Consider the following 66003-nt stretch of genomic DNA (forward strand, 5'->3'; position numbering starts at 1 on the left):
ATAGGCCCGAAATCAACAATGTAGACGCCGACACCCTATCACGTGGGCGCCAATGTAACAGAGCGCATGATTATTAAATATAAATCACTACCTCCGCATGGGATCGAACCCGGGACCTCTGGCTTACTAGTCTTACGCTCAACCGATCGAGCTAAAGAGAAGTTCTCTATAGCCGAGCGATATATTGCGGCTAGTATTTACCACGGTTACATATGTCCCATCGGCAACAGCAATAGCGACATCGACCTGGTTTGAAACGAAGAGGTGTTTTTTTAAAGACAGTGGTATGGCTTTGGATGACATAGCTTCTACTTATGTGCTTAAGACCTGGAAAGAGTGGAACAATCGTATATATCATTTTTTTGTCGCTCAGTGCTCTTTTTCATATAGTTTTTATTTCTACCAAAAAGGAAGACAGAACAGATAAAGGCATCCTGTCCTGAGTTTGACCAAAAGCAGGGCTATCGCAGTTCGATAGATTAGAAGAGGGGTTAAATGGCTGGTTTCACAGCTGTAAAAAGATCGGAGAACTGGTTTGTTACACAAGTCAGATCCCAGTAACCATCATCACTCAGACAGTTTGAATATTCAATCACCAAATCCGTCTTGGATGCAACCTTGCATTACATTAGCATACCCTATACGCCACGATCGAGATAAAATGAAATTATTTTGAGATGACCCCTGCTTTTGCTTTTCTAGGTCTCGGTTTCCGCGCTCATTTTTAAGTTTACCTCAACATGAGAAATATGTATAACTTGGAGTAAATACCTGACCTGATAATTATATATGTTGTTTCTGTGGTACGGCATTCCTTTTTTGTTTTTTTTACATATTTGCTTTACAGATTTAGCAATTCGGCACCGAAAATTATAACCCAGGTGTTTCAAGTTTAAACGTTTTATGCTTAGACTGTGGTGTTATAGATTTCAATGTAAATAAAGTTTTTCTCTGCATTATTTGCAAACCATATCACCGTTTTTCAAATTCTTTTGTATCTTTGTTTGAGGATATGAAAGGATATTCCTATTAATAGAACTTTATAACAAGCACAACTACTGTGTCTATCACACGCTTGTTTAAGAGTCATTATCTCCTCTTTATTCGGGTTTTTCACACACTTGGTTAAGTGTCATTAACTCTTCTTTATACAGGTCTTCACAAGCTTGTTTAAGTATCATTATCTCCTCTTTATACATGTCTATCACACGCTTGTTTTAGTGTCATTATCTCCTTTAAATATATTGTCATCACACACTTCTTATCGGTGTCATTATCTGCTCTATATACAGCGCAAGCACACGCTTGTTTTAGTCTCATTATCTCCTTTATATATATATTTATCACACACTTATTCTCGGTGTCATTATCGGCTCTATATACAGGGCTATCACACGCTTGTTTAAGAGTCATTATCTGCTCTATATACGGGTCTATCACACGCTTGTTTAGTGTCATTATCTGCTCTATATACGGGTCTACCACACGCTTGTTTAGTGTCATTATCTGCTCTATATACGGGTCTATCACACGCTTGTTTAGTGTCATTATCATTGCTATCAAACACTTATTATTTACTCTTTTTACAGGGAAATCATGCGCTTTTTTAAGCGTCAATATATCCTTTATATACAGGATGTTCGTGCGGTTATTTTCAGTGCCTTTTTCTACTTTATTTACAAGGTCACCTGGCGCTTATTTTCAATGTCATCACGTGTGTATTTTCAGTCTCAGTGTCTCCTTTATATACGGGTGATCACGTGCTTACTTTCAATGTCATTATCTCATTATAAAAGGTTATCACATGCTTATTCAGGATCATCACGTGCTTCTTTTCAGTGTCATTATAGCCTTTATGTACATGGTCATCATGTTCATCAGGCGTATTTCCCATTGTTACGGTAAGCTCCGTGTTAAGACCTTCTTGTTTCTGGCTCTATTTTTTGTCTCGCAGCCACGAAGCGGCAGTCAACATTAAGTTATTTTGTGTTGAAGTTAGTTTCACTGAAAGTATAAGTGCTAGACCAACAAACTTGGACCATAGATGCATCTAAGGTTTTACACCTCAACCAATGCATCAATGGATGCGGCCTACTTTTCATGGTCCATTGACTTTGTCAGCATCTCCATCAACATTAAATTTTTGCGTTTAAGTTAGTTTCTCTGAAACTATTAGTGCTAGACCAACCAAACTTGACAAGTGCATTGATGGTCAAAGCGGGGCACAGGCGAGACATATTAATCCGAATGGCTTTTTTTCTCTATTTGTATGTCGACATTGTTCTGAGTGCTGGCGGTGTATTCTTGGCGCGCCGAAATAAGTGACGGTTGAAGAACACAGTGGTGGCGTCGAAAAAATTAAAGATACATATTCAGTCAGCTTTGTCGCTTAAGTGATAGCGATATAATTGGCATGCTTTTTATTTCACTATCATGATAATTTTCACGATACATTTACTTGATTATCACAATAATTATTTCGTCGTTCATTAACAGGTTGCTGGAATGTACCCCGTGAACCATGGCCACCTGACACGCGCTAGTACATCTACATGTATATCTGACATATAGTGTCTTTCTGGTTTGGCTTTCTTAATATTTTCACCTACGATGATATATAAGCCATATGCTTTAATTACTGGTAACAACACTATCACAGAACTCGAAACACTAGAATGTTTCACAAAACAGGCAATATTTAAATACTAGTTTACTTGCTTCAGAATGACAAATTGCATACATTTGTATATGATCAGTAGACAAAAGTCTCCATCGTTCGTGGGTTATAGTAGCAAGATGCACATTTTTGGATCTGATCGCGTTTCTAAAGGCGCCGAAGGGAATACATAGAGGCGAGGACCCAGTGATAGTACCCCGACACTTTAGTGTAGACTCCGGGCAGATCCGCTTCCGCACAACCTTTGTAGTCCGTACCTCCCCAACTGGTGATACCTACAACACAAACTGGAGCTGTCACGAACTACACGCTACAAATCACTCTCATGCAGTCCTACACAAATACAATTCCATATCTAAGCATGGAGCATCGGTAATCTAAGTATTGTACATGTAACAGAAGCCAATCCATTTACATTATTTGTATTACTACATTGTAACAGTGCAAATGGCTGTCCTCTGTGAGACCGCCTTGGGACTCTGCATATAAAATAGGTTTTACGACAAGATAATGGTTTTCTCTGCCAGCTCATGCAAATGGATTTTGCAATGTCAATTTTGACCTGCGTGTTTATCCTTGAATACATGTGTGGTTGTGGTTAATCATACTCCAAAACGAACTTCAAGTTATTGGAAACCATAATTCTCACCTTAATAATAACAGAAGAAATAAATTACCTGTAAGTGACCATCGTCCATCCCGTGTTTGTTGGCAGAGCAGAGGCCCTCCGCTGTCCCCCTAACAGTAGAAGAGGCATTTATTACGTCTTTAAGGTTTTATAACAGCTCAGATAATACGAACACTGGCATACAATTGAAACACAAACTACAAATAAGTTCTATCTATGACTTGTGACCTGTCTAGTTTCGTTCTCTCGATCACTGGCGACTCATACCAACGAAAATAATCGTAACTAGAAATAAGATGTTTTAGAGAGACGAATATGATTGATGTTTGAATAATTAAAATACTTTTCATTCATTTAGTAAAACACAAGTTATAAATCTAGCGTTGATGGCTGTGTTCCTCGCAGGTAATCACATCAGCAGAGCTCACGTGAAACCATTTATATAAAGGAGGTTTCGGTCTTCTTCCGATTTTCAAGATACATCTGTACTAACCAAAGGGACCTGAGACAGCTACATCTGGGCCTAAACTAAGATTAAGGAGTGCTTGCACCCGTTTAGGGGGTTAAGATCAACTTTCGGTAAAAATGCCACCCCCAGTGATGATTAAACGAAAAGGGTGGAAAGCTCTCGATGTCGAAAACTCGACTAGAACTAACGTCAATGCATCAAAATTCACATTTCTAGTTGGCGTACGTAAAGAAGTTAGCACCGTTGGAAAGATGGATTTTATTTTAGTTTCAGAACTTCTTATATACACATAAAATGTATTCTCCTTCCGCGGACATAATCTCTGTTTCTTCCAGAGTCACGTGCCGAAACACGTGTTGGTGGTTGGCTGGTTATTTAAGGGGGGAAATGGCAGCGGTTTTGGGAATCTCACCAGCTGATCACAGTGTGAACCTTGATGCATTAACGATATTTCGGGTCGATTTTTCAGCATCGAGTGCATTCCATTCCTTTCGTATTAAATCATCCTTAGGGGTGGCATTTTTGCCGAAAGTTCAACTAAATCCCTAAAGTTAGGCCAAGGTATTGCTGTAACAAATGTTCATGTCCCCTTGATACTAGCTAGTAAAACAACAATTTTATAAAGCAATGCTAATCAGGATAAACATTAAACAGTCTTAGACTTTAAAGTAAAATACAAAATAGCACAAGTTCCGGTTTGTCAATAACAGTTAAACTTTGCACACTGCTTTCTTACCAACAGTTCTTGCTTATGATAGCTTTTCATGTCAGAATGTCCGAGGTCTATGTCACTAGTGTATAAAGTCCGAGTGTTACCTGGCCGCAGGAAATTGAGCTTATAGTAACAATGACATTTGAACTTCAAGCTTGAACACTATCCCAAGCCGGCAATTTTGATAAGAAAATATATAATACGTATGTAGTGTAAGGAATATGAGTGCTTTATATGCCAACTGAAACTAGAATTATGTGCGGAGACCAATTTTTGATTAAGAGTACCACTTCCTTAAAGAAATTACTTGCTTAGTATATGTTATCAATTTCGAAGATGAATGACTCTGCTACTTTAAATAGAAGAGCACAATAGCTCTCAAATTTTAGACAATACTTCATTACCTAAAATACGAACTTTAGATTGCTTGTAATGCTCAAAGATCAAGGCTACTGTTAACCCTATGGAGCACCACGGTATCCAATACTAAACCATGACATCCCTTGACACTGATCGTAGGATGAGTTTCTAGACGTGATTTTGTCTGGTGACATTTGTATAGTGGACCATTGATCCACCTCCTCTCCTCCGTCCACCCTGATCTCCCCAATAACAAACCTCGATATGGACATGCAATACCTACGTTACATGCGTCCACTCGTCCGTCAAGGTATCCAGCACAAATCATGTGACTGGTCAGTTTGTCCATGTACAATTCGCCACAGTCTGTGTGGTCAAGAATAGGAACTGCAGCTTGCTTAAGGATATTTGGCCAAGCCGACGGGTCAAGCTTCGGTAAACCACCTGATGCAGGAACAGGTTCTAAAACAAAAATTAATTAATGTGTTCTATTGATCCGAAAAATGTCACCAAAAAACACAATTTTAAATGTACAAGGTACACCAGAATATTATTATATATAAACAGTATGTTGCTTTACGTATCAATCATGCTTTTTGCGAGTTAGAGAATGCGTGACTCTGAAAATTGCATTCTAATAGAGAAATGAAATTACTACAAACATGGCTTGAAAAACAACAAAAATGTATTCAAATTTACAAATGTGACAAAGGCATTTTTAAAAAATCTTCATTGTTTTGCTGGTGCTATGGTCAAATATACATTGTACACGTAAACCAACTACACGCCAGTGTATTTATTGCATTAGATTTAACCAGTAATGAAGAGTAGATTTCACTGCGAAGTACAATATAACACTTAACGGGGGCCGTTGCATTACTCTCCAAAGCTGTCGCAATAGTCAAAAGAGGTGCATCAGAAAGAATTGAAAATGCCATACCAAGTTTGAGCAAAGTTGAACTACGTCTAAATTTCGACCAATTCAAAGCTAGTCTACTGCAGTCATCCTTAATCAACAGCTACACAGAAGGCACAACAATAGTGCCATTATTACACCTACATACTAAATTTGATTAAAATCCGACAAAATTTTCATATCACCTAATCAAGTAAAAGGAATTCGCGGTGCAGTTTTATGTGGTAATAAAATACCTGCATACCAAATTTGAGCAAAATCGAACAATATCTTACTTTTGACTAATAAGAAGGCAGTTAATGGCCGGTATCTTGCTTAGTGACTAAACAAGTCACGATTTCGCACTGACAAAATACATCAGGACCCAGGCTACAACTTTCATTAACGGAAACATCCTTTTCGCTAACTTCCATTAAAATGATCAAATAGAACAAAAATTTATGCCGAACATGTCTCTGCCAATAAAAGGTAAAAGTATTTCGAAAACGACGTATACGACACCACCACCAAGCAGGGAAAACAACACGACCAATAGCGGTGTGACAACACCATCACCAGCGAAAAAGAGTCGAGACTGTCACAAACAACACGACCAAAAGCGGTGTGAAAACACCATCACCAGCGAAAAAGAATCAACACTGTCACAAACATAACGACCAATAGCGGTGTGACAACACCATTACCAGCGAAATAGAATCAACACTGTCACAAACAACACTACCAATAGCGGAGTGACAACACCATCACCAGGGAAATAGAGTCAACACTATTACAAGCAACACTGTCACAAACATTACGACCAATAGCGGTGTCACAACACCATCACAAGCGTCAACACTGTCACAAACGACACTACCAATAGCGGAGTGACAACCCCATCCCCGCTATTGGTCGTGATTTTTGTGTCAGTGTTGACTCTATTTGCCATTGTTACATACAACATGACCAATAGCTAAGTGACAACAGCATCACAAGCGAAATAGAGTCAACACTATTACAAGCAACACTGTCACAAACAGCAATGCCAATAGCGGTGTGACAACCCCATTACCAGCGAAATAGTGTCAACAGTGTCACAAACAACACTTCCAATAGCGGAGTGACAACATCATTACCAGCGAAATAGAATCAACAGTGTCACAAACAACACTTCCAATAGCGGAGTGACAACATCATTACCAGCGAAATAGAATCAACTCTGTCACAAACAACACTACCAAAAGCGAAGGGACAACATCATCACCAGCGAAATAGAGTCAACACTACCACAAACAACACGACCAATAGCTAAGTGACAACACCATCACAAGCGAAATAGAGTCAACACTATCACAAACAACACGACCAATAGCGGTGTGACAACACCATCACAAGCGAAATAGAGTCAACACTGTCACAAAAATCACGACCAATAGCGGTGTGACAACATCATCACCAGCGAAATAGAGTCAACACTGTCACAAACAGCAATGCCAATAGCGGTGTGACAACACCATCAACAGCGAAATAGAGTCAAAACTACTACAAACAACACGACCAATAGCGGTGTGACAACACCATCACCAGCGAAAAAGAGTCAGCATTGTCACAAACAACACGACCAATAGCGAAGTGACAACACCATCACCAGCGAAATAGAGTCAACACTACCACAAACAACACGGCCACTAGCGGAGTAACAGCACCACCATCAGCGAAAAAGAATAAACACTGTCACAAACAACACGACCAATAGCGAAGTGACAACACCATCACAAGCGAAAAAGTGTCAACACTGTCACAAACAACACGACCAATAGCGGTGTGACAACACCATCAACAGCGAAATAGATTCAACACTACCACAACAACACGACCAATAGCGAAGTGACAACACCATCAACAGCGAAATAGAGTCAATACTGTCACAAACAATTCGACCAATAGCGGAGATGGTGTTGTCACTCCGCTATTGGTAGGGTTGTTTGTGACAGTGTTGACTCTATTTCGCTGGTGATGATGTTGTCACACCGCTATTGGTCGTGATTTTTGTGACAGTGTTGACACTATTTCGCTGGTAGTGGTGTTGTCACACCGCTATTGGTCGTTATGTTTGTGACAGTGTTGATTCTTTTTCGCTGGTGATGATGTTGTCACACCGCCTTTTGATCGTGATATTTGTGACAGAGTTGACTCTGTTTTTCTGGTGATGGTGTTATCTCAACGCAATTGGTCGTGATGATTGTGACAGTGTTGACTCTTTTTCGCTGGTGATGATGTTGTCACACCGCTATTGGTCGTGATGTTTGTGACAGTGTTGATTCTTTTTCGCTGGTGATGATGTTGTCACTGTAGTGTTGACTCTATTTCGCTGTTGATGGTTTTGTCACTTCGCTATTGGTCGTGTTGTTTGTTGATGGTGTTGTCACACCGCTATTGGTCATGTTGTATGTAACAATGTCAAATAGAGTCAACAATGTCATAAACAACACGACCAATAGCGGTGTGACAACACCACTACCAGCGAAATAGTGTCAACACTGTCACAAACAACACGCCCAATAGCGGTGTGACAACACCATCAACAGCGAAATAGATTCAACACTACCACAACAACACGACCAATAGCGAAGTGACAACACCATCACCAGCGAAATAGAGTCAACACTACTACAAACAACACGACCAATACCGAAGTGACAACACCATCAACAGCGAAATAGAGTCAAAACTACTACAAACAACACGACCAATAGCGAAGTGACAACACCATCACCAGCGAAACAGAGGCAACTCTGTCACAAATATCACGATCAAAAGGCGGTGTGACAACATCATCACCAGAGAAAAAGAGTCAACACTGTCACAAACATCACGACCAATTGCGTTGAGATAACACCATCACCAGCAAAACAGAGTCAACACTGTCACAAATATCACGATCAATAGGCGGTGTGACAACACCATCACCAGCGAAAAAGAGTCAACACTGTCACAAACATCACGGCCATTTGCGGTGTGACAACACCATCACCAGCGAAAAAGAGTCAGCATTGTCACAAACAACACGACCAATAGCGGAGTGACAACACCACCATCAGCGAAATAGAGTCAATACTACCACAAACAACACGGCCACTAGCGGTGTGACAACACCATCAACAGCGAAATAGAGTCAACACTATTACAAACAACACGACCAATAGCGATGTGACAACACCATCACCAGCGAAATATAGTCAACACTATTACAAACAACACGACCAATAGCGGTTTGACAACACCATCAACAGCGAAATTGAGTCAACATTGTCATAAACAACACGACCAATAGCGAAGTGACAACACCATCACCAGCGAAACAGAGTCAACACTGTCACAAATATCACGATCAATAGGCGGTGTGACAACACCATCACAAGCGAAAAAGAGTCAACACTGTCACAAACATCACGACCAATTGCGGTGTGACAACACCATCACCAGCGAAAAAGAGTCAGCATTGTCACAAACAACACGACCAATAGCGGAGTGACAACACCACCATCAGCGAAATAGAGTCAATACTACCACAAACAACACGGCCACTAGCGGAGTAACAACACCACCATCAGCGAAATAGATTCAACACTATTACAAACAACACGACCAATAGCGGTGTGACAACACCATCAACAGCGAAATAGATTCAACACTACCACAACAACACGACCAATAGCGAAGTGACAACATCATCACCAGCGAAATAGAGTCAACAATGTCACAAACAACACTACCAATAGCGGTGTGACAACACCATCACCAGCGAAATAGAGTCAACACTACTACGAACAACACGACCAATAGCGAAGTGACAACACCATCAACAGCGACATAGAGTCAACACTACTACAAACAACACGACCAATAGCGAAGTGACAACACCATCAACAGCGAAATAGAGTCAACACTACTACAAACAACACGACCAATAGCGAAGTGACAACACCATCAACAGCGAGATAGAGTCAACACTACTACAAACAACATGACCAATAGCGAAGTGACAACGCCATCACCAATGAAATAGAGTCATCACTACAACAAACAACCGAAGTGACAACACCATCACCAGCGAAAAAGAGTCAACACTGTCACAAGCAACACTACCAATATCGAAGTGACAACCCCATCACCAGCGAAATAGAGTAAACACTACTACAAACAACACGCCCAATAGCGGTGTGACAACACCATTCAACACTACCACAAACAACACGACCAATAGCGGTTTGACAACACCATCAACAGCGAAATAGAGTCAACACTGCTACAAACAACACGGCCAATAGAGAATTGACAACACCATCACAAGCGAAAAAGAGTCAACACTGTCACAAACAACACTACCAATATCGAAGTGACAACACCATCACCAGCGAAATAGAGTCAACACTACTACAAACAACACGGCCAATAGCGAATTGACAACACCATCACAAGCGAAATAGTGTCAACACTGTCACAAAATTCACGACCAATAGCGGGGTGACAACACCATCACAAGCGAAAAAGAGTCAACACTGTCACAAACAACACGACCAATAGTGGAGTGACAACACCATCACCAGCGAAAAAAAATCAACACTGTCACAAACAACACGACCAATAGCGGAGTGACAACACCATCACCAGCGAAAAAGAATCAACACTGTCACAAACAACACGACCAGTAGCGTTGTGACAACACCATCACCAGCGAAACAGAGTCAACACTGTCACAAATATCACGATCAAAAGGGGGTGTGACAACACCATCACCAGCGAAAAAGAGTCGACACTGTAACAAACATCACGACCAATTGCGGTGTGACAACACCATCATCAGCGAAAAAGAGTCAGCATTGTCACAAACAACACGACCAGTAGCGTTGTGACAACACCATCACCAGCGAAACAGAGTCAACACTGTCACAAATATCACGATCAAAAGGCGGTGTGACAACACCATCACCAGCGAAAAAGAGTCGACACTGTCACAAACATCACGACCAATAGCGGTGTGACAACACCATCATCAGCGAAAAAGAGTCAACACTGTCACAAACAACACGACCAATAGCGTTGAGATAACACAATCACCAGCGAAACAGAGTCAACACTGTCACAAACAACACGGCCAATAGCGGAGTGACAACACCATCACAAGCGAAATAGAGTCAATACTCCCACAAACAACACGGCCACTAGCGGAGTAACAACACCACCATCAGCGAAATAGAGTCAACACTACCGAAAACAACACGACCAATAGCGGAGTGACTAATAGAATCTATCGCTACTGGTTGTGTAAGATAGAGAAAAATATCAACCCGAGGACTAAGATTTTTTGTCCAGAACGAGGCTCGCCGAGATAAAGGTAAACATGGACCCAAAACACATACAGGCAATTTGTTGATGGATTGTTGACGTGACGTCATTGTATTGTTGAAGTGACGTCATGCCATTGTTATGAATAGAGGAATGCCCCCGTCTCAACCCTAGGGCGGAGACAGATAAATCTAGCACCGGCAAAACGGGAGATAAATCTGTCAGGTGTGGGAGAAAACAGCATCACCAGCGAAATAAAGTCAACACTACCACAAATAACACGACCAATAGCGAAGTGACAACACCATCACCAGCAAAATAAAGTTAAAACTACCAAATAACACGACCAATAGCGGAGTGACAACACCATCACCAGCGAAATAGATTCAACACTGTCACAAACAACACGACCAATAGAGGAGTGACAACACTATCAACAGCGAAATAGGGTCAACACTACCGAAAACAACACGACCGATAGCGGAGTGACAACACCATCACCAGCGAAATAGAGTCAACACTACCGAAAACAACACGACCGATAGCGGAGTGACAACACCATCAACAGCGAAATAGATTCAACACTGTCACATACAACACGCGATAACGGAGTGACAACACCATCAACAGCGAAATAGAGTCAACACTTTCGCAAAAAGGGGCAGGGTAATGGCAACATCAGTATAGAAGTACTTACTTTTTTGCCGCCCCCATCCTGTAATAATACATTTGTCCTCCCCTTTTGCATCCTGTCCGAATAAACACACGGGCTGGGCGTGGTCAGTGAAGCTGATGGGCGTGTCCAGGTGTACCAGAGCTATGTCGTTGTCTAGTATATCAAGTTCAAACTCAGGGTGTACCAGAATGTGATCTGCGTGATAGGTTTGCATATATTGGTCCGCGGTAGATGCTGTGTTATTGTATAAACCCACACGCACTTCGAGATCGTCCTTGATGTCGGGTATGTGGTGAAATATCAACCTAGCAACATAGGGGTCAGTTTTACATAACGCTTCTCAATACTAGTACTCAACCATGTCTTAAGTTATTATCACCTTAACATATTTGTTTCAATGCCGATATTTTTTTAATAAGTGAACAACACAATACCGGATATTGTGCATGAGAGTTATTGCCCTTTAAATACTCATGAACCGAATGTTCTTGGTCATAACAAATTATCATTAGAAATCTTGGATACCTCAATAGTCTGCTCTTTAACCAAGCACATGCACTTTAATTTGCATAACGAGATCATGGATGAAATAAAAAAAACAAAAACACTCCAGGCTGCTAAGGAGAAACACATTAGTAGTCATACTGTTCTACAGGTACAATAGTACATTGATGTATTTAGAAACATGTATCATAGGTAAACACGTGTTCAGTATATATATCGTTATCTGTGCCAATTAATGTGAAATAAAAGATAATGAAAAAATAGATTCGAATAAAGAAATAATTCAAATCTTGATTTTTTTAAAGTTGTTCCATTCAGCTCTTGTAACTCTTTTGAATCTCCGCAAACTTGGACGGTAGAAACCGGCCAATCAAGATAGAGGGTTTCAATGACGGAGGCATCGGAGATTTAATGAGTGTAGTTGCCATGAAACCCACAATGTTTACCAACCGGAAACGGGCTCTTCGATTGAGAACTTACTGAAATTCCACAAAACAGTGTGCTGCCGAGACAATCCACTTGCTGTCAATAATAGTTCCAGCGCATACATGCTGCCGTATTGTTTTGGAATAGAAAGAAACCTGTAAATTGGATAGATATGTCTATACTTAAATCCAATTACACATTGTATAACTTAATGACACTAATATAGATTTATGATGTTCAGAGTACCTTTTAACTAAAAATCAAATCCGAAAACTATCACATCGTATGATTATCTTTTCAAATACAGAAACATACACTGGTACAAGGAACAAAAAATAAGTGTTAATACACGATCTTACAGTACATAAAGCCATGTCGGCTTTATATTTTATAAACATTTTTTCACTGTGACGTGATATTGAAGGCCTGGGATGTCATCATTATCTTTATTAAATCAAAATATATATATAAAAAAAAATGTTTTAAAACAATTAAGAAAAACAGTTTCTATGACATACAAATGTATTAGGCCTAATCGCTTTTATTGGCCCGGATGGAAGCCTGCAGGGGTCTTTGTGTGGGAGTTTCAAAATGAAGGATAATCCTTATCTAAAATCAAAATGAAAATGTTTTCCTATCATTTTGGGTGGTTTCTTTTTTATTCGCGCAACAATTTAAACAAACTGTTTTACAAGATGGCGGAACAGCCGATTTTTTAAAGAACAATGTGGTTACAATTCCCTACGGTCTAGGTTTGATTATATTGGTATTTAGTCACTCTGACGTTATCACAGAAAGATCCGAATATTTTTCGATTGTAAAACATTAATGTGTGTTAAATGTCTTGCTTGTATGCTATTATAACAACTTAGTGAATCGGTACGGCTATTTGGAGGCTTACAACGGAATATAAATATATAACATGGGTGATTTACTGAATAAAGTCAGTAATCATTTGATAGATCTTACATACCATCCAGGGCCAGCTTCCATCCACGGCCTGTCTTCCCCCGATGATTCTGTTGGTAGGGAAAACAGGCTCAATGGGCTGGTCCCCACAGGTGGACAGATGATTCAGCAGCCACTGGTCTTTCCAACGGCCAAAACTTTGTCGTTCATCAATGCTACCTGTGGTCACTGATTGGTCTGTTCCAACCTCTGGTATCCCACTTCCTGGTACTGTATTCGATACTTCCGGTATTTCATTACCCTGAGTCGGTTGTGTTTCCGGTTTTATTGTACCGGATGTGATGTTAACTTCCGAATTTATAACTTCCTGGTCTGTACTGTGGGTATGATGGCTGTGGGGATGATGCTGACTGTGACCGAAATGACTGAGAAGGTACTGCCACAGTCCACTGGTCAAATGTGTCGTGTGGGCGGTATGGCCATGTAAACCATGATGAAAAATATCTCCTGAAACATTTCATTATAGTTCTGTTTGAAAAAACTCCGTTATCAAATATCTATCAAAACAAATTATTAAAGCATGTTTTATTGATTTTTTTTATTTTATTGTTTGTTTTCCTTTTTTTAAATAGCTATAAATGCTCTCCGATTAATTTTTTCGGAAGATACTTTCCCCGGATAAATAAGAAATGGTGAGTAACGATGTGTTACTACTCATATTTAGAACACATCTAACATGTTCATGAATAAGATGTGAGTGGTGTTCCTGTTAATGTTTGTTTTCCGGTTTCGTCTTGGTGTGTTGACCCTGTGTCATTTCTGTTGTGGCATCATCGTTGTATGTCCCTATAATCTGCATAGCTGTTTGCATATCGTTCAAAATATCTTAAAATATAATTGTTGTAATTATAATCACCTGAAACTCACTTCACAAAAAAATGTAATATCAAACCTGAGAATGTGTGTGGTAAATGAATGGTTCGTCCTGACACGGAAAGTAGGCAACACAAGGCAGTATATCCAGCGAAAACAAGCATGGTCGGAATAGGTTACGATACAGACACAAACAACGTCTCACTTCGAGATCATCATGAACTTATACGGTAGCTATTTAGGCGTACTTCCAGAAACGTCAATCTTACTTACTGATTTATCAGTTCGCCTGAGAGAAGCAAACACTACCTGAATACCATTATGATAAAATGATCTCTGTTAAATCCCGAGATTGTGTGATTAAGGAACACTGCCGATAAAAATACCATATTTAGACTTCGAACAGTTCATAGATCGAAAAGGTTAATGCATAAAGCAACAGTCTCAATAGATAGCTTGACAAATTAGTCGACCGGAGTTCTTGTGGACGGAATACAGGTCATTGGCAACATTGTTCACGCTGATGGCCATTTCTTTCTGTGTACCGGCTACCATCCCGTACCTTATAGCCACATACCTAAAAACAGTCTCAAATCTACTCTCAGTGAAATGCGGAAATAATCTTAAGCCATATGACGTCATAAGTGCATGAAAGGTTAGTTTAGCCTCACCCGAATGCCATTCGATCAGGTTTTATCCCAGTATTCAATTTAAAGTCTATTGATACAGACAAAATGTCTATACAGTTTGCAAAAAGTACACATGTACTTTAAGGCAATGTAGGGGCAGCAAACGATTTGATTACTATTTTGTATCATTATCTTTGATTAATTCACTACGAAAGCCTAGAAGGGTCAACTTTTGAACATAAACTTTTAAATCGCGTTAATATTGAAAGCATTATCAGGAGAAGAAAGTCGTAATAACACCTTTTACAAGTCGCCATAAATGTGAATAAAGGTGTAATGTATATTCTTCAACCAATTTGTGAAGTAGAGAAATTGTTAGTGTTTTTTCATATGTATATGAGAGGAAACTTGATAAATACATGTGGATCTTTGGGAGGGGGGGGGACCCCTTAACCTACAGGGCCCCAGATCTACATGTCATGTATTCATCATGTGGGGGGTTTTGCGTGTGACGTCATCAATTTTAGTGTTACCGACTGAATTATCTCCCCCTGTTTCCAATAGGTGTGTATTTTGTGTGTGACGTCATTTTGACGGAATTAACTTCCCTTGTTTCTGACTTTTTACCTTCTGATTTCAAGTATTCTCTCTCTCGGCGACGAGGTTTCGTTGTTTTTTTTCTCTCTTTTCTTTTCTTTTCTCCTCTTTTTAATCATATATTTTCATTTTACTCGATAATAATATGCATAAAACATATTTACAAACAATAAATAGTTACAACATGCGTTATTTACAATATAAAATTCACGGCATATTTATAGTGTTTTCGAGTGTGGTATTAAATTGAGAGGAACTTTTTTTTTCGTGTGGGAAGTGAGTGTGTCGGTGCTGTAGCAGGTGTTGTTGCGTCCTTGTTTGAACTAAAAATTATAATAAACACGTAGACAATTAGATATTTCTGTAAGCATATTGCATGTATAAGTATTCATCTATTTTGTAAGACATCTATCATGTCTTGTAAAGGGTTGTTTCAAGGATTCCATACTGTAAATTCACTGGTCATAGCCGAAGATAGCTCCTTGCAAGCTGTTAGACAACCATGTCAATTGCCGGTAAAAACTTGTAGCTGAAGTTACTTAACAATTTCTAGCTATTTTTCTTCTTCTTCTTCTTCCATTTACTGCGGCAGATCTCATATATATGAGTGCAGTTGCCGCAATTGTATTTTAAGCTATTCTATAGCTTTAAAACAGTAACGATTCAAGAAACAGTTAGAATTGTCATGAAATACGTTTTAAAGTAAAGAAAATACCTGATAATCGTTGCTAATCTTAGACTGAACCGTCCTTCAAAGCCTGTGTCGTGTCAACTATCGGTTAGTGTGACGCCGAGTATAAGAGTTACTTCCCTTCTACCGTATATTATTTTGGTCTATTTTTTTCATACAATAAAAACATTACAGTGAAAAAAAAAAAAAAAAAAGTGTTATTTTTCTTTACAAGTAAAGTATCTTATCTTATGAAATGAATTAAATGATTAATTTATCGATATTTTAACGTAAAAATAGACATTTTTCATCATGAAATGTTTTGAATACTTAGATAGAAATAAAAACATGATATTAAGTGTTATTTGTCCACTTTAAATCTTTGTCGACTATTTGTCCATATTTGTCCACTACTTGTACACTATTTGTCCATATTTGTCCACTATTTGTCCACTACTTGTATACTATTTGCCCATATTTGTCCATAGTTCTCCAATGGAAACCCGATTTTCACGTATCACTGAGCAATGTCTACATCTTCAGCTGATACGGGATGTGTCGTTGCTCAGTGTAAGGTATAAACACCTTTATAGATAACCAGTACCAAAAGCTTTTGGTATTTACTAACTGTAAGTGTTTTATTTTGAAATTAATGTTAGCAATCAGTCAATTCAAACGTAGGAAATAATTTATGAAACTTGTTGATGTACATAGCTAGGGTCGTTCAGTCTGTTACTCAAGTCTTTGCTTAATAATAACAGTACTTTAATTCTATAATACGTGACTCTTCCGTCGCGAAACATGTAAAATACTATACTTAAGTAATCTAGTTCATTGTTAACAGTTGATAACATAGTGTTCCCATGTGGGTTTGCACGCACTGTCTTACGAAAACGCCAATTCCTGTAACATTTAATAAAGTAGCTCAACATGTTAGTTCAATGTTAAAACTTCTTCAACACACTGGTTCTCGGCGACGCTGGTCCATATGACAGTCCTCCCATCTATGTCCATGTCAGTCCCTCCATCTATGTCCATATGCCAGTCCTTTCATCTATGTCCATATGTCAGTCCTTCCATCCATGTCCATATGTCAGTCCTTCCATCCATGTCCATATGTCAGTCTTTCCATTTATATCCATATGTCAGTCTTTCCATTTATGTCCATATGTCAGTCCTTCCATCCATGTCCATATGTCAGTCTTTCCATCTATGTCCATATGTCAGTCCTTCCATCCATGTCCATGTCAGCCCTTCCATCCAAGTACTTTAATTCTATAATACGTAACTTTTCTGTCGCGAAACATGTAAATACCATACTTAAGTAATCTAGTTCATTGCTAACAGTTGATAACATGGTGTTCCAATGTGGGTTTTCTAATTCGGCTGCCATGTTACTATTAATGGCGTGTTTGTAAGGTCGACGAAGCATTGGTGAGAACGCCCTGGAGAGAATACCTGAAATCAGAAGCAAATGGATCTAAGTCACAGCAGGGGGTCCCACTTAGTCGCCTCTTTTGGTTTGCAGGAATAATGCATGTTCCTCTATAGGTTTGCAGGAATTATGCATGTAATTATCAAATAAGTGAGTGCAGGAGGAATAAGTAGATGAAATGGCTAAGATACTATATAAATCTGACATCGGCTGTTGGTCACACACACTGACATGAAGCAGCAGGCAGTAGATCCATCGCAGTATTGAGAGGCGACTAATGAGACATTCCGTAGTAGATTGGAGATTTTTCACATTTACCGGGCCATATTTCCAAATGCACATGTTCCACGTTTTTGATATCTCTCGTTGACTCACTTTATATGACAGTGCATCTTGCGCAAGAATAGGTCCTCTACATCAGCGTTCCTTGTCCGCGATGCTCTCAGCTTAATTGCTGCCTTCGGCTGTCTTTAGCCGAGGGGACTATTGGTTTTATATAATAGCTATATTTTCAATTATAGTATATCAATTCTATCTTCTTGTAATATGATGTATATGTACATGTAACTGTTCTGTTTCACTGTGTCTTGAAAAAGGAGCGGATCGCTCTGAAAATTTGACAACCTAACCTTGTCCACACTGTTGGAATTTCTTCTTTGCCCCATATAATATTTTAAGTAATTCGTATCCTACGGACATACCTCCATTAGGATCCAGTGTTATATGGGATTTTACCGTCTATATTACTTCTTTGACCCATATATATTGTAGTGAACATACTAGCATGTCACTAGTTATTTAAAACTACTACTTCTTAAATGAAGAAATGTCGATCAACTAGTTTATGTGAAGAACTGGATCAACTACGTAATGCAAGAGAGTACTGCTGCTATATATATTTTAGGACATTACTAGAAGAAAGTAAGGACATCGAGACGCGGGATATTCGTTTTAACATACCTTTTATATCGAACCGCCATCGAAGACTTGTTGAATTGTTGCTCATATTTAGCGAGTGTGAAGCTGCTTGTAAACCGGGAGTGAGTTGCCGATTGGAATGTAATGTAAAGCTAGGCCTTGAAAAAGAGCTTCTGTGTCTATTTATAAGCTAGATGATAAATTCATAGGAATGTTGCTGATATTTAAATATTATCTACAAGTTTAGTTATACAAGAAATGTTATAGATTTATTATGATAGTAATAATCATCTTTCTTGCCTTATCGCGCCATTTTTGTGTAACATTACGCATGTCGTCTGCTATTCTTGCGAGACAAACTGAGACCGAAAATGTTTGTGCTTTTTATGAGTTTTGTGTTTTAGATTGTCCTTACTGATTTAATCACTTTTAATTATAATAATAAGAACAATGACAGAAAGAGGACACATGTTAGGAAATTGTAACTTTGTAAATACTAGATTTATAATGCGAGAGGTTGAGGAACTTTTTGTGAGAGTTGATGTGAGAAGCGATTTCATTGGTTGAGATGGATCATGTGATCATGTGATAAAGGTATAAAAGGGAGCGCGAAAGACGTCTGCTGGAACAGTTCGTCGGATGGGACTATAAATGGTGACCCGTGTGAGAACTGTCCAATCTCGCACGGAAAAAATCCCTCTGGGTTATTTCGGAAAAGAGTAGGCGCGTAAACGCCGACACAGAGGATAGTGAAAATTTTATCCAAAACTTTAGATCGTTAGAAATAGGGTCTCTTTATTAAGACATTTAGATGGACTTCAAAATTTTATATACAAACCAAATTCATAGAATAGGCAGGGACTGGTGTGGCTGAAGGCGGCACAGTACCCCACTTCCGGTCCTGACTTGGTGGGGGGGTACGATGAGTGTTAGGTTAAGGCATTATTAGGCATAGGAGCCGTCTTACAAAAACTAGACTTATACAGTTAATATATATAGGATAGACGGCCCCTTCTCTAACCTATCTTCCCCCTCTATTCTTTTACTCCATACTTTATCCCTTCTACTCATTTTCCTTTCTGTTCTTCGTCTGCTGGATAACCGAAATACACGGTAGTGAAGCGGACGTAAAACCTATCAATCAATCAAATCATCAACGTCTGCTGGATAACCGAAATACGCGGTAGTGAAGCGGACGTAAAGCCTATCAATCAATCAATCAACGTTCATGTCAGACAATCTTGTAGCTTTGGCCACGAGAGTATTTATTCTTAAACTTGCACTACTATAGCTTTATCCAAGGGAGATAACTTCTACGGAGATAATTACTACTATTAGGTATGTAGATAGTTGATTACTGACATTACTGTTAAAAATAAATTAGTAGTACTATACTGTAGTACTAGGCTAAAACTGTACTACCATAATGATAGTGTAAAGTAACTGCTACAGATATTGTATCAAATGTTAAGCCTATTTTCTTGTTAAGCGACACAAGTTATTCTATAATCTGAAGTTATTAAGTACATTATTGTCTCCCACCACACTGACCTATGACAGTATGGGAGCATGATGTTTTGAGAGAGTTGCAGCACCCCTGTACAAATATATGATTGACAAAATTGATGTGTAATAAAAACAAGTGAAATGTTTTTATTGTGTTTGTGAACTCTAATTGATGACCACAGAAGACCAAAGCCAGGCCTGCTACAATATGCACATACATTTGTATGTATTTATTATAAGGGGCAAGGAAGTAATTCCAACAGTGTAGACGATATGAGGTTTACCAATTGTTTTGGAGCAACCGCTTCTTTACCAAGATACTGAAAAACATAGAACACTTACATTACATAAAAACAAAACAGAAATATAAAAGGATATAAGTAGATCCCAGAGGGTCCCTCTGGGATCTCCTGTAAATATTACTTAGTGTACCATCTTTATTAGTTTATGTCAGTTAGATCTTTCCCCTTCCTTTCTCTTATCTGTTTGATCGAGTCGTATATGCGGTAAATGCACCTTTAGGTAACTTTTGAGCCACACGTCATAATGCTGTGTATAAAAGACAACCTTAAAAGAACCAGTCATTATCGTCTGCTGGATAACCGAACTATTCGGTAGTGAAGCGGACGTAAAACCTATCAATCAATCAATCAGAACCAGTCATTGCAATATGAGAAAGATCTGTTAAGTTCTTCCTGCTGTTATCTCGTTTTATGATCACTCTCAAAATACAGCATGCACAACTAAGGACCAAGGGGAACCTGCATATCAATTTGAGAAAGATTCCTCGAGTACTCTCTGAGAATTAGCAATATCAAAATCCAACATGGCCCTCTGTCGACCATTTTGTTTATTCCGCTCGTCACAAAAGTAAAAATGGTCAGTTGATGGCCAATGATAACCTACACATATCATTTGTGAAAGAGCCCTCCAGTAATTTCTGAGAAACAGCGCTAATATTCTTTATCTCTCAATATTGAAGATGTTGCATCTCGGCCATCTTGGTTTTTTCAATCAGTCCCGATATGCGACATTCATGTGAAATATGAGAAAGATCCATTGGGACATTTCTGAGAAATAGGCAATCTTGGTTTTTCGATCTGTTCCAACATTCGATATGCAGAACGAGGGACCATGGGGAACCTTCATGGAAAATTTGAGAAAGATCCCTTAGGTTCTTTTTTGAGAAATAGCCTTAATAAGGTTGTTCGAGGACGAACAGTATGACGGAGTGACGGAATGACGGACGCACGCACGCACGGAACCCATAATTAGTTGGGTGGGGCATTACAATTTGGATGTAAAATGCAAGTCTAAATCCTTTCGTTTCATAACCCTGATATTTAAAAATTGATATTTGTAATAACAATTTATTCCAACAACTGTATGCATTTAGAGTATATTCCAGGCAAGCTATCGGAAGAGGGGAGGCAACACTAGCTAGTTGATGTGACATTCAACTTCAAGTACAAGGGAGACAACACGAATTATAGTGTAACAGTAAATACTTATTTAAAATATTGGATAAATTGTGAACTCTGCCCTTTTCGCTATAAACGTGAAATTTGTATGCATTTCTATAATATGTAATACATTTGTTCTGTGCTCAAGTCATTTGAAACCTTCATATTAAGTCAAACTAGAAAAAATACTGAAGTGACATGCTAACCTTTCATCTCGCGGGATTTCGCAATTTTTATTTTATTTTATTTATTATGTAATATCAGTAAGAGTAATAAAAGGCCACTGTACGTATGTTATCTATATCTTTGAACAGAACTTGCATCTATAAAAATGAACTACAACAAATACCAATATATAAGTTCATACTGCTACGTTGCTACATTGCTACATAATTGACTAATTCATGAGTAAGATTGTATAAAATAAAAAATAAAAAATGCTTACAGCTCCAATCATGCTTACAACTCCAATCATGTATCGTCTGTCAATGAAATTCCATTTTTGATTTACCAAAATCCTATCTTAATTTGAAAATGTACAAAGTCCACACTCTTCTACCTTTTTATAAAAAAAAAAAAAAAAAAAAGTTTTCCATTCAGTAATTGTAGGGGTTATCCTCCTTGCACAAATACATGTAACATTTTAATGTTGAAATCAAGAAATTTATTTTATATTAATTTTCAGTTTCAAAAATACCAAACAACATGATTACTGGGTCTCTTGATAAGTCTATTTCATATTGTGACCTCAAGAGATACATAAAAGATGACCAAAGAGATTGTACATGACAACATTCCCATAGTAAATGTATTAATGTTTCTCTTCCATCACCACCGAATGTGCATCTTTCTGTTTCGCTCAATTTACATTGCAGTAATTTGGTATTAGTATATAGAATTCTATGAAAGAGTTTGAATTGAATAAAACTTACACCAGGATTCTTTGGGAATGTTTACATGTAAAATTTCAGCATAAATTTATAAAAATAGTTTGTAATCTTTTCATGTTTCTTCAAATACTGAATAAATTTACATTGTTTTGCCTCAATTGGTTCATTTCTTTGAAAGTTTTCCCTCTAATCTTTAATTTTAAAGTCTCCCATAGCAATTTATCACTTATTGAAAAGATAATAAGGTTTATATCTTCCTCTTCAGGGTTAGTGGCATATATATCTATAACATCTCCAATACATTTTCTGACAAGATCAACATAATCCAGATATTTTAACAAACTATTATTAAACTTCCATGTTCCCTTTCCCTTTGGCTGGTCAATACATTTTATAGATAAAAAAAATCGGGGAGTGATCCGACCTATAACTTGCACCAATACCGGTTTCACATATAAAAGGATTTAAATCTGAAGATATTAAAAAATAGTCAAGTCTAACTTGTTTTCTCTTGTGGACCATGCCATGTAAAAAAGTTCTTATCCTGATTTTGCTCCCTCAAAATCCCTCCTGGTCCAGGGGTTTCCATAGACGAGCGTAGGGAAGCGTAACGAGAGGTCCCGGCCTCAAGAACTTGAACATTACATTTCTAAATGTATGTGGACTTACGTCTAAATCGTTACTACCAGAATTTGACAATTTAGTTAAATCGCATGATATCCTTGTATTTGTGGAAAGTAAAACTGATAATTTAGATATTATTAAATTACCAGATGAGTACACATACTTTGCAAAAAAATCGAACAAAATTTAAAAAACAAATCAGGAGGTATTGTCATTGTTTTTAAAAAGAGTTTAGAACATATGTTACAATTTATCACTACCGAGTCTGAATTTGTACAATGGATATGAATATCCCAGAAACTACTAAAAAATATAGATTTCCCGAAAGTTCCAAGTACTCTTCTCCCGATGCATTCTCCGATGTGGAGTCTGAAATGATTAGCTTGGGTAGCAATGACACCGGAGTAGCTTTAATAGGAGACTTTAACGCTAAAACTGAGAAGAAGCAAGACTATATTGTTCCGGATTGTTCAATTCTCAATGTTCTGAATATAGATGAAAGTGATGATCTCTATCAAATCATGTATGATTTTGAAAAACTAGAATTAAATAACATTCCACTACACTATAGTGAATGCAAGGCTAAAACTAACAATTTTGGCAATAAACTACTAGACTTTTGTAAGAATAATAATATATATATAGCAAATGGTAGAATTGGTTGTGATCAGTTTAATGGGAAAAATACATGAAATGGCTCGTCTCTTATTGATTATTTGTTACTAACTGCCGACTTATTCAAAGTAGTAACATATTTTGAGGTTGTTGATTTTAATCCACTATTATCCGATGTTCATAGTTGTATTAAATTTAAGTTCGAAGGGGCGTCTGAACTCATACATACTCTATACGAAAATCCTTATGCAACCGACAAAAACGGTGGTTACGTGAAATGGAAGGATCAATTAGGTAATTCGTTTACTAATCTAATTGCAGATGATCATGATAATAAACTTGCTACGCTGAACGAATATGTTAAAAATTTAAAAGCTAAGGAAACCGACCAAATAACTAATGCAGAAATTAATGATGTAACTAAAAATATCACAGATATATTTACTACGTCCGCCACCCAGTCATTCGGTCGCAAATCTGTTTACCGCGGAAACATTCATGAAAATAACAAACCATGGTTTACATCAAATTGTAAAAAGCTTCGAAAAGAATTTCACAAAGCCAAACAGAACTATCGTAAATTAAAAAATGATATTAACAAGCACGCCTTGAAAAGGAAAAGTCGTAATTACAGGAAAGAGGTAAATAAAGCATACAAAACCTATACATTCAACATGGAAAAGAAAATAAGAGATTCAGTAAAGGAGAGTCCAAAATTCTTATGGAATATTCTAAATAGGTTTTCGGGTAAACCAAAATTGTCAAAAGCTAATATACCAATAAACGAACTCTATAACTATTTAAAAAAAAATTAAATTCAGCTAGCTATGAGGAAGATAATAATGAAGGACTTCTACAAGATATTGATAACGATGAAGTCTCTGAAGATCTCAATGCTGAAATTACCGAAACGGAAATTATTCGATAGATAGAAAGCTTAAAAAATAATAAAGCGAGCGGATTCGATGAAATACGGAATGAATATATAAAAAATACTCTCAATCAGTTTTTGTCTTTATAGATTTTTTCAACACCATTCTCAACACTGGGTTAATTACAAAAATAAAGGTAACCAGGGCGATCCGGATAATTATAGGGCGATAACTCTGGTGTCATGCTTGGGAAAAGTATTTACCTCTATAATTAATGGTAGACTAACAAAATTATCTGATAAGATAAACCTTATATCCTCCGCCGCAGCGGGATTTCGAAAGGGATATTCCACTACTGAAAACATTTTTATATTGCATTCCCTAATTTCTTTATATTTTTCAAAGGGTAAAAAGTTATATTGTTCATTCGATGATTTTAAAAAGGCCTTTGATACGGTGTGGCGAGCAGGCTTGTGGAGAAAATTACAAAATAGTAACATTACAAGCAAAATATTTAAAGTCCTTTATAATTTATATCAAAATACCAAATCATGCGTAATTAATGGTAATGATACATTCGACTTTTTCATGTGCAATGTCGGGGTAAAACAAGGAGAAAACTTATCGCCATTTTTGTTTTCCCTCTTTCTTAACGGTCAAGAGGATTTCCTCAATCAACGTAATATTTCTTGTTTGAATGAAGTGTATGCTCTTAGTGATCAAAATTTAGGTTTGTACTTAAAATCGTTTATTATATTATATGCTGATGATACAGTGCTTTTGTCAGAAACACCAGATGGGCTACAGAACGCATTGAATAAATTCCAAAATTATTGTAATATATGGAAATTACCAGCTAATACCCAAAAAACTACAGTTTTGATTTTTGAAAAAAGAAAAAGTAAAAGAGACCATCACTTTACGTTAAATAATGAGACTTTAGAAATACAAGATTCGTACACATATCTTGGAATAATATTAAACTACAAGGGTGTTTTTACAAAAGCCAAAAGTAAACTAACAGAGCAAGCAAAAAAAGCTTTATATGCATTGTATATTAAGATTAGAAATATGTCCATTCCTGTAGATCTTCAACTGAAATTATTTGATGCACTTGTGTCACCTATTTTATTATATGGATGTGAAATCTGGGGCTATGAAAATACAAAAAGTATCGAAAAAATACATTTACAGTTTTGTAAGGAAATTCTTAACATTCGGAAGAGCACCCCAAATTATATGGTATATGGTGAGTTAGGAAGGTATCCCCTAGAAATTGAAATCAGTGTTAGAATGGTTATGTTCTGGCATAAGCTTATAACAGGTGGATCGAAATTATCTAGTGTAATGTATAAGTTAATGTACAATTTGCACCAGAATTCTTTATTAAGTTTTAAATGGTTAACGTATATACGAGATATCTTAAACAATACTGGATTAAATAATTTATGGACTTTCCAAATATCATGTACAATTAATAGACAATGCTTGAAAAATATCATTAAGCAGAGATTATGCGATCAATTCATTCAAAGTTGGTTTCATGATGTTGAAACCTCCTCGCGAGGGCAAGTTAACTCCTTATTCAAATTTCAGTTTAATATTGAACCATATCTTTTAAAGCTAAATCGTAATGAACGAAAAGTAATATGTAAATTTAGAACATCAAATATAAATTTTCCTTTAGAAACAGTAAGATGGAATAGAGTCCCACGCGAGGAAAGGTTATGTCCCCTATGTAATAACTGTGTTGAAGACGAATACCACTACTTATACCAATGTACTAATGTATCTGTAGCTCTTAGATAACTTTATATACCAACTTATTATTATGTCAACCCGACTTATATCAAAATGAAAGGAATGTTCTTAATTTGTAACACGGTACTCTTAACAAAAGTAAGTAAATTTATACAAAGAGTAGTGAAGCTACTTAATATCTAAACAAGTTAGCCAAAAGAATTATTGAAATGGGTTGTTATTGTATAAATTGTATCATGTGTCATATTATGTGAGTACTATGTCCATCAATGTATACTATGTATTATGTGATCTCTTGCTACGCACGTATACGTATGGCGTGAGTGTAAAAATAAAACTTGAAACTTGAAACTAAATTAAATGTTTCCATTATTGATATAATTTCCTTTTGATTAGCTTCATTAATCCTGTTAACGTAAATTTTGTGCCTTCTACATAATTCTGTGGTGCATTCCAGTCAACCCCTAAAATTAAAGATGTACTTTCACGTAACTGTAATTGATTCGATAAAAAATGATAAAAATAATATTTGTTTCATTTGGACCATAAACTGCTACAAGTGTCAAATTTCTATTGCTGATATCTAAGATAATAATATTGCCTGTTTTGTCCCTCAATGTTGATATAATAGTTTACATAACTGAAAGTATTATTAAAAAGAATAGCCACTGTTTGATGTATAAGAATTAAACCAAATTTTCGATGACCTTCTACTTCCTTCTTTGAATGTGTATCAATCAAAAAAATAATATCATATTTACTTTCATATTTTTCAAAAATGTCCCTTCTCTTTATAGGATCTATCTCCGCCCCCATCGTTTATTTAAAGGGAGATAGTTATTTCGATTAGACTAATACGTGTGAATGGTGTCTAATTTGGCAGGCGAAACACCTTTTTTCATACCAGGTTTCTATAAAACAGGTCACAATAGAAAATGTGAGTAACATTCTAAAGACAGTCGCTGGTGTATCGTACGAAATGCGTGCGTTTGTCGACAAAGAAAAACAACTGTCGTATACCCTTGTAGTAGAGTTTTGAACATCTATAATTTTTTCAGTGCTATATGTTATTTCTCGAAGTCAATTTCATCTCTGAAATGCCACGGATTCCGAAGCATCCAAGGATGCTGAGTTGTAGTTAAAGACGACGAGTCACAACACAATGACGAATAGTCCTATACATGCGTTCGTATTGTACACAAACAGGAACATGGTGTCGCGTGTGGAACTTGTGGTGCTATAATCTACATATTGAATAATATACGCAAATAACACTTAGTTGATATTAGGTGCAACTCCGCGGACATTTTTCAGCCAAAGCATAAACACCGGATATCGAAAATTCCTTCTCGAAAAGTCACATTTGTGATCTGAAGAAAGACGATGTTCCTGACAGACCGTGATCATTTTTTTGCTGGTCTGTACAAATTTAATATTAACCACTACTCAAAATGGGTTTAATTGGTTAACTTGCACAAACAAGACCAATACCATCTGAACAGCCAAATGCCACAACACGGAATACCCGACAAAGTCATAACTGACCACGGACAATTCACGAATTCGAAAAGTTGAAAAAAAAAAAAAAAAAGTATTCATACATTAAAACTACACGAACCCCGGTTTCCCTCAGGCAGAGTTTGCCTGTACCTTGTATGCTTTTTCAAGTCTAAAATAGTTTCGTACCAATGAGATTGCTCAAAAAATATTTTCAGACGGTGGAAATTTAATAGAAATTAATAATCTTTCTGTGTTGATGGTTCGAAGGGAGATAACTCGTGTGTATTGAGTGTAATTTGTCACCAGCTCAAATATCGTGTGGAATATCGTATGCAAATTATTATGTCAGCTAGAGATTTATGTAACTGTCCATGTACGAGTGTGTAGCCCGGTGCCATTTTAAGATGGTTATATAGTTCGTTTCGTATCTAAAACCAAATTTTGAAGCAGTCTGCGCGATGAACCCAAAGCGAGATCGTAAACGGTCCGGCAAAACAAAAACAGAAGGTTTGTTCGCGTGCCGACCCGCAGTGATACAGAACCTCGGACCAAGCCGACTACAGAGTAGCTAATACCGTTGCACTGCCGCGCGATTCTGAAATTGATTTTCAGTAAAGAAATAAAACTTGTCTACTTCATAGCCTTCGATTTTGTAATGAAAATTCGAGGGAGGAGAGAAAATACATAATATTAAGAGCCATGGGACCTGAGAATTTGCTACAGCTATATGTTGACCTAAACTAAGGTGTTCAGAGTAATTTTACACGTTTTATGTGTGAAGTTTAACTTTTGGTATAATCCCCCACCCCAAGGATGATATTCATACGTCATCATTAGGATGGCTCGAAGTACAGAGTGCGGGGATCGGACTATTAACACCTTAGTATCTTTGTTTAAGATGAAATCTGATAACCTGATAAATCCCTTGGATCCGCCTTTGTAAAACTTTGGTCTTTTTTTTTTTCAAATTTTCGATAAAAGTGCATGTTTGTACCGCTTTTTCATAATAGAAATTTTGGTTTTATTTGATGACACGAATGATTAAATTCAACAGCCCAGGAGTTGGTGGTTCATGAATGAGTTCGGTTTTAAAAACGCATTAAAAGGCTGTAAAAACCTCATGTTTTGTTGCATATTGTTCAAAGTAGCAACTTTGACGGCCGTTAAAAATAAGCGTGCGGCACACATCCAAGACTTTCTTTTCTGATTATGGACAGATCAAAGAAAAGATATCTAAATCTGCCGGGGAAAAAAATGTTATTTTTGATTTAACTATTGGTCATGTTTATGTCAAAATAGGGACAAGTACACCATACTTATACCGGTGCGTTCCTTTACGCTGCCTTAGTACTAGAACCCGAGGTTTCGTCGGATCCGTATCTCTTTTCTTACTTCTCTACTCTATATCACGGAAGTGTCTCCCAACGCGCCTGGCTTCATATAATGACCTTAGCTGTAACGCAAACAAACCCAAAACTTAGAACTGTTTTTCCTACTTTGTGTATGTTAATTGTGCATTATATAGATGTCATATAACTTGCATCGAAATATGGTATTACCAGAACTTACACCATCACTTATATACTTCGTTCTACACCATAACTTATACTTATACTTCGTTCTACACCATAACTTATACTTATACTTCGTTCTACACCATAACTTATACTTATACTTCGTTCTACACCATAACTTATACTTATACTTCGTTCTACACCATAACTTATACTTATACTTCGTTCTACACCATAACTTATACTTATACTTCGTTCTACACCATAACTTATACTTATACTTCGTTCTACACCATAACTTATACTTATACTTCGTTCTACACCATAACTTATACTTATACTTCGTTCTACACCATAACTTATACTTATACTTCGTTCTACACCATAACTTATACTTATACTTCGTTCTACACCATAACTTATACTTATACTTCGTTCTACACCATAACTTATACTTATAATTCGTTCTACACCATAACTTATACTTATTCTTCGTTCTACACCATAACTTATATTTATTCTTCGTTCTACACCATAACTTATACTTATACTTCGTTCTACACCATAACTTATACTTATACTTCGTTCTACACCATAACTTATGCTTACACTTCGTTCTACACCATAACTTATGCTTCGTTCTACACCATAACTTATACACTTCGTTCTATACCATAACTTATACTTATAATTCGTTATACACCATAACTTATACTTCGTTCTACACCATAACTTTTACTTATACTTCGTTCTACACCATAACTTATACTTATACTTCGTTCTACACCATAACTTATACTTATACTTCGTTCTACACCATAACTTATACTTATAATTCGTTCTACACCATAACTTATACTTCGTTCTACACCATAACTTATACTTATACTTCGTTCTACACCATAACTTATACTTATACTTCGTTCTACACCATAACTTATTATTCGTTCTACACCATAACTTATACTTATACTTCGTTCTACACCATAACTTATTATTCGTTCTACACCATAACTTATACTTCGTTCTACACCATAACTTATACTTATACTTCATTCTACACCATAACTTATACTTATACTTCGTTCTACACCATAACTTATGCTTACACTTCGTTCTACACCATAACTTATACTTCGTTCTGCATGTTAACTCATATTTTCAGAAAGGCTCTATAAATAAAAAAAGAAGTAAGGACCTTCCACAAAAGGAGATTATTTCCAACAGTGTATATGTTTGTATTTGTATTTGGTTTTGTTCTTGTTTTATTATCACGGAATTAGATTATTTAAGTTTTGAAAACGTTGTCTATGTTTGGTTATATAACTATCTATGACACGTATCACTTTATAGCTAAGCTTATTGGACTGATACATTATGACCATTTGACAACGTCCAGTAAACGTGAATTCAGATACTAAAGTGTTAGGTAAATGTGTTGTCGTGTTATGTGTTATATTGTCACAATAAATGCGTATCGCGATCGGGAGATGTCCATGTCGAGATTTTAGATAAAATACCCCTTAATAGAATTGAATGGTATCATAACTCTCTATGGCAGTGTAAATCTACGTGAAAGATACACCAAAATACATTGGACTGGTGTGTACAGGTTTCCAGGTAAATATGTGCATGTAGAATTTATCGCACCAGGTGTCGTCTGCTTCAGATAACATCTCAGATTAACCTTTGACCCTTGACACATAACGGTAACAATATACACAAGCGCACGTCTGCTGCAGGTAGTAGTTGTCATATGTACGGTGGAGATGTTACGTTGATACCTGTGACATTTTGGTCGGATAAATATGAAGAATTCTGAGGAAGTACACCAACACACTGAGGCGGTATACAGGGTAAGGGTGAAATTATATTACGGTTTTCTGACGGACAAATATTGGTAGGTGTAAGATTGCTGAGATTGCCTGCCACACCTGTTGAGCTTTCGCTAGGTGTACCTTTACCTAACGGTTCTCTAGATCGATACCAAGTATACATGTTTAATGTGTAAAGTTGTATACCTGTATAAATTGAACAGCTTTATCAGCACAAACGTTAGAGCACGGTAAAATCGTGTATGCCCACACACTTTATATCCCGAGGTCTGGTCAGTCGACATACCTTCATCATACCAATGTGAAGGTCGCTGTGTTCAGCAGCTGAAGCTAGACTTGAAGCCACATCATTCTGTGATATGTAGCAGCTTAATCAGCCACAATAAATCCCCATTTACGGTATTTCTAAGTTGTGGCTAAGTCACGCCACACAAGCCTTAATACAATCAATTTAGATATGAATTAATGCCTTTCTTGATCTGACCATTCGGCTGTAGAGAGGACAGAAACCCCCATGAAATTAGTATGTAGACATTTATTCAAAACAGCGCCATGATGAGAATAATTGGACGGCAGAGTTATTAATATACTTATATGAATTGATAATTGTATGTTATATACGTTTCTGGGGTGATCTAGCCAAAGTTTCCTCTGGCCCTAACACCAGACTTGGACATTTTGACATTAGACCAGACATCTATATGTCAAAATGTCTAAGTCTGGTGTTAGGGCCAGGGCTGGGGTGATCATGCCGGATGTTCAGTATAATACTGAGTGTATAAAACTAATATCATAGTTTTTTTAACCAAGAATATTTATGTCATGCTTCCTTTGGATAGGAAATTGTATACAAGTCTATTGAATAGTATAAAGATTAATCCAATACATTCTGAATAAGAACATCCACCTTAGGCTTGCTCAGATGGTGAAAAGTTGACCTTACCATGGCAGGAGACGTTTGTTTACCTGTACATATATATGTGCTGACATGTGGTGGGAACTCGCAGCAAAACTTGACACAACAATACACAATGTGTATACATGTATCTCTTGTATAATTTATTTCACTCTGATTTACAAAGAAAAAATTCATAACACTTTGTATGATGCGTTTCTGGAAACTATGATAATATGTTAGTCTAGGAGGGGATGGGTCATAATCAGAAGAGAAAACAGTCAAAATATATACTAAGTATGTGCAGATTTGTCATGTAATCTACAATTGATTTGAGGGATCAACCTTGGTAAATAAGAGTAAAAATCTACTTAATCTTAGGGATCTATATTGATAAAGTGTCTACAAATCTTTTCTTTACCTGAGGGGTCTATATTGATAAAGTCTTTAGAAACCTTCCTTGATCTGAATGGAATATATTGATAAAGTCTTTAGAAACCTTCCTTGATCTGAGTGGTATATATTGATAAAGTCTTTAGAAACCTTCCTTGATCTGAATGGAATATATTGATAAAGTCTTTAGAAACCTTACTTGATCTGAGTGGTATATATTGATAAAGTCTTTAGAAATCTCTCCTTGTTCTGAGGGGTCTATATTGATAAAGTGTCAAGAAATCCCTCCTTGTTCTGAGGGGTATATATTGATAAAGTGTCTAGAAATCCCTCCTTGTTCTGAGGGTCTATATAAATCTCCCCTTAGTCTGAGGGGTCTATATTGATAAAGTCTTTAGAAATCCTTCCTTGATCTAAGGGGTCTATATTGAAAAAGTGTTTAGAAAACCTTCCTTGATCTGAGGGGTATATATTGATAAAGTGTCTAGAAATCCCTCCTTGTTCTGAGGGGACTATATTGATAAAGTCTTTAGAAATCTCTCCTTGTTCTGAGGGGTCTATATTGATAAAGTGTTTAGAAATCCCTCCTTGATCTGAGGGGTATATATTGATAAAGTGTCTAGAAATCCCTCCTTGATCTGAGGGGTCTATATTGATAAAGTGTTTAGAAATCCCTCCTTGATCTGAGGGGCATATATTGATAAAGTGTCTAGAAATCCCTCCTTGCTGTGAGGGGTCTATATTGATAAAGTGTCTAGAAATATCTCCTTGATCTGAGGGGTCTATATTGATAAAGTGTTTAGAAATCCCTCCTTGATCTGAGGGGTATATATTGATAAAGTGTCTATAAATCCCTCCTTGTTCTGAGGGGTCTATATTGATAAAGTCTTTAGAAACCTTCCTTGATCTGAGGGGTCTATATTGATAAAGTCTTTAGAAATCTCTCCTTGTTCTTAGGGGTCTATATTGATAAAGTGTTTAGAAATACTTCCTTGATCTGAGGGGTCTATATTGATAAAGTCTTTAGACCCCTTCCTTGATCTGAGTGGTATATATTGATAAAGTCTTTAGAAATCTCTCCTTGTTCTGAGGGGTCTATATTGATAAAGTGTTTAGAAATACTTCCTTGATCTGAGGGGTCTATATTGATAAAGTCTTTAGACCCCTTCCTTGATCTGAGTGGTATATATTGATAAAGTCTTTAGAAATCTCTCCTTGTTCTGAGGGGTCTATATTGATAAAGTGTCTAGAAATCCTTCCTTGATCTGAGGGGTATATATTGATAAAGTGTCTATAAATCCCTCCTTGTTCTGAGGGGTCTATATTGATAAAGTGTTTAGAAATACTTCCTTGATCTGAGGGGTCTATATTGATAAAGTCTTTAGAAATCCTTCCTTGATCTAAGCGGTCTATATTGAAAAAGTGTTTAGAAAACCTTCCTTGATCTGAGGGGTATATATTGATAAAGTGTCTAGAAATCCCTCCTTGATCTGAGGGGTCTATATTGATAAAGTCTTTAGAAATCTTTCCTTGATCTGAGGGGTCTATATTGATAAAGTGTTTAGAAATACTTCCTTGATCTGAGGGGTCTATATTGATAAAGTGTTTAGAAATCCTTCCTTGTTCTGAAGGGTCTATATTGATAAAGTGTCTAGAAATCCCTCCTTGCTGTGAGGGGTCTATATTGATAAAGTGTCTAGAAATATCTCCTTGATCTGAGGGGTCTATATTGATAAAGTGTCTAGAAATCCCTCCTTGCTGTGAGGGGTCTATATTAATAAAGTGTTTAGAAATCCTTCCTTGATCTGAGGGGTCTATATTGATAAAGTGTTTAGAAATCCTTCCTTGTTCTGAAGGGTCTATATTGATAACGTGTCTAGAAATCCCTCCTTGCTGTGAGGGGTCTATATTGATAAAGTGTTTAGAAATCCTTCCTTGATCTAAGGGGTTTATATTGATAAAGTGTCTAGAAATCCTTCCTTGTTCTGAGGGGTCTATATTGATAAAGTGTCTAGAAATCCCTCCTTGCTGTGAGGGGTCTATATTGATAAAGTGTCTAGAAATCCTTCCTTGTTCTGAGGGGTCTATATTGATAAAGTGTCTAGAAATCCCGCCTTGATCTGAGGGGTCTATATTGATCTGAAGTTTCTACATTGATGCAGTAGTATAGAGATCAACACGTGATCCTTAAGAAATCCTTTTTGATAAAGTGATTGACAAAATAGTGTAATAATCTACACCTGAATACATCTTTACAATATTCTTTTCTTGTAATGCCTATATAACCAGTTAACATTTTCATATTTATAACTGCTACAGTTTAAGTTTTAACCATTTTCTCATCCATTCTAAGCAGTTTATTCCCTCTACAGTTTGATAATACTTAATCCACATTAGAGACCTCTTTTGAGATTTCCCTTAGTGAATGGGTGGGATATCTTGGTACAGATTTGACTGTACTCCTGCCAGCGACTTATACATTCTAGGGCAATGCTTCATACCTCCTTGTCAACTATTGACCACTTTCCAGAGGTCATTAACAATAATAAAAAACAGATGAGGATGAAATAAAAGTGAAATTAAGTATCATTTAAAAGACATCTACATGACATTGGCTATGCTACTTAGTAGTTATATTGTGTTACTTTTGGCACAAATAAAAAAACATCAATTACAAAGGGAAAACTTGGCCTTAAATCCTCTTCTATCTTAAACTTCACTTAAACATTTCACAATATGTGTAAACACCACCTACGAAGTCCACAGGTAGTGGGATGGTGCACCTGTATTGTCGGTGCTATATCTATAGGTGTGTTCTATTTGTTAGTGCTATAGCTAGGTGTGTTCTATTTGTATTAATTGTTTGGTGTTGGTTGTTATGGAATAGTTTTTAATTTAATCTTCAGATAAAATATAAAAAAAATGTTAAAGAAATATATCTTTAATCATAAGAGAAATTCAAGATAGAGACTTAGTAATTGTTGACACCTTTCATGACTCTACATATAATTATTGAATGTCTCTTTCAGTTTAAATGCAGTTGTCAATGTAAGTTTTAAGATTTTGAAAAATAGGGAAAAAATCCTGTCTCATGAGGATTCCAGTTTGGTCGGTGATATATCTGGTCACAGTGGTGGTGATTTATCGCTCATTCAGTGCACGTAACTAAACCTGTATTCACCTAAATTGTACCGAAAGTGATTCCTAAAAAACTCTTTTGTTGACATTATTACTCGCGATGTCTCAAGTGGAATTGTTTAATTAATTAAACTTCTGGTGCGTACATGACACTTCATAAATCATGGAGTGACTGTGTGTGTTTAGAATATTCATAGAGGACATATTTGTCAAGGGCAGGAGTATAAAACATGACATTCCATGCGAGCCGAACGCTGTTCACACTCCTGATGTCATTTATGATAACAGTTGATTTCTATGTCGCGTTAAGAACAGTCCTAATGGTAAAACCCTGAACCTTGAATTAACTATGTATTAGGAAGCTCATGAACAGTAACCAATGTTATCACATAACATTGGTTATGTGATAAAGTATTGTATATCAATTTTTCAAACTTGTCCTCAAGGGATGGATGATCAAAAATTCAATCACCAAACTGGAAAATTGTTGTTTTTCTCGCAATCCCTATAAAGAAACTGTTTGGTAAAAAGTGATGCTTTGAAAACAAACTTCTGTTTTGTGTTCGTGAACATATTTTAAATGATGCCATCCCTCCCCCCACCCTGTAACCCACTTCTCTCTTTCTCTCTCTGGTTCTGCAGCCCTGCAAAATGAATTATATTGCGTAAAAGAAATTGCTTTTTTTTCGATTTTTTTTCTACAAATTATTGTATCTTGATATAGAAAATAAGATCCTCCTATATTGACCACTGTTCATACTGTGCATAATGTTACAAATATTTATATTGTTGGTATGCTCTTTTTCAGGGTCTAACGGAGAACTTTAACCCAGGGATAAAACAGGTCCTGTTATGTGGGAAAGCCTACCACAAAGCCCTCCAAGGTAACCTGTCATTCTCAGAAGTCTGGCCACTGTTTGTCACACATGACCTGTCTTGACCTCACACCAACCAATCACATTTGACATATAGCTTCAGCACTAGACTGCATTGTCAGTAAAATGGCCTACAGTTATACAGGGAAATGAAGCCTCATCTAAGTACACCTAGCTGAGGTTATGAGAAATTATCAAAGTGATTTATTGTTTAATGTACTGCTAGATAAAGAGACAAATGACTTCCACCTTTTGCTGGAAAACTTGAAAAAGTATTTGCATGGTTAATTATAGAAAAATTAATTGAATTGTGATACATGCATGTATTTGCATCAGAACAGTGCGTAATGCTGTTTTTTTGATTATTTGGAAAAAGTTCACTGGCCCCAAATTTAATTATTGTAAATTTGTGTGTGTGTTCGTATGTGTGTGGTGGTGGTTGTGGTGGAGGTGCATTTATATTTTATTTTCATTGCTACTTTTCATGGGACATACTTCTACTTAAAAATCTACTTCACATTAAAGTAGAACATTCATGTTTTAAAAAAAAAGAGTTCATTTATATTACTTTAGGTACAAATGAAAAGTACAAAATTGTCATAAAAATTGTATACATGTAAATTAAATATTAAGGGTTTTGGGAGAGGGGAGGAAAAAATGGAATTAAAAAGGTATAATTTTGGAAGATCTATTGATATAGAATGCTTTTATTGTTTGATGGAATTAGGACACAAATCAATCGCATGCAAATGAGTCCTCATACATTCTATTTATAGGTCTAACTGCATCAGCCAGAGCATATTCCGAGTCACTGCTCAAGGTCGGCGGAATCGCAAGGTCAACCTGTAGAGGAGGCACAGAGGATGTAGGTGAGTACTAACTTAACTAAGTCACTTTTATAGGACTATAGTCCCTCTATGTCCTGTCTGTTGGACTTATCTAACTATGTCACATCAAAAGTAACTATCTCATAGGAATTATTTTATAAGGTCACACACATTGGAATAAACTAACATCTAGGACATAGTCATTCAGATCCCCTGGTGAAAAAAGATGTTAAAGATAATCTAAAGTTCAAAGGTGGATCGAGGGTCGGTGAGACAGAATGAAAGAGTGGGTGTGACAATTTGCAAAAACCTTTCAAGATTGAGGTGATATTATATATATAGCTTAGTATGTACTGCAATGGTGATTTACTGCATTTAAACCCAGTACACAATATAATGGTAAAGATTCTTTTAATGCACACATTATAATACAGGTAAATACATACAAAAAAACCTTAATGTTTATATAATGCCCTTATTTTCATTTGCCATTTTGTTTTAACCACCAACATATCTCAAGGTCCCTATTTATTTCCTTTTTATAAAATAATTTCTGTTTATGTCACCCTTGATATGCTCCTGAATCCTTCTATAACACTAATTGGTGGCAAAGATGTTTCACTGTAATGTTGTGAAACGGCTTAGTAAAGCAATGCTGTGAGAGATAGCTGGTCAGGCTATAAGACATACTGTAATCAGTTTGAGCAAGAAGTGAATCTCGGAATTATGTGATGTGTACAATATGGCAATAAATCAGCAGACAGGATGTGAACAATGACTAGGACCTCGTGCAGGCTTCACCTATGTCGTGCATAATGCATTATCATCCAAAAAACCAGGATGGGAGCTCAGCAACAGGTGTCTTTTGACACCAGTCACATTCTTCTTCCAAGGACATTCACAAACTGCATCAAAGCCTTACAATACACATCTCAACTATGCATTTAACCGCTTTCAGTTTATATATAAATGGTTGCAATCTTCTTCACAAGTATGTAAGGTATAAAGACATTTACATCATGTTTGTATATACATGTATGTACACATATACATTGGTATTAAACCTGTTGCTAATTGACCACCTTTCCCCTGTGGTATAAACCAGTCTACTGGCTAAATGAGGTCACAACTTTATCTGTCATCATATTAGAACTGACCTGACAACACAAAATTGCATTTACATACCCCATGTCAGCTGAGTGCAGGCCTGAAGGGCGGGTGTCACAGGGACATGTCACTTGCTATATATAACTGAAGATACAAGGGCATTACAGTATATGTAAAGTTATACTACTTTAAATATACTTTATATTGTGACATGTCCCTGTGGTGGGTGGTGGCTGTATCAGTTGACAGAGGTATCTCCTTAACAAAAACCCTGCTGGACATTGTACAGGTGCAGGTGTTAGGTCTTCCTCAATAATCATATAAAATATAAGATTTAAAGGACAAACAAAAAATACCTGAATACAGAGAGTAAAACTGGTCAGTTTTATTATGTTTAACACGACAAAATATATAAACTGAGAAAGTGTCGCAATGTCACTATCTTCTCAACTTTTTTTTGTGTGTATACAATGGTTGTTAACAAAATCACTAGTTGTGTGTTGAGAATTAGTTGAGAATTATGTCGTTTGTGAGGTCATTATAACAACATTGGAGATCATCAATGAATTCAGGATGTTGGTTGTTCTTCTAATTAAAAATCCTACCTCAAAGAACAATACTTAAATTTAAGTATCAGATTGGTCTCAAAGTTAATAAAAATATGATATTTTACAGCATTTAAAGCTTTGTAAAAATTGCATGCAGGTAAAGTGCAGATAATTTTCGGTCAGATGCTCATTGATATCAGGTTTCATAAAAAAACTGCCTATGAAAGGCAAAATGTTATCTCCTGAAACCCGGAAGAGTGACGTAATATGTTGTGATTAGATAATCCTCTCTATCAAGTAAGGTTCAATGGGTAATTTAGGAAATTGATTATCTTACAGGTGTCACATATACTCAAAGAGATTGCACTAAAGGTGGAATTGGAGGACAGTCAAGAGACAAGTTTTTTTAAATATTTATAGATCTTTGTTAGGAACAATGGGAGAAGATAAAGATATATACATGTAGAAAGAACTTTCACTTAGTGCAGTATAACATAGAAGCCTCAGGTTGTTATAACATTCCTTAGTAAACTTAAACTTAGCATTGGGTCAGTTAAAATAGCATGCAATTTTTCCATATTTTTAGCCCACCTGGTGGGCTATTCAAATCACCCTGCGTCTGTAGTCCGTCCGTCCGTCTGTCCGACCATCCGTCTGGCCCCGACCCCGACTATCCGTCCGACCCCGACCATTCGTCCTTAAACAATTCTTGTTAGCGTAATTTCTCAGGAAGTACTGGAGGCATCTTTCTCAAATGTCACATAAAGGTTTCCCATAATCCCTAGTTATGCATATCAAATTTTGGGACTAATCACAAAACCAAGATGGCCGACAGCCAGCCATCTTGAATTTGAGAATGAAAGTTTGTTAGCACTATTTCTCAAAAAGCATTGGAGGGATATTTCTCAAATGTCAAATATAGGTTCCCCATTGTCCTTCCTTATGCATATTGTTTATTGGGACTGATCACAAAATCAAGATGGCCTACAGGCAGCCATCTTTAATTTGAAAGTTGAAGATTGTTAGCGCTATTTCTCCAAACGTACTGGAGTGATCTTTATCAAATCTCACATGAAGGTTCCCCTTGATCCCAAGTTATGCATACCGTATTTTGGGACTGATCACAAAACCAAGATGGCCGACAGCCAACCAGATCAAATTTGAGACTGAAAGTTTGTTATCGCTATTTCTCAGAATTTACGGAGATCTTAGAGAGACAAATACACATATGCTACCATGATGCCACTGGGGTATTGCCAGCCCTTGAGGACTTTTAATCATGTTACCATATTCTCATCTTATATTGCTTGTACTCTTTTGATGCACATGTATTATATTCAACAGGGTTTTAACTAAAAAGGAAATTTCAGGTGGGTTTTAAAGGACCCTAAACTGCTAGTTTGTTTTAATGTCGATATAAACCTAATTTTTGCAGGTTCTTGATAATGTATATGTGTGGGAGAGATCTATAATGATGTGGAGATGATCTGAAATCACCACTTTATTATTATGTCTCCCCTTCGAATAAAGGGAGACATATTGTATTAGTACTGGTTCTTCTTCTGGTTCTTCTGGTTCTTCTTCTTGTTCTTCCAATCGCAACTTGTCCAGGCCATAACTTTTAGACTGTTAAAAATATCTTGATGAAACTTTAGGTATGCATGCATCACCCACAGAGGGTGTGCAGTGCACTGGAATTAGGTCACTGTGACCTTTACCTCAAGGTCAAAGGTCAAATAAGAGCAACATTTTCAATAAAATTCTTGTCCACATCATATACAGAGTTATGGACCTTTGTTTATTTTATATACTGAAGTTTGTCAACGGCATTACTTCCATGTTATTTCACCTACGTTGACTAAATTTGCGAAAATTTTAATGTATCTTGGGAAGTAGGAGTGTCGCATTCTAAATTCGGGTCTCGTGCCCCACTATATAAAGAGATGTGGCCCATTGTTAATTTTTTATACCAAGGTTGGCTATTGGCTATTAAGGAGAGACATATGTTTTTGTTCACAAAAATAAAATTCTAGTTGTAGATAGATATGACCAAAAATAACTATGGCCCAAGCTAAAGGACAGTCGTAGTCATGTTTATAATGTATATTACCTGTAGGATTGTGGATCACCTATACACATACTTAATTGGAGGATTGTGTAATACATTTATATACACACCTTCTAGTGTGGACATTGCATGAATACTAGAGTAGATCATTATGCATCCTAAGATTTCAATTAAGTTTTATAATTGATTTATCCCATGGCAGCTTTTACTCAAAATATATCTTCTACTAACAAAACATTATGTCCCACTATGTAATATTTGAGTTTGTCCAACAAAGAAATTCTTCTCACAAGTAGGTTCCACTAAAAATGAAGCTGTTAGAAAATAGCATACATTGTAGCTAGATGTTTAAAGAATGTTAAAACAGTTGTAAATTTTAAGAGAAAAAGCTGTCTGCTTTGACTTCCATACTGCTATACTTTATTCCACAGAAACTACACCGCCAAATATCACTGATCTTGTTGATATATTTATTGTGAATTTAATTATGTGAACCAAATTTTTATCCAGGAATTTTTGGTATTAAAAGTTAAATCCAGACCAGGTCAAAAATTAGAAAAAAGCAAGGCTCAAAGAGGTTTTGGCATATTTAATCACTGTGACCTTCAGTGTGAGTCATGGTAAAAAAAAATTAACAAAATTAATTTCCCATCATCCAAGCATAACAAAATGGTGAAAAATGGTTGTTTAGAAGGTGTTTAAATGTCTTGACCACTTCAGCTTTGAAAGTATTAAAAGTCCAAATGTAACAGCCCTAATTGACCCAAGCAATTGCTAATCAGGCCAAATATTTAGAAGAAGTTGTTTAAATGTTTTACCAGGTTTGACCCCTGTGACCTTTGAAGTGGATCAACTTAATTCATTTGCTCAAACATGATTGTGCTTTGTCTCAATGATCTTATTAAAATCATGCCATAACTTTGATACTTAAGAGGAACAGGAATGATGATTTGATTTTTGTTTCACCAACTACGATACCATTATTTTATCTTTTGGTAAATTGTAGCCATGTTGTTTTCCATAATATTTCCAAATTTGGTAAGTTATATGTATATGTGTACATATATACAAACAAATGTTTATCAATATAAGTTTTACATCCTTTCCACAACATGTTAACAATGCACATGATACACAAACAACTGTCAGTTGTTATTTATGGATACACATACAACATTATCAATGTAGACTTTAGCATATCAATATCCAGAAATGTCTGGACTTACCGGTATATAGGAAATAAAAGTGGTCACGTTTGGTTTGTGATTCTAGTGATATTTGCCAAATTTCCTCAAAACTTTGTCAACGTGGAAATTATTTCTTCCTCCTGAATGTCAACATGCCAGATGTGTATACCTTTTGTAGTTGACAAGCCTAGCTGCAGTGATATGTTTTCTGTACATTTAGATCTATCTTCAGGTGAGCATGCAGCCGGCAGCTGGCCAGAAGCTTACAGTCTTTGTTAGATGATGTCACGCGTACTTACATCAATACATATATCTAAGTTTATGATTCATGTACATGTATTATTTAATCAGAAAAGACATATACAAGAAAACCTTTCAAATTGTATTTCTCTTGTTCCTTTTGTAAAATAAAATATTTCTGCCAGGAAGCAGGATGTTATTGAGTCACATTTCATAAAAGTGTTAGGTACCATGAGCTGTCCAAGTTAAATATGTATAAATAATGGGTCAGAATATGAAATGAAGGGTTGAAGCAGTTTCATTAGCATCTCTGTGTAAGAGTGATAAAAACGTCCCTGAGGACATTTTGCAGCTTTGTGTACAATATTCAATCATTATTCAGTGCCTTGTCAGAGGTTTTGTGTACTCTTGACTGTTTACCCATAGAATTGGGCATGCTGGATCTCTGAAATAATTTTCGTTGAGAACATGGACAGTTCTAGGCTGCATTCATTTATCGCGATCTGAATGGTTGAACTGGTTGGACCAGAGTTGTTCGTTTATGAAATAAGATCGGACCTTGTAATCTGATGCTGCTTTCAGGCGAGCCTTGACAAAGCCTTGCAAGGCCTGCATAAACATTTGCAGGTACGCCAGGATTTATATTCGAAAATGTTTATATACTGATTGTTCTGCATTAACGAACAGGCCCCTAGTGTCATTAGAGTACATTAACTAGTTTCAGATACTTCAGTTCTCTTTTAGATTGTATCTGTTTCAGTATTTTGGTGAGGAACTCTGGCCCAGCATCTAATAGGATAACACTGTTGTAGTTTTCCTCTGTCATATATATTATAGCTCTGGATTTCCAGATCTAAAAGCTTCACAAGCCCAATGGTGTTCTCCATGGTCAGCAGTTTATTGGACAATTGTCTGTTGACGGGTACAGTAAGGTAATACACCATTTGGAGTTCCTTGAGGTAATGAGCAATGTATTTTTGGGACGGTCTTTGGCCTTTCTTAGGACCTTTGTTGTACCTCACAAGGTTAGGTCTAGCTCTATGATCAGAGTTCAGGATCTCAGTGGTTTTGCACCAAGTGGTCCCTGGCCTACTCTAGTGCTTCGCTCATGGTGAACATGAAAGAGAGTTATCAGTAACTTATATAGAAGTTTATCTGTAAAGCTCCATGAAAATTTAATTAAGGCTAATAAAAGTGGATGTAAAGCGTATCTTTGCATATTTTCACTTTTAATTTTTTCCTTGTGAAAGAGAACGGTATTAAAACTAGTGATGAAATAACGTGGATTTCTCAGTCCACCAGTGGGTACTGCGATCATGGATTTCTCAGTCCACCAGTGGGTTACTGTGAGCGTGCAGGTTAACTCGCTGTCCTTGACCTGAAGTACTTCCACAGTAGGCTTACATACATAAAAACAAACACTAGACAATCTCAAGTATTGACCTGCCTATGATAAACAGGTTTTATCATGCCTCTTCATAACGTTTTTAGTTTAAAGTTCTCGTTAATGATAACACCATTGAAACGTTATTGAAATTATGAAGATGTTTTCACTTTTTGAACATTCAAATCTTTTACAAAACTTCATGACAATACCTGAGGCTTTTGATTCCAAATCATTTGGTTTCTATGCAATGTTTTATACATCTATCAAATACGTAGAATGCTAGAATAATAACATAAAACTGATAAAGACTGGCAGTATCCTTACATTAGTGTAGATTACGATTTGAGAGCAACTGGAAATGCCATTACATTAGTGTGAGAGAAAGGATTTGAGAATGACTGGAGTTGTCCTAATACATTGGTGTGGGCAGAGTTTTGGGAAAGACTGGCAATGCCCTTACATTGGTGTGGGCGAGGATTTGAGAATGACTGGTGATGCCCTCACATTGGTGTGGGCGAGGACTGAGAAAGACCGGGGTCGTCCTAATACATTGGTGTGGGCGAGGATTGAGAAAGACCGGGGTTGTCCTAATACATTGGTGTGGGCAGAGTTTTGGGAAAGACTGGCAATGCCCTTACATTGGTGTGGGCGAGGATTTGAGAATGACTAGTGATGCCCTAACATTGGTGTGGGCGAGGATTTGAGAATGACTGGGTGTGCCTTTATAATGGTGTTTGACAGGTTCAAGTCATACTCATTGGGTGGAAGGATTTGTAGTGTCCGCATTGTCTAGTTGTTTCTGATTGATTGTAAAATATACAAAATCAAACTGCTAAAGAAATGGGATTACTTTTTCCATTACAAACATACCTTATGTGGTCTCTTAAAACAGAATTGACCAAAGCTAAATTGTATCATCATAATGTACATGGTTCTGGTGATTATCAGCAAATTTATTCTAGGAATGTATTTTCTTTTGATTAAATATATTGGGCTTTGATTCAATGCATAGGCAATATCTTATATGTGAATTTCTTGATGAAAAAATCTTAAAATTGAAATGCATTTTGTTGTGACCATGGTGTATGTATACATGTATATATACTTAGAAAAATTATTATTATGGAATATGTGTTTGCTGCTTTTTGCAATCAGTTAATACCATAGATGCTAACCAAAAATAAGAGGGAGATAACTCTAACACTAATCACAGGTATAGCATATAACTTTAAGTCCTTTGGGATTCTGACAGAACTTTAGCTCTGTTAAACTCTTGTATAAATAATGACCGGGAAAATTGTTTACTTAAGACTGAACTAGATACCTGCAAACTTTATTATTGATCTGGATTTATTGCCGTGCATGTAGATATTGTAATGTACCGATTTACTGTCATAATATCCTACAGTATTAAATATTGTATTAAGATTTACTCTGATAATATCCTACAGAATCATGTAGTTTATAAAGATTTACCCTGATAATACCCTACAGAAATAAATAGTGTATATAAATTTACCCTGGTAATATGATATACCCTGATAATATCCTACAAACTTTTATAGTTTATAAAGATTTACCCTGATAATATAATACAGGGTAAAAAAGTGTTTGAAGATTAAAATTGATTTACTCTGGTAATATCCTACAGGGATACATAATTTATAAAGATTTATCCTGATAATATCCAACAAACTCATATAGTTTATAAAGATCTACCCTGATGATATAATACAGGGTAAAAAAGCATATGAAGATTTACCCTGGTAATATCCTACAGAAATACATAATTTATAAATATTTACCCTGATAATATCCTACAAAATTATATACCGGTAGTTGAAAGATTTACCCTGATAATATCCTACAGGGTTAAATAGTTTATACAGATTTACCCTGGTAATATCCTACAGGGTAAAATAGTTTATAAAGATCTACCCTGATGATATAACACAAGGTAAAAAAGTATATGAAGATTTACCCTGGTAATATCCTACAGAAATACATAATTTATAAATATTTACCCTGATAATATCCTACAAAATTATATACTGGTAGTTGAAAGATTTACCCTGATAATATCCTACAGGATTAAATAGTTTATAAAGATTTACCCTGGTAATATCCTACAGAAATACATAATTTATAAATATTTACCCTGATAATATCCTACAGGATTAAATAGTTTATAAAGATTTACCCTGGTAATATAATACAGGGTAAAAAAATATATGAAGATTTACGCTGGTAATATCCTACAGGGTTAAATAGGTTATAAAGATTTACCCTGGTAATATCCTACAGGGTAAAATAGTTTATAAAGATTTACCCTGGTATTATAATACAGGGTAAAATAGTTTATAAAGATTTACCCTGGTATTATAATACAGGGTAAAATAGTTTATAAAGATTTACCCTGGTAATATAATACAGCTTGCTTTAGCAGATTTCTGCACTTCCAGTGATGAAATTTGTTAAGCTGATACTCTTCTGCAATATTTTTCCCGGGAATGATTTTCTGCCTGAAAAGGCCTGCAATCTATAATAATTTGTTCAAATGTAGAGAAAGAAGTGGTGGGACTTTCTGCCTTGAAACATGTTTGTGTTTAAACCCTCTTTGATATATTAGTTGAAGTTGTGGAGTTCAGAGCTCTGTGACCATAAGGCCAGATATAGTGTTCATCTAAGTTGGAGATGTTTACCACTAAATCCCCACTTGGCCCTTAATTACTGTTCATGTTGTATAGATTGGTGTTTGATCTACAGCAGGGATAAACAAAATCAGGTGTACTTCTCTACCTGATTTATACAGCTTTAGTGCATATCACTTCAGTAAAGATTGAGTGACCCACAGCCCTATCAATATACTTCATCTTATAGGTGTACTAAATAACTTATTACCTCACCTAGCACAAAGTGCCTGTTAGCTAATTGCCATGGCCTGGCGTGTTGCATCCGGCGTTCATCCGTGATCCCATTGTCTATCTGTTGTCAACTTTTCTCTTTCAAACAGCTTCTTAAAAAGTATCATAAGGCGTAGAGTTATGACATTGCCACTTGGAGGATTACATTCATATTCATACGGGTCAAACCTGTTCTTATCTTTAATTGACTTCAGTTCTAACAAGCCATGCAGTCTTGAACGATGATATTTTGTCTGTAGAGTTGCTAAATTTATAGAGTTGCTTGATAAATTTAAGTCCATCAATTTTGTTAAATAAGTTACCTTGACCCTTACTGGAGGTCACGGGAGTAAAATATGCCCCTGTGAAGATCCAAGTTAAACCTCTGGTTGACTGTTTGGTTTGCTGAAAGGGTTAACTTGTATTATCTTCTAAGCTGTATCTGAAAGTATTTGAGATATAATATTGTCAATATTTTGGGACAGTCCTCAGTAAAGATTGTGTGTCTGATGAGTGATATACATGGATTTCGAATAACATGCAATCAGATCCTTGAGAAATCCAAACCCTTAGACCCGACTCTGATTTAATTTATTTGTCTTTGAGTTCAAATTCTATCCTTGTGTGTTGATACTTCTGTGATATTTATATCTGCCATATTAAAAACTAAAACACATATATATATATAAATCTGTGTATGAGAGCATGATAGATATATCTGGAGATATTGACCAGTAGGGGAGGTAATACTCTTCATTGTCTAACAATTATATGCGTCAGTATGATGGGTAAGAGAGAGTGAGATAGATAGGGACTTTATTGACACAGTGAACATAACTTGGTGATCACCACAGACACTGTGTCAACAATAACCACGTCAAGATAAACAGTTCTAAAGGACTGACTCTCCCAACACTTTGGGGCGTGTCTACTCACTTCCAGACCAATTTGAAGCGGCACTTGTTTGTTTACTGTACATTTCATATCTAATTCTTTTGTCAATTTTCAGATAAGTCCTGGGTTATTTTTCCTTCAAAAATTTAATCAAATAAGTCTCTGAATGATACTTTAAAATTACACGAATGTTTATAAATGTGATATTGAGGAAGGGTGGGTATCAGAAATTAGAGACTGCCCTTGTTATTAATTACGTTGGTTTTCATAGTACTTTATCATGTTTCACTTTATCACTCAAACTCTAAATTGTGATACCCCTCCCCCAGGTCACACCACATTGACCTTAGCCAGGATCACTGTCATCAATCATTGAGTCTATAATTTTTTCCCTGGTCATTGATGATTGATATACCAACACTCATGATGTTGACAGCAAATATCACAATTTGTGACACTTTTCTCTAGATACAATAGATTTGTATATTTTACCTCGATTCTGAAATAAGAATTTCATATAATGCGTTAGCTTGGGATCCATTCTCCATTGTATTAGGTAGCTTTAGCAAGGTTAGCAGTAAAAAGCTTGTGTGGACATATGAGGTAGCCATAATAAAAAGGATCAGCTGTAAAACGCAGATAGACTGCACATCACTAGCCTTAAACTACTAACAGATAGGCCACTTTCATTTCTTTTCTATTAATGTTTCTGCAGAATGTTTACAATAAGTGATACATGGATTAGACTGTCCAATAATTTCTATAAACCAGACACTTTCTTTATATATATGTGAATAATTATAGTTTGTTTATCGGCAATAACACAATGCTGTTAGATGGTGGTGCTGTAATTCCATTTGTCAATCAGGACAGTATCATATACTCCCTGAGGCCAGGGTTGGGTGAACATTTCTCTGTCTATGATTTGTTGCCCACTGATGTCACTGAATCAAAGAAAGACCTTATACTGATGGTGTAGCTGTGAAGTATGACTGACCTTATACTGACGGTGTAGCTGTGAAGTATGACTCACCTTATACTGACGGTGTAGCTGTGATGTATGACTTACCTTATACTGACGGTGTAGCTGTTAAGTATGACAGACCTCAATATACTGACAGTGTAGTGGTGAAATATAATGGCCCTTATACTGACGGTGTAGCTGTGATGTATGACTTACCTTATACTGACGGTGTAGCTGTTAAGTATGACAGACCTCAATATACTGACAGTGTAGTGGTGAAATATAATGGCCCTTATACTGACGGTGTAGCTGTGATGTATGACTTGCCTTATACTGACGGTGTAGCTGTGATGTATGACTTACCTTATACTGACGGTGTAGCTATGAAGTATGACTGACCTTATGCTGACGGTGTAGCTGTGAAGTATGACTGACATTATACTGACGGTGTAGCTGTGAAGTATGACTGCCCTTATACTGACGGTATAGCTGTGAAGTATGACTGACCTTATGCTGATGGTGTAGCTGTGAAGTATGACTGAGCTTATACTGATGGTGTAGCTGTGAAGTATGACTGACCTTAAACTGATGGTGTAGCTGTGAAGTATGCCTGCCCTATACTGATGGTGTAGCTGTGAAGTATGCCTGCCCTATACTGATGGTGTAGCTGTGAAGTATGCCTGCCCTATACTGATGGTGTAGCTGTGAAGTATGACTGAGCTTATACTGATGGTGTAGCTGTGAATTATGACTGACCTTATACTGATGGTGTGGCTGTCAAGTATGACTGACCTTATACTGACGGTGAAGCTGTGAAGTATGACTGACCTTATGCTGATGGTGTAGCTGTGAAGTATGACTCACCTTATACTGACGGTGTAGCTGTGAAGTATGACCGACCTTATACTGACGGTATAGCTGTGAAGAATGACTGACCTTATACTGACGGTGTAGCTGTTAAGTATGACAGACCTCAATATACTGACAGTGTAGTGGTGAAATATAATGGCCCTTATACTGACGGTGTAGCTGTGAAGTATGACTGCCCTTATACTGAGGGTGTAGCTGTGAAGTATGACTGACCTTAAACTGATGGTGTAGCTGTGAAGTATGACTCACCTTATACTGACGGTGTAGCTGTGATGTATGACTTGCCTTATACTGACGGTGTAGCTGTGATGTATGACTTGCCTTATACTGACGGTGTAGCTGTGAAGTATGACTTACCTTATACTGACGGTGTAGCTATGAAGTATGACTGACCTTATACTGACGGTGTAGCTGTGAAGTATGATAGACCTTATGCTGACAGTGTAGCTATGAAGAATATAATTATGGACCTTATACTGACGGTGTAGCTGTAAAGTATAATGGACCTTATATTGAAGGTGTAGCTGTTATTAGTAAGTATCTTTGACCTTATACTGACGGTGTAGCTGTTAAGTATGACAGACCTCAATATACTGACAGTGTAGTGATGAAATATAATGGACCTTATACTGACGGTGTAGCTGTGAATTAGTATAATGGATTCAGTATTCGGTGCAGTCTGTGTCTGGTTCATATCTGACCTCCCATCTATGCTATATTTCTAAATCCATGCTATCACAATGAGGTACCAACATACTGCAGCCTCCATCATTACACATTCACAAATGCATAATATGGCACACTTTAAGACATGTCCTTAAATGTTGAATGACCTTAGCTTTCAATAGGATGTTAAACCCTATAAAATAAAAAATAAAAAATTGGTAGGTGGCATATAAGTTACAGAATGTGTTGTTCTTACTGTGAACGTAATGTTTGTTATTGTCTATGGAATGTCATGATGCAGTACACCAGACACACAACCTGAATCAATGATTTTGTTAATGCATTTTATACAGTGACCATTTTGTCATTATGACCATCCAATGATGCATCAAGTTATAATTAATTACATGCGCTTAGATATAGTCACCCAGCACTACACTAAAACTGGGAAACCATCAGAAAATTGGCATGTTTTGTTCTACTGGTTATGGAATGTGGTCATTAAAGTCCTCAGTATGTGTATCTGGTTACCTCTGAGGCATCAGTAGCAGCGTTAGTGATAATGGCTTTACCTCAATTGGAGTATTTTGTTCTGTCTCAACTTTTATGAGGAGGCAGCACCTCACATTACAGGGAAACCTCTTCAAAATACTGACACCATTCTTCTAGAGAAATTTGGCATTATATAGAGGTTTTGCTATAAATTGAGGGGAACATATAATGGAATTCTAGAGAAATAGGGACCCTGAAATATGTTGGCAGCTAACAAGGTAGCAAACTAAATAAGGGGCAATATATAAAGGATTTACTGGAATCAATGCCAGGGTTAAGCCAAGTTTTACTTGCTAGGATGACATCAAGGTCTGTAGAATTCTTTAGAATGCCTTGAACTTAGCATTAACACTAAATAGTTCATGGTAATAAGGCATGGGTGAATTCTTGATGTGCCTGGATGGAGATTTTGCCACAGAGTTGTGTACTGTATCTGAAGCCATTAATGAAAACCTTATATGCTGACATGCTGTGTGAATAAAGTACAGATTCGGACTATATACACCAAAAAAAGTGGTAAAAAAAGGGAGGGAAAGTTGATAATGGCCAATGTATCACTTTTCTGACAACTGTGTCCAGTTTTATTGACGAACAAGGTAAAGTATGCATGTTTTAAAAACGACAATAATATGTATATGAATTTGGTTGAAAATGTAAGAAAGGAAATATTATCTAGTCATTCCTGTTTGTGGTATGTAGTAAATGTAAATCAGGGGTTTATATACATTAATGTCACCCTGACGTATATCATTTCAGTCACTGTCGGCCTCTCACAAGTAAAAAGTCGTAACGAAAAAGCCCCCAAACTAGAAATTTGTGGTACAATATCTGTGCTATGTACATTGTGGACACTATGGTTTTGTATGAATAATACAGTTAGTACATATTTAACTAATCATAAGTATATGTTTACTCAGGTAAACAATATGTTAACTTGTGGTATTATTTTATTCATTGGCTGAAAAGGTCTAATATCAAAGAAAGCCAAACGTATCTATAACAATCTCCATGGTAAGGAGTAAAAGATGAAAACCTCTGTATTGTATTGTCAATCAGCATCAGGGTTTACACCCCTCGCATTCCTCTGGAACTGTAGAAATGTCTGGGTAAAGGAACATATCTACAGTTTCTGAAGAAGCCCAAACATTTTGAAATTAACAACGTTGTTGTTTGACAATACATACTCCCTGAAGGAGTGTTTTTATCTTGGATGAATCTTTGCAGTTGATTGTGTTTGGTAAACAGATCTAGAGGAGCAATCGGCACACAATTGAAAATCAATATGCACAATTACAAACTCTGCTCATTACATAGAGTTTGTGTTGCTCCAGTGGCAATAAGGTTCCCAAGTAGTGAAGTCACATTCTTGAGACCCAAACCTTTAGACTGATAGCTCAAAAGTCACATTCTAGTTAGCTTGAGTCTAATGTTACATTATTCTAACCAAGAGCTTGAGGTCACATTCTTGTGACTGAGAAACTTCAGGTCACATTCTAGTTACCTTTAATAATACTAGTAATAATAATAAAAGTTTGAGATTCTTATATACCACTTTATCACAACCTAGTTCGTAGGTCGTCTCGAAGCGGTTCACAAAACATTATCTGTGGTTATAGGGCTTTGCAACCAGCCAATATCTTTCCCAATTCCCTGGGGAGCACATTCAACAATTCTAGCACTGCCCAACAACTTACTCATTTACAGCTGAGTAGACTGGAATAAGCAGAGTAAAGTATCTTGCTCAATGATACAACACAGTGCCGTGCCGTGACTCGAACATGCAACCTTTCAGTCACGAGCCTGGCGTCCTACCACTAGACTACTGGCCTCCTGTAGCTCAAATTTCAAGATTAATACTTTGGACTGGTGACTAGTTTTTCAATCTAGTAAATAACCAATCTCTTACATGAGAATTGCAAGTTCTCAACAGCTTTAATTAACAAAAACAATTGTGATTTTCACAAATGACATTGTCAATATCAAATTGTGTCTCAAACCCAGTGAAAAATGACTTATATATGATAGATACTTCGCCTGTACTTAAGATCTTGGGCTGGGTTTAGGGAAACAAATTTTCTTTATACAGGCGTAGTCATGATCAGATGAAGTTAGTTTCTCCTTCGTATAATTGAATAGTATACTTAAAACTATCGAATTAAATTGATCTAAGTCAGTGTTGGTACAGAGTGCTGAAAATAATGATAATATCAGTATACATATTGCTTCATGTTAGCCTCGTCTACTATAACAAAATACTCATTAAATGTGTAATCAGACTTGAATGTCTCACAACTGCTGCGTTTCTTTGTATAGAAGCACTTTAACAAACACATAGTGAAATATGAATAACAGCACTCCAGAACCTGATTACCAACCCCGGATAACCTTTATTTAGGCTGGTGTTCTATTTTATAAACTGTTATCGACTTGTAAAGGCATACAAATACAGATTAGAATAAAATCTATTTAGAAATGATGTGTTTCCTATTGTCAATCTGAGGTCATGTGATAGTCTTAATATATCCAGCTTTATTTTTCACTATGACACAATGGACATGTTAACCTCATTTAAACTGTGTGATGCCTTATCAGAGTTGTTAAAATGCTGTTTTGTTTACTGTTCGATAACTGATAGCGATAATTGTTTGATATCGATGAATTGTTTGAATGAGGAGATTTTCAAATCATCCATTTTAAAATTATTAGAAATATAAACCACTAAAAAGGCCAAGAATAGACATGCTTAGTAAACTTGGTCAGGAGCCATATTTTCTATACGTTTTTTAAGAGAGCTTTTTGTCAAGGGAATGTTTATGAGAATGTCGTGTTAATTATATTTTTGTTTTTGTTTAGAAAAGAAAAAATAATAATAAACAGAGAAAAATGAAATTATTGCATAAGGAAAGCTCTGAAAATTCCCTTTCACTATAATAAAATTAGCTTTGGTAGAATTAAAAATTTCTTCAGAATAATTCAACGAAAAAAAATGTAGAAATGCACCTCCCATTATAGTAAAGAGTAAACAAATTGGTGTCAAAATTATGACCACCTGCCGTACATGTAGTTTTACATATATATAGATATATTTAACTTTGATATTTCTGTTATAATTTGGCCCTTGTCTCTGTAACTATCTCATATCCTGAGATTTATACTGATGCATCACAGTTGTATATAGCATGGTTGGGGCTTACCACAGGTCAGTTACCTGTCCTTCTAAAACTTGATACTCACCAGCATATCTCAACTCATTCATACTACCTACAGGCTAAACACTAATTTATACAAAGAAAACACTCCATATTGTAAATGCATAATAGTATTCCCCAATCTTCATACATATCTATATATCCAATCATTCACTTTTGCCATAAAAGCAATAAAAGGATTGTTGAATGTATTGCCCTTGTAGCTATATACAGTAGGGTATTATCATGAAATTTATCAATACTGTGATATCAAGTCAAAATCATGAATGAGTATGTGGAAGCAGGTTAGTAAAAGGTGAATCAATCATTTTAAATCCAAATAAGTGTGAAACGTCCGTATTTGACCAGTTCACTTGCATTTATTAGGAGAGAGGTACATGTGTACCATTTTTTGTGTTCACATGACAAGGTGTTTTAGTAATAGATGGCTTTGTAGTATACTTTTAATGGAGATGGTGCTGGTTATGTTGAATTCACAAAATATTTGTTCTGCAAAATCACCAGGTAAATTGTTACTCAGATCAATAATGAGTCTTTTGAACTTGTCAAAGAACGTCAGCCAATAATATACATCATAAAGAAAGATTTGTTTGCAATATGTCTTCAAGGATACAAGAACTGGCCACTCCATAAGATATCCAAATGCCAGTTTGATATCCAGGTTGTTCGATCATGTCTCTGTGATCGTGGAATTTAAAGAGTCAGGAATTCACCTTATCGGACATCCTCACTCCTCAACCAACATATATATGACCTATCAATTGACCTTCAAATGACCCTTATGTAGGATATAAGCGTTGAGCGTTCCTTATACATGGTAACTAGGAAATTGTCTCCACCTTTGTTGAACAATGCAACTGAGCTTTAACATATACAGTGTATTTTGTAAGTCCTTTAGCTCTGTTTGAGCCATCTTCATTCTGTAATCAGCCTTTGTCTGTAAAACTGATTCTATAGCTCAAAGATGAACTGAAGATGTAAAACTGATTCTATAGCTCAAAGATGAACTGAAGATGTAAAACTGATTCTATAGCTCAAAGATGAACTGAAAATGTAAAACTGTATGTAGCCTACTGAAAACTGTGAAAGGAACTTCCTGAAGAAAAAAGCTATGTAAAGCTAACAATGCTTTGACTTTTAATGGCCCCCCCAGTGCAATATGGATAGACAATTATCTCTAACCATACCCATTGTTCAATGTCTGTGCAGCTTTACATGTCATTGAAGTAAATTTTCAAAATGCAGTCAATTTTTTCCCTGTGTTCAGTCCATCATTTTGAACTCTGTAGACGTTTAGTTTTGATTTGAAATATTATTAACACACATGTACTCATAACCTCAGGTAGGCTTAAACCAGTGGTTGAACAAATTGACACTTGTTCTTGTTTATATTGCGGATTTTAATATGATGTCTTGTAAGTGGTTGACATTCTAACTATACAGGAGGCTGATTTGTGCTATAATTTAGCACACAAGTGATCTAAACACAGTACTAGAGTGATTTTACATTATATGTTGGATGATAAATGGAACTGTGTGACTGTTAGGTAACCTTCATATGCTGAGTGTATATGTCTGTACCTTCCCAGGTATACGTATAACTCAATGATAGTATATCTAATAACCATGTTGCTACTTCCTTCACCATGAAATTTACTTGGATACATCACAGGTAGAATAATCCTAACATACAGAGGTGGCATGATTGCTGCAGATTAGAGGATCATTATTTAGGTACACAGTAACATACACACTGTATTTCCTTGTGTTCTTATCCACCCAGTCAGGTAAAGGTCAACCCACCATTGCATTTATATTGATACACAAACCTATCACAAAATATCTACAAATACCTGTGTAGAGTTACACTATCAACAAAGGATATAAACATTAGTATGGTACTGTGTAAATGTTCTACTCAGGGTAGTGACTGCTAAGACATGTATTAGCTATGGCTTATTTCATGTTTGAATATCAAATTTAAGAGATGTATTAGTCCTATAATAATAATAATACTGGACGCAGGCATAATGCATATATCCAGATCACAAAGTTTAACATCAGTTTATATGATGACGTCCCAAAGATGAATAAGTTCATTATTATCTATCTCGTGGTTAAAAAAGCATTCAGGTTGCCCCCAATGTTTATCCAATCGGGATTCAAATGATTTGACTGTTGGTGATGTAACTACAGCATCTGGAAGAGAGTTACAAGGATTAACAATCTGCTCACTGAAATAATATTTCCTCAAGTTTAGTCTACTCCTTCATTTTATAAGTGTCACACTGTGTCCTCTTGTTCTTTTGTTATTATTTGGAATTAAAAATCCTTCTGTGACAACTCTATCATATCCTCCATGTGTTAAGTTATATACTTGGATCATGTCTCCTCTCAACCTCCTATATTTCAGTGTAGGTAAATCCAGAATCCTCAGTCTGTTTTCATAGCTTAGATCTTTCATTCCCGGTATTTGTTTTGTTGCTCTTCTCTGTACATTTTCTATTTCATTTATATATGTTTGTAAATATGGATTCCATACCCAGGCCCCATATTCCAGATGTGGCAGGTTACAGTGCTTTATATAAAAGACAGAATGTTGTATCATCTAAATATGTATAAGTTCTTCGGATGGTCCCCACTATTTACTTTGTTGACTGCATCATGAATATGTTGTTGAAATTAAGGTTGTTGTCAGTTATAATTCCAAGATCCTTTTCTTTTGTTAAGTTCTCTAGTTAGTGATCTCAACTCTTCCATTTAATTGTGTTTTATATAAATGTAGAGCCCTGTAATATGCCTTCTTTCCTAATTGCAAAACTTTGCATTTGTCCGGATGGAATTTTAAAAGCCAGGTCATTGATATAAATTACAAAGAGAGTCGGCCCTAAAACACTTCCCTGGGGGATACCACTTGTTACCTCCATCCATTTTGGCATTTCTCTGTAGTGCAAGAACTGTTTGGATTGATCCTCCTTGGTCGATAACTTCTGTCCACTCATCAATAACAGTCAGCAACTGTAAAATAGTTTAACTTCCTTTAACGAATCCATATTATGTTTACTTAGAAGATTATTTTTTTCTAGATGATCCATTATTCTTGTCCTTACAATCTTTTCCATAGTTTCACATATTACGCTTGTCAAACTTACTGGCCTATAATTTCCTGGCATCTTCTTGTCCCCTTTTTTGTGTATTGCAATTACCCGACCTTCCTTCCAGCTAACAGGAAGTTCTCCTGTTTCCAGTGAACAGTTTAATATTTTGCAGAAAGGGGTCTTTAATATGTCTGCTGTTTCTTTCAATACTTTGGGTGAATATTATCTGCTCCTGGTGATTTTGTGGGATTCAATGTTTTTAAAATTTTAAATACTTCTAGCTCTGATATTTCAGTAGTAATGAATGGACTTTCTATGGTAAGATCTTTCAGTACTGGGATACATTTTACCTTGTGGTTCGACTGTGCATTAGCCTTATCTTGATCAGTTGGAGCGATTGTAGTTTCGTTTCCACACTTAATGTGCAGCTCTGCCAGGTTCCTAATTTTGATTTCTCCAAAACTTCTTGGGGTTAGTCTTAACCTCTTGCCCGATATCCTTTTCTATACTTCTTTTGCATGTCCGTACCAAAGTTTTTACCTTGTTTCTGGCTTTCACATATCCGTTGTATTTCCCTATTTCTCTTGTTTCAAGATATCTCTGAAGCTCCTGTGTTTCCGTTTTATAGCCTGTACAGTTTGGTTATCTGGAGGATTCTGATTTTTCTTTGTTTCTGGGATGCTTTTTGGAATATGTCTATCAATTGCGGATTTAATTATCTTCTGAAACATTTGGTACTTTGATCTTGTACCCGCTGTGCTGCTTTTTATTTCCTTCCAGTTTATCGATAGTTCTTTTCTTATTTGTTCGTAATCCCCTTTGTTGTAATTATACTTAGTTGTTTTGCTAAATCCCTGTGTTTTTGTACAGTTCAATTAAAAAAATACAGTGCCATGATCACTCTTTCCTAGTCCGCTTTTTATTTCAATGCTCTTATTCGTGTTGGATTCCTTATGTGTTGAAACAGAAATGCATCTTTGGCCGATTTGAGGAATTCATATTTCAAATGTTTTGCCCCTCTAGACGGAATCCACTGATTCCAATCTATATTTATAAAATTAAAGTCCCCCATTATTATTAAGTGGGATGTTTTTACTTCCACTATATCGGTAAGTAGCGTGTATAAATCTATATTATTTTCGTCTACGCTGTTTGGACTTCTATAGAGGCATCCAATTGTTAAGGTGTTTCCTTTATCAAGGTTAATTTTAATCCACAATTGCTCATTAAATATTTTGTTAATTGTTATTTCCGTGGCTCCTAGATTATGTGCCGTGTATATGATGATTCCTCTCGATCCATTTTCTTGTTCTATCTCCCCGGGAAATACTTCAAATCCATTGATATACAACTCGGACTTGTTTAAGTCTCGACTACCCCAATGATATCTTACTTCTACTCTCTGTTCATCTATTTTGTTTGTGAGTGTGTCTGCATTTGTAAACATACATCGGAAATAGTCCAATTTTATTATTCAATTACATATTTTATATTATTCAGTTTATATATACAGTATATGCAATGTACATGTATATACATGGTTTGGTCAAAGTTTTGTTCACAGTACATGCATAGAGTAGTATTAACTAAAACATTCTCAGCCGATCATATAAGATTGTTTTGCCAAATTAATTTAGAAATTGAAACCATGTATTGCAGATATTGATTTGAACAGAAAGAAGCTGATAAACATTTGTGTATTATGTGGTAAAACCAACAATGCCAGCAGTATTCAGAATGTCTAACAAATAGAGGTCATTGGATCTTCTTTCCAGTCATTTTAAATGATATATAAGCTGGTACATGCTGCTTAGTGACTAGTGGTAGTAGAAGAGAGTACTGATTGGATGGTGATGTAAAATAGTGGCCCTGTGTTTGAGGCTTCGTCATAGCTGAAAGAACTGTTTCTGTTCTATTTGACCTGTCAAAAGTCAAAGAGGTCTAGCCTTTAGCCCTTTCACCACTAATACTGTAGACCATAATGGACTCATCCATATCAATGCATGGTAGAGTCTACTAAAGTTACATAGGGGTGAAAGGGTTAATTACAGTGTAAATATGAGTACATGCTAACCCATTATAATCTACACAAACTTGTTTAGTGCCCTTTATTTCCTGATTTTCTCCTGTTCAAATGATGATTTTATTTTTGAGAAAGTCATTTCAAGCAATATAAACTTTTCCGTGAACCTTCTTCTGTCCTATTCTAGTGAATAAAATTTGGTATACATGTATAGGCCCAATAATATTCATATGGACATATATAAGGTGCATCTTTCATTTGATTATTAAGTTGAAAACAAAATTTACAGTTTGGTAAAACATATTTTTTCTATCTATACCAAAATCAGACTACCAAACACTTCGGGTCAAATTTCATCATTGGGTGTATGTGGGGCAAAGTATCATACATTGGTTTAACAGAAGAAAAACAAAGAAACCATTCCTTTGACCCCAAATTATAAAAGGTTTGATTTTCATGACATCATTTGTAAACTGAGGCTGACGAGAGGGGTAGACATGATGCTGTAATATAGATATATACCACTAGCAAAATAGGGTCATCTACAAGTGATCAGCAACTCGCGCAATCGCTGAAATGAAGATCCTTAACCAGTTACAGTTTTTATCTGCATTTCTATTCTAATATTTTGTTGTTGCAGGGGAAGCAATATTCCAGATAGCAGAGGCTCAGAGAGACATTCAAGCAAGAATAGAAGAAAGTGTAAGTCCCTCCAAGTTGTTATATTGTTTCATCTTTGAGAATACATTCTGTCATTGAGGATAATATATGAGGAAACATTCTCTCCTTGAAGATATATTTTCTCACGCAAATTGTGTGTACATATAGTTCTGAAGCAGTTTATGATTGAGAGAGGGGGACAACTAGAGCTTTCTTATTACCAATAAAACAAGAAACAGACAGTAAAACCTTGTTATACTGCCATTTTTTTATAAACAAAACTTTGGATATTAAAGAAGGTTTTGACAATAAATGTACATCTAGTGGGACATATAAAGGAAATGTTATGACGAAAGGAACAAAAGACATTGAAATATGTTTCCAGTCAGGTGACAAATGAAACGAACGGCGTTATAGCAAGATTTTCTGTAGAAATACCTGTATACCCTTTGAATAGGATACTTAAGTTTCACCTTCGAACTGGATACTTCAGTAACATGAACAACTGGTAATCTCAAAACTAGTGTTATCTGAAGACAGTAACTAATTTGTTTACTCATCAACCTTGAGCTGATTAAGGAAATCAAATAAAAGTATTCCTATTACGACTTAATTATTAACATGTAAGAGTGGGTGTTTTTAACATGTTCTGCAATACCCTGTCCTGATAGCCCACAGTCCTGGCCATGGTTCAGTGTGTGAAAGGTGGCTTCTCTCAGTGTTTATTATGATATTTGTCATGTATAGGGATATTAAACCTGTCATCAACTTGTGCCACCAACCAGTCCACCCACCTTCCCACTGTTTACCATTAACTTCTACCACTACCGGTATAGTAGCTAATTTCTCTTCCATTGTTACTGGTAGTTGTGTATGATATTTCAGATGCCCATATGGAACAGAATGTGGGAGTAAGATAACATAAAGTTAATGTCCGAGCTTAGAAAATCTGACAGCTTGCAGATGTTGTGTGAAAGCTGTGTCATATTAATATGTCTTTTATTCAAAACTTAACTCACAAAACATTGTTGTTTACTGCTTCTCACTGATGCCACTATGGTATACAACATAAGATAGAGGAATTATAAAGAATTTGTGAAAGTTGTTCGTGTGAATTAAAAAATCCACTTGGAATATTTTCAATTTCCACTTTTAAGATGAAGAGGTGACTTAAGGTGCTGAACAGTATCTATATTGGCAGAACACCAATATAGCAGTTCATTAACATTTTGAAATGGTTGCTACTTGCAGGGTTTCATGTCAAACTTTATATACACAGTATGCATGTCAAATTTTATTTTTTACTTTGCTTAAGGATCCTTGTATCATTGCCAAAAAGTTGTAACTGTGCATTGGAAACCTCTTTACTGGTATAACTAGTAAGCTTTGGGAAATCCTATCTGCTTAGAAGTTAACCATACTTTGCACAGAACTTTTACGAGTTTTTTTTAAATTAACAAAAAGAATACAAAATAAAATAAAAATTCTGAGAATAAAATTGCAAAGAGGCCAGACCAGGGTTAGAACACTGGACCTCCAGTCATTAAGCTACATGGTTACCTGTAGTACCCTGGCTTATCCAAAATGAAGAAAAAGGGGAGGTAACTGTGTATACCAAAAGCTACAATGGCATTATATTCTCTGGTGTTTTGACTGTAGTGGGACATGTATCCTTAAATGTACGAACTATGAAAATGTATGAAAGATATGTGTGTGCAGTAATTATTTGTTTATGTGCATATAAGCAAAGAATTTCGGAAAGATTCTGAATCAAGGAGTCAACTCCATCATTATGTATATACTATAGTATTTATTCTAAAACCATTGATTTCCCAGAATAACTCTTTTTCTTGGAAATTGTCATATTGCAAGAACAAAAAGTATGATTAAAAAAAACCATGATGAAAGTTTATCTTGTTTGCACATCATGACTGTTTTATAAAATGATTATGCAACATTCTGAAACTTACGTGTTGCATTTACCTCTTCACATCACGTCTTTATATAGAACGTGACAAATTTCAATTTCCAGCTTTGGCAAATTTCCCTATCTCAGCAGGAGTGATGATATTTTAGTTGTCCTGTCTGTCTGCTTACCTAGGTTTTAATACAGCTGAGGCGTTTGTCTGCATCTAGTATCAGTATATATCATATTATTGCAAGGTGCAGTATGTGCAGTTGTGATAATTTGTACGTGTCGACAAAAAAAACCATAATCTATCAGATCAATTAATCCATAATGAACGCAACTGTCTGTTTCTGTGAAAACAGTTTTTATCATCGAATATGCTGAGAGTCGCACAGTGGCAGCATAAATTTAAATCAAAGATGAAATGTATGAAGCAGAGCTGGGCTAGGTTACAATGACCAGGAAGCTCCACTGGTTAAGAGTGTCTGTTTAGAAGCTGGAGGAGGTCTCCGGTTTAGAAGCTGGAGGAGGTCTCCGGTTTAGAAGCTGGTGGAGGTCTCCGGGTTAGAAGCTGGAGGAGGTCTCCACTTTAGAAGCTGGAGGAGGTCTCTGGTTAAGAAGCTGGAGGAGGTCTCCGGTTTAGCAGCTGGAGGAGGTCTCCGGTTTAGAAGCTGGTGGAGGTCTCCGGGTTAGAAGCTGGAGGAGGTCTCCGGTCTAGAAGCTGGAGGAGGTCTCCGGTTAAGAAACTGGAGGAGGTCTCTGGTTTAGAAGTTGGAGGAGGTCTCCGGTTTAGAAGCTTGAGGAGGTCTCCGGTTTAGAAGCTGGTGGTCGTCTCCGGTTTAGAAGCTGGTGGAGGTCTCCGGGTTAGAAGCTGGAGGAGGTCTCCGGTTAAGAAGCTGGAGGAGGTCTCCGGTTAAGAAGCTGGAGGAGGTCTCCGGTTAAGAAACTGGAGGAGGTCTCTGGTTTAGAAGTTGGAGGAGGTCTCCGGTTTAGAAGCCGGAGGTCGTCTCCGGTTTAGAAGCTGGTGGTCGTCTCCGGTTTAGAAGCTGGTGGAGGTCTCCGGTTTAGAAGCTGGAGGGGGTCTCCGGTTTAGAAGCTGGAGGACGTCTCCGGCTTAGAAGCTGGGAGAGGTCTCTGGTTTAGAAGCTGGGGGAGGTCTCCGGTTTAGAAGCTGGAGATCGTCTCCGGTTTAGAAGCTGGAGGTCGTCTTCGGTTTAGAAGCTGGAGGTCGTCTCCGGCTTAGAAGCTGGAGGTCGTCTCCGGTTTAGAAGCTGGTGGAGGTCTCCGGGTTAGAAGCTGGAGGAGGTCTCCGGTCTAGAAGCTGGAGGAGGTCTCCGGTTAAGAAACTGGAGGAGGTCTCTGGTTTAGAAGTTGGAGGAGGTCTCCGGTTTAGAAGCTTGAGGAGGTCTCCGGTTTAGAAGCTGGTGGTCGTCTCCGGTTTAGAAGCTGGTGGAGGTCTCCGGGTTAGAAGCTGGAGGAGGTCTCCACTTTAGAAGCTGGAGGAGGTCTCTGGTTTAGAAGCTGGAGTAGGTCTCCGGTTTAGAAGCTGGAGGTCTCTGGTTTAGAAGCTGGAGGTCGTCTCCGGTTTAGAAGCTGGTGGAGGTCTCCGGGTTAGAAGCTGGAGGAGGTCTCCGGTCTAGAAGCTGGAGGAGGTCTCCGGTTAAGAAGCTGGAGGAGGTCTCCGGTTAAGAAACTGGAGGAGGTCTCTGGTTTAGAAGCTGGAGGAGGTCTCTGGTTTAGAAGCTGGAGTAGGTCTCCGGTTTAGAAGCTGGAGGTGGTCTCCGGTTTAGAAGCTGGAGGTCTCTGGTTTAGAAGCTGGAGTAGGTCTCCGGTTTAGAAGCTGGAGGTGGTCTCCGGTTTAGAAGCTGGAGGTGGTCTCCGGTTTAGAAGCTGGAGGACGTCTCCGGTTTAGAAGCTGGAGGTCTCTGGTTTAGAAGCTGGAGGAGGTCTCTGGTTTAGAAGCTGGAGGAGGTCTCCGGTTAAGAAACTGGAGGAGGTCTCTGGTTTAGAAGTTGGAGGAGGTCTCCGGTTTAGAAGCCGGAGGTCGTCTCCGGTTTAGAAGCTGGTGGTCGTCTCCGGTTTAGAAGCTGGTGGAGGTCTCCGGGTTAGAAGCTGGAGGAGGTCTCCGGTTTAGCAGCTGGAGGAGGTCTCCGGTTTAGAAGCTGGAGGAGGTCTCTGGTTTCAATCCAGGTCTGGCCCCATTATATTTTTCTTGTCTTGTTACATATCAGTCATATTTTCATGAAACGTTTGGAGAAAATTCAAGCAAAAATGATAGTTGACCAGTCAGCTATCTGATATCACATGTAAAATTAGTCTGAAATAACTTACTATATCTTTATAATATCAAAAGTTTTTTTTAAAGGGAATTAATTGCTATTTTGGACCAATGAAAATCTTTTAAACTACTTATGATGAAGTCATTTTACAACTCAAGCAGGTTTATTTTGTTTTGCCTGGTTATGAATTGTAAAGTTTAATTAGGACCGTCATGATCGTGCAAGGCCATACCTGTCTGAGGTAAGATAAAAATGACTAGACTATTCATTACCAGCTTGGCCGACAGCAAACCTCCTACCCATTGGTAACATGCTAATGGAATGAAATGTGTTCTGATCAAACAGCTGACGTATACATCACGACAGACTTTATTTACCTGTGTTTACCTGGCAGGTTTATGTAATGGACTCTCACATCTGTTTATTATATATTTGATAAATTGTTAACAAACTAAATACACTCAGTGTTGAAATCTCAAATACCAGACAGGAAACATACTGTACTGTCCCTTGTAGTTTATACCCATGGCTGGAGATTTTATACATTTTATTTTCATCCTTAGAACACAAAGCAATGTACTTAGGCTTACAGGTAAAATCCACTCTTAATGATTTACCGCATTTGACCTAATAAGGGCACAAATCGCAGATAAACATTGAGTGTGGCACTTTTATTGACACATTTTTCTTCAATCAATGTATCTAGTAATTACTTTTGTTCACCACAGCCGAGACATGAAGGTTTCTTAAGTCCATTTTTAAGTTGTATTCTTTTGAAAGATTGTATTGGATGTCTATATACACAACCTTTGTATGACCTGGTACTGCTCACCACAACAATAATCAATAACTTAAGGAGGCTCCACCCTTTTGCAATTAACCAGAAGAATTCAATGAAAGTTTCACATAATGGTTATGTCACTATGTAGAGATGATTTAATTCTAAGCATTCTGATAAACTAGGATTTTTTTTGTAAAAAATACTGAAAAATGAATTTTTGTCAAATTTAACACTTTCACATTTTTTCAGTGAGTGGCATTGTTCAAAACTATAACAACAATAAAATAATGAAAAGAAGCATTGCTAATCAACCGTACAAATAATTTTTTTATCATAAAATTTCTACAACATGTTACACAGTGTTTTTTATTGATTTTTTATGGATAAAAGTTACTTTAAACCAGCTTAAAGCAAACAGGACACATAGTTTCATACAAAAAGAGTGAAAAATTGAACCAAATACACACAAAGTCTTTATAATTCATTTATTTTACATTTTACAGTAATTTTGATCCTGATGAGAGTTGTCTACCTTGACAAAAAAATTGGAACTTTTTGCAGAGGGATAGAATTTATACAAGGACAGTTATTTTCTTTACTATACCAAAAACGACGAAAATTTATTAATTACTATATTAAATTGTCAATTTACTGTTCTTTTATGGAACAAAATTACTCTCAATCATGTACACTAAATTTGGACATCATTCCATACGCATGGTATATTTACATGTCAGGTACATATGTAACCATAGGCTATCGCATGGTATGCCGTTATCACGTGCATGCACATGCAATTGCATTTTATAGGGATCAGTTCAGTTCAGTTCAGTCTTCAGATTCCTCCGATTATTTGGCGGAGCACCCAAGTAGGTCCTTGGTGAGTTAGTTGGATTGGCGAGGTCCTTTAGAATATAAAACACTGTAGCACAGGGAATTCACACTGGGGCTATATACAAATGGACGTATTTACATGTGTCCCTATCATCAGCCCATCATGAAACTCAGTCCATTCATGAGTAGTGGTAATCTGGATATATATATGTCAATGGGAAAGGGGGAACATCATTGATTGCTCAGAGATTGAGTGCAGATAGGTAACGGATTCTCTTTAGATGTATGTTGGTAAGGAACTCCCTGGAGCAGAGTTCGATCCTGCAGACTATTTCTTCTCTGCATTTATGATGCATCTGTTGATCAGTGAGATGGCGAGAACAGTCGAG

At 36.6% G+C, this 66003-nt stretch overlaps 2 protein-coding genes across 2 annotated transcripts; one reads left to right on the forward strand and one right to left on the reverse strand.

Annotated features, from left to right (window-relative positions):
- Nucleotides 1–2381: 2381 nt before the first annotated feature.
- On the reverse strand, nt 2382–14687 carry LOC110451522 (trypsin-like). Its single transcript, XM_021499591.1, has 7 exons — nt 14558–14687; nt 13670–14112; nt 12751–12851; nt 11788–12071; nt 5130–5308; nt 3355–3415; nt 2382–2952 (listed from the first exon to the last, which is right to left on the reverse strand). The coding sequence occupies exons 1-7, from the start codon at nt 14640–14642 to the stop codon at nt 2825–2827; spliced, it is 1281 nt and encodes a 426-aa protein (XP_021355266.1). The 5' UTR covers nt 14643–14687; the 3' UTR covers nt 2382–2824.
- Nucleotides 14688–31131: 16444 nt separating this feature from the next.
- Nucleotides 31132–59853, forward strand: LOC110451521 (brain-specific angiogenesis inhibitor 1-associated protein 2-like; the record flags this gene model as incomplete). The annotated part of the gene is made up of 4 exons (XM_021499589.1): nt 31132–31328; nt 36542–36617; nt 37385–37477; nt 59792–59853. Coding segments are annotated over exons 1-4 (279 nt in total), but the record flags the coding sequence as incomplete, so codon positions are not given.
- Nucleotides 59854–66003: the final 6150 nt, after the last annotated feature.

The sequence above is a fragment of the Mizuhopecten yessoensis genome, unplaced genomic scaffold, assembly GCF_002113885.1.
Source record: "Mizuhopecten yessoensis strain PY_sf001 unplaced genomic scaffold, ASM211388v2 scaffold6129, whole genome shotgun sequence".
NCBI classification, from domain to species: domain Eukaryota; kingdom Metazoa; phylum Mollusca; class Bivalvia; order Pectinida; family Pectinidae; genus Mizuhopecten; species Mizuhopecten yessoensis.

Excerpts from the sequence above, each read along its gene's own strand:
- LOC110451522 (XM_021499591.1), bottom strand. The coding sequence starts at position 14,642 with ATGCTTGTTTTCGCTGGATATACTGCCTTGTGTTGCCTACTTTCCGTG. Across the intron at positions 14,113-14,557 it reads TTTACCACACACATTCTCAG|GAGATATTTTTCATCATGGT; the intron begins GTTTGATATTAC and ends GAAATGTTTCAG. Across the intron at positions 12,072-12,750 it reads CACTGTTTTGTGGAATTTCA|GTTGATATTTCACCACATAC; the intron begins GTAAGTTCTCAA and ends CTATGTTGCTAG.